General features: G+C 46.9%; 4 protein-coding genes across 4 annotated transcripts; all 4 read left to right on the forward strand.

Moving 5' to 3' along the window:
• Window positions 1–8911: 8911 nt before the first annotated feature.
• LOC119647818 (probable chitinase 10) lies at window positions 8912–10101 on the forward strand. The gene is made up of 3 exons (XM_038049047.1): window positions 8912–9064; window positions 9132–9199; window positions 9336–10101. The coding sequence occupies exons 1-3, from the start codon at window positions 9058–9060 to the stop codon at window positions 9960–9962; spliced, it is 702 nt and encodes a 233-aa protein (XP_037904975.1). The 5' UTR covers window positions 8912–9057; the 3' UTR covers window positions 9963–10101.
• Window positions 10102–23413: 13312 nt separating this feature from the next.
• Window positions 23414–24378, forward strand: LOC119647819 (chondroitin proteoglycan-2-like). The gene is made up of 4 exons (XM_038049048.1): window positions 23414–23547; window positions 23617–23681; window positions 23740–23958; window positions 24022–24378. The coding sequence occupies exons 1-4, from the start codon at window positions 23541–23543 to the stop codon at window positions 24340–24342; spliced, it is 612 nt and encodes a 203-aa protein (XP_037904976.1). The 5' UTR covers window positions 23414–23540; the 3' UTR covers window positions 24343–24378.
• An 11081-nt stretch (window positions 24379–35459) lies between these two features.
• LOC119647573 lies at window positions 35460–44739 on the forward strand. The gene is made up of 4 exons (XM_038048573.1): window positions 35460–35531; window positions 35603–35652; window positions 36455–36751; window positions 43987–44739. The coding sequence occupies exons 1-4, from the start codon at window positions 35525–35527 to the stop codon at window positions 44737–44739; spliced, it is 1107 nt and encodes a 368-aa protein (XP_037904501.1). The 5' UTR covers window positions 35460–35524.
• A 486-nt stretch (window positions 44740–45225) lies between these two features.
• LOC119647575 lies at window positions 45226–45787 on the forward strand. The gene is made up of 3 exons (XM_038048583.1): window positions 45226–45252; window positions 45300–45494; window positions 45564–45787. The coding sequence occupies exons 1-3, from the start codon at window positions 45226–45228 to the stop codon at window positions 45705–45707; spliced, it is 366 nt and encodes a 121-aa protein (XP_037904511.1). The 3' UTR covers window positions 45708–45787.
• Window positions 45788–71232: the final 25445 nt, after the last annotated feature.

Below are 71232 nucleotides of genomic sequence, written 5' to 3' on the forward strand. Positions count from 1 at the left end.
AAGTTCTTTGTTTGCTATGCCATCGAGGCACGGTGCTTTGTAGTCTTCCAGCCTGGGGGTATTACAGCCATATCTGAAGGTGTCTGAAGACTGTAACAGCTCCAGTTCGCTCGAGGAAACTAACCCTGAACAATTTCCACTAGGAGATCAGAACATGTAATATGCGGAGCTGCCTGACCTTTGAATCTCACCATTGCAACCCTGTAGGGGGTCTATATCCGCCTCGCAGATTTTTTTGAAGTCGTTCCGTTTGCTTCGCTGCATAGGTATCTTCAGGTTTCTCCGAGTTTCCTTGCAATAACGCTGCTTCACATCTTGGTCAATCCTACACATTGCTCTCAGGGTCGCAGAAAATTCACTATTCCATGTCTTAGTATCGACGAGTCCATGCCGTGGTGATACCCTCCGTGATATGGAAGGTTCTCTTGGAGGGTGTGCTTGGTATAGGATCCTGGGCCAACCATATATTTATGAACGTTTGCTCGTCAATTGCATTCCCAGACCAACTTGACGTTCTCCTCATTGTTGGATGAAGATCTACAACCGCTTTTCTTGTTTTTCAGATCAAAGATGATTGCTTGGTGACCACTATGGGTGTATTGCGAGCTAGTGAAGCAAGTCTTTAGTGACCACACTGATTGAACTCAGGACACTTACCGCTTCTGGCAATATGTCCGGTATCCAGACATCGTATAACATGCATTTGGGGCCCTTACTACATTCCCGGCTAATTTTACCAGTTTCTCCACAACGTCTGCATCGGTCAAACTGATCAACCGCACTTCTATATGCTCTTGCCAACTGTCCGTACAAGAGACACTTGAAGCAACTCTTCAAAGAGATTTTCTCTCTAAGGCGACGATATCTACTACCTTGCGCGCCGCTTCTGCTGGTAGCCAGATGGTCGCCGTCTGTGTACCTCCACATGCCTTTATGAGGCTTACAATGGATATGCCGCCTACAGATCGTTCAACTTGAGCTGCTCCGCAAAGGCAGTCCGGATTTCCACCTTCAAAGTGACCTCACCTAGGCGATCTCATGTGTTTTAGCACGCATGGCAGCACTTTGCCTAAGCTAATTTTTTACTTGGTTGCCGAAGCCTCTGGCTTTGCTCTCTTTGGAGCTTTTCAGCTCCAGCATGAGGTCCCCCTTTTGGTTACTTCGAATCATGTTTACATTTCCCCCAAATCTTTCAAATCAGGATCAGCTTTCACCCTTGTTAGTATGCCCACGTAAAACAAGCTACCCGTGCTTGAGGTGATGATCGCCTTGGTATCCTCATTTTCTCCTTATTCTTTTTAGGTTTTTTTAGGCCAAATTTTTTATCGGACATCGTTACTGTTGGTAGCGCTAGTGTTCCAGACACTATTCTCCCGCCTACCAAGGTTTTAAGCCTCTTCCCCAAAGTGAGCGTACCACTTTATTGTTTTTTGGGTACCTACTGATTTCATGGCTGCTCCTTTTCCTTTTTTCGAACCCCCTTTTTTCACTGCCCATCAATGAGCATGGCTGTAACCTGCGTTGAGTGTGTCGTTAACGGAGCAATTTTAGGGCTTTCCTTCGATTCTCTGGCATCTTCCCGCGATTTGTTATGCTTTATTGCTTGGTACACGTTGGGTTTATCTTTAATAAATTCCAAACCTAACAATAATCGATCCAAACAAACTAAAGGGTGGCTCTTCCAGATCAGACTTTTGTTCCACAGCCTGCATTTTCTTTCCCAATATTTTTGGCATTAACGGAGTCCCATAGGGCCAGGTCTTTTTCCGCGTTGGGTATTGGAGGAGATTTCAAAATCGTTGAGCTTCTCTTACACAGATCCAGCCCTCCTGAGGAGCCTCTCCTAAGCTATTTGTAGCATCAGATGTCACAGTGGAGTGATATCGGCGACTGGGACCTGCTTACCCACTACCAAAAGCGGTGGTACTGGAATTCTGAGCCCCTGCAAAGCAAGTTTACACAAATTCTCATCGTCCCTATTAGTTTCTTATTCTGGATGACTTTACCATAAGCATTTTTGCTCACGGATGTGCGTTTTACTCTCACCTATCCGAATTGCACATAAACATGCCCATGCATGCACACCTCCAGATGCGTACACTCCCTACATTCCCTTATCCGCACGAAGGGGTGCATCTGATGGGAGATTTGGCAACTTGTCACAAGGAAGCCATTTGCACTCTAAGCTTCTGAGTGTTCGCTGACTATAAAAGACAATGAACGGCGTTTCGCGGTAATGCAGACAAAGGTGTAGAGTTGGAACGATGGCGAAAGACGCCATGATCACATCCGAAATGAAGATATGCGAGATCGATATGGAGTTGCACCGATCGTGCAATAATTGCGAGTCATATTTCGTTGCTATGGTCATGCAATTCGCGTTAACGAGAGTTCACTTACCAAAATTAGGCTGAACATCTAAGCCGATGGGAAACGACCAAAAAGGCTCGCTGACATCCAGATCAGGCGCAACTGACATAGATTGAAGAAGTAGAAGAAAACTCCCATATAGCAGCACTGAAAGAACAGTAGAACAGGACAGAATAGTCTCAGCTTGATCTTGGTTTCCAAATTTTTGACAAAGCAGCAGAGGTGGGTCTTGCATTATTAATGCATCGAATGAAATCCAGTTCGGTGCCCCTGTTGGCAGAAACCACTCTTCCTACTTTAGCTTTATTATCATCAACTGCGGGAGAGATGCCATCGAATTCGAGTTCGGAAAAGGGGTCACGAGAAAAAATGGCAAGCTCCGGGCTACGTGATACCCCTTTGCCAGAAAAAAGGGTGGCGAACTCCGCAACCAGGAGGAAATGGAAGTCATCTCTCCGGAGAGGATGGACCTGATCCGAAAGATAAGGATAGAGGAAGAGCGGCTACTCAAGAAGTGCATTGTGGTCCTAAGGAAAATGAGAGCTGCTCACACTGCCAAGTTTTAATTAAGCGGACCAAGCTGCGTCCAAAAAAGGAGAAAACTCAGCAAAAATAACTTAAGTTGAATAGCAAAACCAGTGGTCAGAGGCCATTCTCATCAAGCCGAACAAAGGGAGATCTTTCCCTGAAGTTCTTCGAGAAGTCCACAACAAAGTCAAGTCAGAAAACCGGCGGACTCAAACCGGTAATATACTTCTTGAGCTTGGGTTGAAGAGAGTACGTTCTGCGAGACAGTCCAGAGCATTTTAGGCACGAAAGCAGTGGTTTCCACCCTAGAACACATCTGCATCCTTGAAATAAGGGATCTGGTTTGTGCCACTAATACGGATGTGAACAACCTTAAGGTGGGAACCACTAAGGAACCGTTTTACCGCTTTGGCCTCGGGAAATAGGACAAGCCTCTTCATAGCACTCTAAAAGTGTGCACATTCATCTTCATCATTTCAATTCATCTTCCAGCACCTAAGGATTTCTTAGTCGCTTAGGGAACTGTACTTTATTGCCAAGAAGTTCATTAAACTTTGTCTAATCCGTTTTCCTAGGGTTCCGTCTTTTTATTGCAGACTGTTCGCCCGCAACAGTCAGATTGAATTCCAGGTATCAGTGATCTGACAGTGAGACCTCTTCTAGCACTCGGCAGTGTGTAATCAACTCTAACAGCTTTGAAGTGCAGATTGTTAGGTTAATTACTTCACTTCTTCTTGGCCCCACAAACGTAGGGGCGAACCCTATGTTCACGGTCATGAGACCAGCTTCTCTCCTCTAGGATTGCATTTGCTACTGCCCCAAAAAATATGCTGAACGTTCGCATCACAACCTATTAGAGCTTGAAGGCCACTTGATTCTGCATACACTACCAGATCCCGTCGGCGGAGGGCACAAAGAATCATAGAGTAAGTAGGCAGAGGCAATTATAACGTTTCTCTTCTTACCATTAACCTGGTATTGTAAGTTGACCGCAACAAGGTCCTGGGAACAGAATTGTCTCAGCATGGTTGCTTCTAACAATTTTGATATCAGAACGCAGGCCCTCGGTCTCGAGGATCTTTTATCGAAGAAGATCCTGGTCCTTTTGACTGGTCCAATACCACAGATTCTGTTGAAACGAACCCATGGCTCTTGAACCAGAAATATATAAGGACAGTCCTGCAACTTTGCTGCCAATACATAGGAAGAAGCTTTGGCAGGCTGATTTGACTAACTTTTATGTTTGTAACTATAAGTGCAGCCTAATATGAAAACTACCGTTAACTGAAAAATCTACTCCGTTCTGTGTGAGTCTTACCAGCTTATCCTCGCTTTACACCGAAAGTTCCGCATTCTTGCGTCCGATTTCTCCGGATATCGCCGCACTTGGTCGTGTAGCAACGTCCATGTTCTCATTCTCAAGAAACTTCGCCTTCTTTCCGAGTGCCTTCCGATGTCGTCGGCCAGAAGCCCTCCCAGGTTCACGGAGTGCGGGCTGCATGGATCTATTGTCATATACCGGCGTTAGACCAGTTACGTTCACATTACCAGCTTCCCTTTGTTCCGTTTTTCGAGGTACAGGCGGGGAGAAGGTTCTGACAGACAAGCCTGTAATCCCTTCTCCTTTGGGGCTGAAGTTTCCTTCGGCCGAGCCTTCCTCCCCCGTATTGTAGAAGAGTTAGGTGGCAGTGTCACCGACCGGCCGGCCGTAGTCAGATTTCCAGTTCCTCTTATTAAGGGAGTTGCTACATTCCATCCATCGTTCGTTCTGTCGTTGTAAAATCCATCCTGTCCGAGGGTCTTTTCGTGGTTTCGTAACGTCGACTTTCCGTGTAGGGTTGTCAGCCCTACACAGCCCCAAACCTGGAGGGCCAGTTGGTACAATTTGTTCCTTTTTCATGAGCCGAAAACTTGCGTTCATCCTTCACCGTCTGTAGTTTTATATTACGAAAGAACTCCTAGCGGTCACCATGTGGAGGTGGAAATAGGGTTTGGTAGTAGAGCTGGTGGTGTTGGTTGAGCCGGCGTTTCCCAGGTTTTTATGTTCAATCGTGGGGACTTCTTGTGTCACTATGGATTGCTGGTGGACTTGCAAAATAAGTCCCTTATAGACCCCACGACCAACCTTAATTCGTCGGGACAAATGGTATCCCACCCAGGCAATAATCTTTCCGTTCTTTTAGAAGACATTACCGACTCTTGTCTTCGGGCACTTCTCCAAAAGTTCAGCCAGATTACTACCGAGTGTAGTCTCTGCAACTCTCTGCACAATGTGCAGCACCACATTATCACTACGGGTTTCCCGATCTTCTCGAAGGTGCGTCCTCTACCATCCCAGAAACTGGCTATTGCACGGAAAGAGTTTGAACAACTCGTTCAACAGGGTATCTGCAGGCCCTGAAACAGCTGTTGGTCTTCCCCACTGTATATGGTCCCTAAGCCAAACGGCGAATGGCGCCCATGTGGGGATTACAGAAGGCTAAATGCACAGACTGTTCCTGACCGATATCCAATTCCACTCATCCACGACTTTGCGCATCACCTCGCGAATTGCCGCATCTTTTCGACCTTGGACTTAACCAAGGCTTATCACCAAATCCCAGTAGCTCCAAAAGACATTCCAAAGACGGCAATATCTACACCTTTTGGACTTTTCGAGTTCACCCGAATGACTTTCGGATTGTGCAATGCGGCGCAAACCTTTCAAAGGTTCATTCACTCAGTCCTGCGAAACCTCGACTTCTGTTTCGTATATTTGGATGATGTTTTGGTCGCTTCTTCCACTGAGTCTGAGCACTTAGCCCATCTTGAGTGTATTTTTCAACGTCTCCTTGAGGCCGGTGTAGTCCTAAACGTTGAGAAATGCAAATTTCTCCAAAAACAGGTGAGATCCCTCGGTCATTTCATTTCCCCTGACCCAGACAAGGTGCAAGCGTCCAAAGACAGTGAAGGAGTTGAGGAGGTTCTTGGGCATGCTAAACTTCTACCGTCGTTGCCCGCCCAAGGACGCCCATCATCAGTCCATTTTAAACGCGTACTTGTCTGGCCCCAAAACTAAGGACACACGAGAGATCGTGTGGTCTGAAAAGGCTATCCGCGCGTTTGACAAATCCCGTCAACAACTGGCCGACACTATACTCTTGGCATTCCCTCTGCAAGATGCACCCCAAGCCGTTTTTGTTGATGCCTCTGACATCGCAGTAGGTGCTGCCCTTCACCAAAAGGTGGATCAAGTTTGGCAGCCGTTGAGCTTCTTCTCGAAGCAGTTGAATTCCGCTCAACGGAACTACAGTACCTACGATCGCGAACTGCTCGCCGCGTATTTGAGCATAAAATACTTCCGTTTCTCCCTAGAAGGCAGGCCGTTCACAGTGTTCTCGGACCATAAGCCTCTCACGTATGCTTTGAAACAGAAGCCCGACAAAGCGTCCCCTCGTCAGCTTCGGCACGTGAGCCTTATAAGCCAGTTTACGTCAGACATCCAGCACGTGTCCGGCAAGGACAACATAGTTGCTGACGCTTTGTCTCGTGTCTCCGAGGCTAACATCCCCGCCTCACTCGATTTCTCGGCTATTGTCAAGGCGCAGGAGGATGACGCAGCACTTCAGAGCCTCAAATCCAACCCCAAATGCAAATTTCGGGAGGTGCCCATCTTCGGCTCAAACCTCTCTCTCTCTCTGCTGCGAGGACTCGGAAAAGGGACCTCGGCCATACATTCCGGCCACCTTTTGCAAGGAAGTGTTCCACGCAGTTCACGACTTAGCGCATCCAGGCATCAGGACAACAAATCGGCTAGTCACCGAGAAATACTTCTGGCCCTCTATAAATAAGGATGTCAATTCCTGGGCCAGAGAGTGCATCGCATGCCAGAAGTGTAAAGTCTCCAGGCATGTAAGGAAAGAAGTGGGCTCATTGCCCCGCACTACCAAGCGGTTCCACACAATACACCTCGACATTGTAGGGCCTTTGCCAGACTCGCACGGTTATAGGTATTGTCTCACAATCATCGACAGGTTTACGCGGTGGCCTGAGGCAATAGCTCTGAAAGATATTACGGCGCAATGATGTGCCGAAGCCCTCTGTCGAGAGTGGATATCTGGCTTTGGCGTCCCTGCAGTGGTCATCACTGACCAGGGAATGCAATTTGAGTCCACCCTTTTCTCCGAGTTAGGCAAACTCCTTGGTTTTAAACGCCAGCGGACTACTGCATACCACCCGCAATCCAATGGGATGCTAGAACGTTGGCACCGGACGCTGAAAGCTGCCATTATGGCACGCGACGATCCGTCCTGGTCCCAAGTCTTGCCTCTCGTCCTACTCGGCCTACGTACAACCCGCCGAGAGGAATTTGCTGCCAGCCCCGCGGAGCTAGTATACGGGGAGAACCCGAGACTCCCAAGTGATCCGGTCTTCGACAAGAGATCGGGTCTCACAGAGTCGGGGTTGGTGCGTCTGCTGAGGGACAATCTCCGACACATAAAAGCCACACTACCCACCCGACACTCGTCCACACCCGCCTGTTCGCCCAAGGAACTGGACACGTGCGCGCACGTTCTGGTCAAGACGGATGCCGTCCGGAAGCCGCTGCAGCCTCCATATGAGGGCCCGTACCGCGTTCTCGAGCGGGGAAAACATTTCTTCCAGCTCGAGATCGGTGGACACAAAAAGGCGGTCTCTCTGCCCAGGCTGAAACCCGTGTCCGCCCCGAAGCAGCGTCGTGTCCGCTTTGTGGATTGAGAGAGAGAGAGAGAGTTCCGGGATCAGTCGCCGAAACTCATAGGTTTCATTTGGGGGCGGAGTGATGTGGCACGGCTGGATTCGCAGCACATATATCGAGTATTGATTGTGTACCTAGTCTATGTTCCGGTGTACTTAAAAATTGTGGTTTGCAAAGAAATTGACTATTTTAGTTAAAGTAGTAGAGCTGTTGGTGTTGGTTGAGCAGGCGTTTCCCAGGTTTTTATGTTCAATCGTGGGTACCAATCCACGTTTCGCCCTGGGACCTATACTACAATTTGACGCTACTTGTAGCTTGCTTCTCTTCAAATCTAGGGCCGTTTGATCAAGGCCAATGACTCGATGAGGTGACAAAAAGGTGTCAGCGTGGTCCAAAAGTTTAAGGAAAGATACCATAGTGTTGAAGTCCTGCAGGTCCTATGGAACAATGCGGTATGAAGGGTATAACAATTAGAAATAATATGGGATGACAAAATGCAGCCATGGCAGACTACGCTTTAGACCTCAAATTTCTCTGAGATTTTTAGCAGTCGAAAAGGGCTTTCCGGTAGGGTGTACAATTTTTCTCTTGAAGGGGGGGGGGGGGGGGGCGTGTGTTAATTGTCCTTTTATAAAGAGGGCACCTGGTTCCATTGACTGACAATGACTGTAGCAAGGGCCCGAAGGGTCCTGTTCCCTTGCTAGGGTTTGATTCTTAGATAACGCTCCCAAGACTAGCTAGTCCTTTTTCCAATGCAATCCATAAACGTGAGTCAATCTTTCTTTTGAATCAGAACTTTCCTAGCGATAAGTTTTTATTGTTCCGGTGACATGAAATTCCAGCGTATTTCAGGTGAAATAATTACACTAGTGAACACAATGACAAGCCGCCGACATTTTAATTGCGAGTTCAAAACAGCCATGTCGGCATGTTTTCTGCTTGATAGGCCCAGAATGGCAAAGAGTGCTACAAATGCAAAACAAAAAATTACTACGGTCGAGCATGTTCTAAGCATGTTACTCTTGTTATTATCTTTGTATTACTCGTGCTAAACTGAACTGATAAGGGGTGGAAAGACACAGGAATAGATACATCAATTGAATTCGGTCGAGTTATCTTGTCGTTGAGTGTTTTAATTAAAACTCAGAACGAATATTTACTTATGACTGGGCAAAGATTCCTTCACAAGCGCCGTTTTGTGGTTCTGGTATTTTTGCAGAACATAGAAATGACGAGCTTGCCATCCTCCTTTGAACAAGCTGATCGCAATAGATTGATCAGTGATACCTGTATTTCTGACACACCTGTAGGGTGAGTTTTATGGGGTGGAAATTATATATAAATAGGAATATCTGGCGAGAATGCCTCAGTTGGATTTTAGACCAGTAAGTTAATGCGTAAAGTTAAGTGATTCTATCAACGGAGAAGCTACTAACCACACTATGAAGGGTAAGTGCATTTGGTTCCATCTGATCATCTCGGCTTCGGATAAAGATATTTTCACGTTAAATTACAGAATTTTTGGTTTTGGGTATCGCTTTTGCGGCCGCCTTTAATGTCGCTTTCGCTGCCAATAATACTTCAGTAAGTAAAGCAAGTTAGATAGGTTCTTGTTTTCATGTTAGCTGTATCCTAAACATAAATTTCTAGTTCAGAAAAAGATCTAATTTATTCCTTTACTATAATAACTTGTCTGATCTATTTCTTTTCCTTCAAAAAGCCTTGTGCAGGTCAAGGATATGGATGTTATGTGCCAGACCCTGAAAGCTGTTGCAACTACTACCATTGTGTATCTGCTGAAGGCTTCAAGATGCAGTGCCCTCCTGGTCTGCACTTCAACGCAAAATTATCAGTTTGTGATTGGCCATTGAGAGCTAACTGTAGTGGAGAAGCAGGAGGCCCAGTAACTTCGACGCCGGGGTCAACAGGAAGTCCTGGGTCAGAAGTTACTCCACCAGTAAGCCCTGAAACAACTACTCCCGGTACTTCTGTGCCGATCGAACCTTGCCTTAACCTGGACCCAGCAACGCATGAATTTAAGGGTAATTGTTCGATGTACTATTACTGTTGGCAAGGCTACCCATATCTTGTGGTGTGCAACAAAGGAGAAGGCTACAGCAAGGACGATAATGCCTGCGTGGCAGACAGTAGCTGTTCTACAGGAGGTGAAACTGGTGGTGGCGGATTCACCTGTCCGGAGCGCTATGGGACATATGCTATACCGAATAATACCACCGCGTTCTACTATTGCTACAACTTTGTACTTTACACTGTGGCGTGCTTCACCAATCAACACTACGATGAGAACATACATGGCTGTGCACTCAATTCGGTTGCATACCCTTAACAACTTATTAATAACAAAAGATACTTCTCAGAATTATAGTTGGCAGTGAACTCTCAACGGCAATGCTTTTATGTGCTTATGAGTTATATTTTATTTAGTTCCATGTTTTCCAATTAAACCCGAAACTAGTTTAGAGAAAGATTTGGTGTTTTATTTTCAGTTTCACAAAAAGTTTGTTGGGAACTGAAGGCTCCAGAATTTACTATGCTACCAAGTTTGATTTTTTCAGCTTAAGGAAATACAACCAACCAGGTATAACCAAGCCTCCAAGCCTCAAGTAGTTCTTCATCTTCTTTTTCTTCAGCGTTTGTTCCCTTCACAAGCGGGGTCGGCTCGTCGTGATCGGTTTCGCCATTTGACCCTATCATATACCTGATCTGGATACAATCTCGTGACTTTTTAATCCCCATCCAGCGTATCAAGCCACCGAATTACGTGACCATACCATCGAAGACGCCTCTCTCGCAGATTTTCCACAATCGGTGCAACCCCATATTGATCGCGGATATCCTCATTTCGGATGTGATCAAAACGTGTCACGCCACTAGTCTAACACAACATCTTCGCCCCCATTATCGCAAGGCGCCGTTCATTGTCTTTTATAGTCCATAGTTGCATAATTCGGCAAGTCCTCACACGACCTCCTCGTAGTGGCCACTGGAAACCCTCTTCGGACGGGTCCAGAGTGTGAAGGGCCGGGCTGGGGGTGGGTTCATCCATCTGACGCTGGTTGTGTGCTGGTCATGTGTTAGGGGCAAGTAGATCTAGACCGAAGCAACAGCCTGGGGATCATCCTCCCTTCACTGGAGAAGGTGCTAATAGGACCCCAAGCCAAGGTGGAACAGCATACACCGAGGGCTGCGTGGCCAGTGGGGAGCTTGGTCTTTAGTATGCGAACTCTGAATACCTTGGGCACCTTCAGTTTCAAATAAGACCCTTTTCGTGGTGGCCGGGCCCGCCAGGGTGGACATTCTTCGCAGACCACTCGTGGGACCAAGGCATAGACAATTGTTTGAGTAACAGATCGTAAACCCCCCCGCAGACCACTCGTCGGACCAAGACACAGACAGTTGTTTGGCAACAGATCAGCATCTCTCTGACAATGTTGTCTGGAGAGAGCTCCCCTGTGTCTGCATAAAGCTGCTGGCGGAGGCCGCCCCACCTCTCGCAAGAGAAAAAGGTGTGTTCAGCGTCATCCGCCACTCTATTGCAGAACACACAATCAGGAGATTGCGCCTTCCCAACCCTGTGCAGGTAAGACTGAAAACCTCCATGCCCACTTAGAAGTTGGGTAAGGAAGTAATCAATCTCACCGTGCTTTCTGTTCACCCATGGGTCTAATTTGTCAATGAGCCCCGCAGTCCACTTGCCCCTTGGCTCATTTTGCCAAGAAAGTTGCCACTCACGGCGATAGATAGCTTTGGGCTCCTTGGCAAGGAGGGCAACGGGGATCTCTCCCGCAATCACCATCACAGTCGGTTCGGAGACGGTGCGATAAACAGACGCCACTCGCAAAGCTCCCCGTCTCTGCACTTGAGCGAGGCGTTTACGATGCACCTCCTTGTCAAGGGCATCAGCCCATACCTCCGCACCATAGAGAAGGACTCCCATGCTCCCATGAGGAGATGTCTCCTAGTTGATATAGGGCCGCCGACATTCGCCATTAGCCGACTCAAGGCCGCGACTCCAGCTGCAGCCCTGTCCGCGGCTGCTTTGATTTGCTCGAAGAAGCTCATCTTCGAGTCGAGCATTAAACCAAGGTATTTAATCGCTGGTTTTGACTCTATAGTCAACTCGCCGATCGATATGGGACGCAAGGTCGGGATTCTCCTTCTGGTCAGGATGACTACTTCGGTTTTTTCCAGCGCAAGGTTGAAACCGTGATCAGTCATCCATCCGCTTGCCCGTCGCATCAATATGCCGAGTCTGCTTTGCGCCTGTTCAACAGTGCGTCCGGCAGCAAGTGCCAGAACGTCGTCTGCATAACCGACCAGGCGCGATTCTTCGGGCATATCGAGTCTCAGCAGACTATCGTAGGAAGCGTTCCAGAGGTCCGATCCTAGGATGGATCCTTGCGCTACTTCCGACGTGATTTCCATCCTCCTCTGGCCCCCTAGCGTCTCATAGAACAGGGAGCGGTCTTTCAGATAATCCCTCAATATCCGCAAGAGATAGCTTGGCACGTGAAAGGAGTCCTTTAGTGTGTCTAGTATATCTGTCCATCTTACGGAATTGAAGGCATTTCTGACGTCAAACGTTATGAGGAGCACTATCCGTCGAGATTGGCGGCTGTGTGCCCCGGCTCGATTAAACGCATCTACGACCTCCATAACAGCATCCACTGTAGATTTCCCTGTTCTAAACCCGAACTGCCTTGCGGATAAGTCCCCGGCAGCACGGATCGCTTCAGCGAGTCCCTGATGAGCTTCTGGAGCACTTTTCCGGTCGTGTCAAGCATACACAGCGGTGGGTATGCAGACGGGAGCTCCGGGTCTCCTTTACCCTTACTGATCAACGGGAGTCTGGTCACTTTCCAGCGACAAGGAAAAATGCCCTCCTTCAAGCACGCGTTGAACACTTCAAGCAGCAATTCTGGCCGTTGCGGAACACCAGTTTGTAAATTTCCGCCGGGATGCCATCAGGACCTGGCGCCTTCCTGTTTTTCATAGTGAGACCCGCTTCTTCCAGCTCTTTCATTGTGAAAAGGGGGCAGTCCACAACGCTTTCCGCGCTATTTACATCAACCCGTACAGGGTGTCTGGGAAATAATGCCCGCACAATGCGGTCCATCTGGTCGGTGCTCAGTATGCAGGGCTTCCGCAGAGCCCCGATTTTCCGAGTGACAAGCTTATAGCGAAGTCCCCACGGGTCCTCATTTATCTCATTAACAAGATTTTGCCAGCCGCGAGCTTTGTTTTTATTTATAGCGCTGCGGAGTCTCCTTTTTGCTGATTTATATTGTGCCTTTACGGCACATGCCTCCTCTTTGGCGTGCAAACGTTGTGCCAAACGGCGGAGCTTATGACACTCCTTCCGTAGGTCGGCAATTTCCGCTGTCCACCAGTACATAGAAGGCTTGTCGCGCCTGGGGCCTCTCCGGGGCATAGAAGCCTCACACGCCGTCGTTATCAGATTCACCACTGAATTTACAACGGTGTCAGCTGCGACACCACCACCCCCCAGAGTGCCCCCAGCGCGGCCCTACCTGCTCCAAGAGCTCCGACGAACTTTCCGATGTTCACCCTCGCGACATTCCACACGCAGGGGGAACGTCGTGTTGGTGCTCGCCGGCAAGTAGCGTCAAACACTTCGAACGCAATGTACTGACGATCACTTGCCGAGAAGTTTTCTAGGACTCGCCACCCGTCCACCGATGATGCCAGAGATTCCGACGCAAAAGTGATGTCAGGAATGCTTCCTTCACAGCCTGGGCGCCGAAACGTTGGCGTGGATCCGGTGTTTAAAATTACGAGCCCGGTTCTCGCCGCCATTTCCAGAATCCGTTTCCCTCTGGAGTCTGGTTGAGGCGTACCCCATTCAAGAGCCCTGGCATTAAAATCACCGCCTACTAGGATTCGTCCCTCCGTGCTCGAAACGGCGTCCTCCAGAGTATCAAGCCGGCGCTGAAAGTCCGGAATCGACTCATTCGGCGTCAGGTAAACGCTAAAAAACGTTATCCCTAAACACCCGATCCAGCCTTCGGCAAGAACACGAAGTTGAACGTCGTCCCGAACCCAGATGGCAGCGGTGCCCGATAAGTCGAGATAACATGAGGACGGGTCTTTGTTTCGGTATTGCTCGCTAATCAGCACTAGATCAGCATTTACTTCCGCAGCGAACTGTGCTAGCAACTGGTGAGCGGTTGCACTCGTGTGCATGTTAATTTGCAAAATGCGGATCATGGCGTTCGCACCCTAGCCCTCTCCAATTGCGCCCTGAAGATCGGACACCGGCTCGAGCCCGCAGTGTGTGCGACGCTTTCGCCAGACGCGCCACTATCCCTGCGGAGAGCACAACTCTCGCTTTCCTTGGAAGTCTTCGCTTGATGACCCGCTTGGCTGCATCTCCGGCATGCTGTCTTCCTGTTCGGACCCTTGCAAGCTGCTGACGTGTGTCCATAGTCCAGACACCTGTAGAACTTGGTGGGGACTATCCGCATTCGTACCCTGCATACTACCCATCCGATTTTGATTCTCCCGCTGTTATGGAGTTTCCTCGCATATTGCTCGGGGACATCCACCACGGCGAGCTTTTGGCCTCGAGCATTTACAGAGGTAATACCTACCCGGGCATTGGTCACCTCTGGACATTCACGCTTTAGCGCCTCCTCTACTTCGGCCTTTTCTGTGAGGCAATCAAGATGCCGTATTTCTAGAGAGCATATGGATTCTAGGCTGGAAACAAGAACCTTCTCCCGCAATAGCCCCTTGACCGCTTCGCAGAACGTGCTCTTGTTGGTCGTCTTTGGGCTCAGTTCGACGAGAACTCCACCACTCCTCGTTTTCCGTATCGAAGACACCTCTGTTCCGTTCTCCTCGGGTTTCATCCTGTAGCGGATTTCACTAAGGACTTCCGCAAATGTCTTGCCTTCCGTCGGCTTAATGAGCAGAGCCGACGGTCTAGTCCTTCTTCGTTTCCTCGTTTTTTCCGCTACTGACTTTGGGTTGGCAGCCTCCTTGTTTTTGGACAGACGTGTCTCTGGCGACGGAGTCCGTTGTTTCTTTTTATCCTTTTTCGCTTTCTTTTTTTGGGCCTTCGAGACTACTTCGATAAACTCTCCTTCAGGCACGTCGTCCTCTTTCAGCTTTTACCCCTGTTCACCTTGCAGAGGGCTATCTGCGGTCCGTTTGACGCAAGCAGTATTCCCAGCGGGGAGTGCGACTATTTCTGCTCTACAATCGTCTTCCGCTGCTCTCCACGTTCGTCTATAAAAGGAATATTAAATTAAATATTAAACGAATACAAACGACGATTGAAGAAAAGGGGGTAATGCCAGGCGTATCATCGGAGGCCGAGCAGGAGACAGCAGTCGTCGAGAGCAGTACACTCACCGTAGCACCGCTGTGCTGAAACCAATTGCAAGGATCCCCTGGAGCGAGGCGACAGACGAACTAGTGGTTTCCAGCCTGGAATCTACTGTCATCAAACTGGGTATAGCGACTACCAGACGAGTACTCCTAAACCGGAACTCTCGATGGGATTGGGGGATTCCCCTCGAAAGTGAAAACCGACAAGAACGTCAGACGCCGGAAACTAGCGCAAACTAGCCCCGGAGGTGTGGACCAGTGTTGAGGCCAGGCTGTCGGATATGGCTTTTGAGCATCTCCTGGACACCGAAAGCAAACACACGTGATTCATCCCCCACTTTGGTTCCTCTCAGGTGGTCCGTGGTTTCCACGTTATAGCTTCCGAGGACCAATTCTCTAGGGACTTTCTTAGTTCGTGCGTCGCTAAGATCAGCGACGCCTGGGAGGGCGTAAAGCTCAATGTCATCCCTTACGACGAGATTCCCAGGAGACCGGTCGCTCGCATCTGGTTGCCGAAGATCCGCATGGATAAGGGCAAGTTCGTCAAATTCGTTCGCCTTCAAACCCCCAGGAGTTCCATCGACCACTGAGGTGTTATCAAGGTGGGGAAACCCCAGACAAACAGCCAACCTTTTCTACTTCGTATAAACGAAGAGTGCCTGGAGACACTGGAAAGGTCGATTACAAAGTGCGGCTCGGAGTCAGGAACACAAGGGCAAAAGTGTTGCGCTCTGCAAACCCGGATGACGACCTAGATCCAATCGACGCGACCAACGAGCTGTTGGAGGAGATGACGATCGACGGTCCGGCGAGGGCTAACGAAACCTCCCCGGAAGCAGATCATGCTTAGGGTAACCCAGATAAATCTGCAGCACTCGAAGTGCGCCTCAGCTAATCTGCTTGTCTTCCTCCTAGAGGAAGAAATCGACATCGCACTACTACAAGAGCCCTGAATCGGAGGTGACCGAACCATTAAAGGGTTCCAAAGAGAATATTTTAATTTATTCCACAGCACAGGAGATGATGATGACGATGATCAGGACAGACCTAGAGAAGAAGAAGTTTGTACGCTTTTCTGTGTCCGGACCTAAGTTCCAGCGACCTAGTCGTGGTCAAACTGGAGCAGGCAGGGCCAGACAACGTGTATATTTCCTCGGTTTACATGGCTCATGACCGGTCACCTCCGTCAGAAGAACTTCAACATCTAACGAACACCATAGAACAAAGAATGCTAACCTGTTGATGGGCTGCGACGCCAATGCAAGGCATATGCTTTGGGGCAGCTCCAAAATCAACGAAAGAGGAGAGTCATTCCTTGATTTTAAAATTACCTCAAACCTATCGGTGTATAACAGCCGCAGTACACCAACCTTCCATTACTGACGGTGGGCAATCGTACCTTCAGTCAGCTGCTGCGGGAAATGAAGCGACTGGGTGGGGATAAGGTCGGCTCAGAGTTGTTGAAGGTCCTCTGGTTGCAGCGATTCCCGTAGAGCGCCCGCACCATCTGCCTGCGCGGACTCGGGGTAGCTGGAGGTGCTGTTCACTACAACCGAAAAGCCCACGAGGTATACGCTCCCCGTGATCGCGGAAATTTTAGGGGATACACGTCAGGAGGTGGAAGACTTGAAGCTAATGGTGACGACACGGGTAGGTGTAGTCTCGCTTTGCGTTCGGCGGTAGATCTCGATCGCAGTCTCCGTCGAGGTCTGCCTTCCGAAATTCGGTAGTCGCACGCCGGAACCCTCTTTGGCCTCGACGATTTGCTGGTAGAACTGTAAACTCGGAGATCAAGCGACTAAATGTAGTCCCGGATGCACTTTTCATGAAACAGAAAAGTAGGCTCGTTGGGTGCGACGGCTACCCGAAGCGCAGTAAGACGTCGTCTTACAATATTCCACCCTCTGAGCAGGCGTCGCTTTTTGGTCGACACGGGCCCGGAGGTGTCGGTTCTCCATGTACCCCGTCCAAACACATTGATACCGCAGAACTTCCAACTGGCGACCACAAACTCCCCTCCCATTCATATTAACGGATAAAGGCAGGTCGAAGTAAGTCACGGACTGCGCTGAACGTTTTCGTGGCACTTCGTTCTGGCAGATGATGGATGATGACTTGGACGCTTCTACTTCCGAATCTGGACCACCTCGAGTACATTTTCCAACGTCTCCATGGGGACAGGCTCGCCCTAAACATTAAAAAATGCAAATTCCTACAGAAGCAGGTGAAATTCCTCGTGTACATGATTATCCCTAGGCTTAGGCGTATTTCTCCTGTCGACCAAGTACTTTCGCACCATCCACCCCGACATCATTGGCCTTATGCGAAACTTACAAGGATACAAGTGTTGCCTCATAATCATTGAAAGGTTTACCCGGTGACCGAGAGCAATACCTCTGACTGACATTACTTCACAATCATGTGCCGTGGTCCTCTGTTGAGAATGGATCCTGCGCTTTGGAGTACCAGCTGTAATCATCGCGGGCCAGGGAATGCAGTTTGAGGCAAACTGTTGGGTTTCTAACGCCACAGGTCCACTGTATACTACCCGCAGTCCTATGGGGCGCTGGAGCGTTGGCACCGGACGCTGAAAGCCAAGTTAATGGTTCGTGATGATCCGTCATAATCGCAGTCCTTGCCTTTTGCCCTACATGGATCTCGTACCTTCCACGGAGAGGAATTCACGGACAGCCCTGCGGAGATGGTGTACGGGAGAATCTGAGGCTCCCCGCCGACCTTGTGCTGGATATCAGAACAGGGTTAAGCGATTCCAGCTGTGCTGTGCTTATGGATGCGGTTCGAAAATGCGGTCTGGGTCAGTGAAGGCTCTCCTTCAGGTTCAACGTTAGGAGCGGGCCCAAACTGGTCTCTTATCAAAGCTGAGGGTCTTCGCCGAAACGAGGGACATTCAAAAAAAGAGTCCGCGGAGCGTCAAGTTCGGCCCACCCCACGAGGCCAGTGCGAAAGCTTCAACCGTTTATTTTAATTTTCTCACCCCCACTTGAAAGAGCTCTACTTTTTAGCAAATTACCGAGCCAATTATTTTTTTATTACTGAGAAGCTGAACACATATTTCTCGTCTTTTTGTGGAAATATCCAATTGCGTGTGAGTTTGTGCGTTAAGAGAACTTAAATCTAGTTTTCGAGTTGCTGAATTTTTGAAAGATAGTTGCTCCTCAAATGATGCAGTCCGCCGTTAAGTTGATGGCTTCTTCACTCAATCAGTGGACCTTAATCAGCCCACAATCTATTCTGTGTGAAGTCTCCAAAATCGCTTGAAGTACAATAGAAGCAGCCATTTGAGCAACTGCAAACCGACCAACTCCCCAAGAGAAGCTCAGTCCATGGAATATCAATGCGATTCGAAAAGTTTCTTATATTAGAAGACGAAAAGTTCATCAACTTGCGAAAACTTTACCGTTCAATCTAACTCAGTGCTAGCTTGCAATCAATATCGGAAGCTCACGTTCAATAAGTGAAAGCCCTGATAGTGAAAATTTAGATCGCAACCTATCACATCGGCTAAAATAACAAAAGCTTTGGTTGGGGTCACATTTCAGAATTCAAAAGATGGGGGAACCCGGGAACCGTCCTCCCTGCACTGGAAAAAGTGCCAACAGGACTCCAAACCAAGGTGGAACAGCATACACCGAGGGCTGTGTGGCCATTTGGGAGCTTGGTTTTTAGTACTCTAGACTCTGAATACCTTGGTCACCTTCAGTTTCAATTAAGACCCTTATCCTGATAGCCAGGGTGGATATTTTTTCTGGATTAGTTGTAGGACCAAGACATGGACTCAAAAAAACGAAAATAAAAAACGGACCATAATGGAAGAAGAGGTAATGATGCCAGGCACATCATAGGAGGTCTAGCTGCTGGTATTCTAACCAGGGACAATAGCCGTCGAGGGCAGTGCAGTCGTTGCCAGAAGTAGCACTGCTGTCCTCAAACCAACAACAGGGACCGCCAGAAGCGAGGCGGTCCAGTCGCTTTCACCTTGCAAACTACTACTGTGGTCGAACTGAGTGCAGCGAGTACCAGCTATAGTACTCCTAATTCGAAACTGTCGGTGTCGGTGGTCACCCCGAAAGCAAGGGTTGACAATAATTTCGGTCATCGTGGCGTTTCACTATAGTGGACGTCGGCACTCCGGGCACGGAGTTCCTGTGCCACTATGGTTTCCTAGTGGATCTGCAACGCAGGTCCCCCATTGATCCCACAACTAACCTTACGTTATCAGGGGCGATCTCTACCTGCCCGTCTCATACTCTGTCCATAATTTTCGCAAAACGTTGCCGACCCCCGCGCTCGAGTACTTCTTGGAAAATATTGCAACATAGTCATCGTGCGGGATGTTCAACACCACATCAACACCACCGGTTTTTCTCTCTTCTCTAAGGTGCGTCCACTACCATCACAGAAACTCGTTGTTGTACGGAAAGCGTTTGAAGAGCTCCTCATACAGGGTTGACTTTTGGACGATTCATCTACTCTGTTTTACGAAACCTCCACTTCTGTTTCATTTGTTTGGATAATGTCCTGGTCCCGTCTTCCTCTAAGTCCGAGTACCTGCATTTCTCAATGTCTCCTTTAGGTAGGTGTAATACTTAACGTTGAGAAAAGGTAATATTTGCAATTGCAGGTGAGATTCCTCAGCCACCTGATTACCCCTGAAGGCATCTAACCGGACCCAGTCAAGGCGCAAGCAATTTCGGGCTTCCAGCTTCCAAAAACTGTTAAGGATCTGAGAAGGTTCATGGGCATGTTAAATTTCTAACGTCGTTTCTTGCCCAATGCCGCCAACCATCATTCGATCCTTAACGCCTTCTTGTCTGGGTCGAATATCAAGAACTTCCGTCTGATTGTGTGGTTTTCAGAGGCTGTCCAGGCGTTTGAGACCACCAAACAACAGCTAGTGGATGCTACACTTCTGGCATTCACTCAGCAAGATGTCCCATTGCTGTATTCTTCGATGCCCCAGGCATTGCTGCTCTTCACCAAACAGTGAACCAAATCTGGCAGGCGTTGAGCTTCTTCTTCAAACAGCTGGAACTCGCTCAACGGATCTATAGCACCTACGATCATGAGTTATTGGCCGCGTACCTTGCAATTGACTACTTACGGTATTCCCTTGAAGGCAGGCCGTTGACAGTGTTCACGGACCACTACCCACTCACCTTTGCTTTGAAACATAATCCTAAAAAAGCGTCCCCTCGTCAACTGCGGCATCTGAGCTTCATAAGCCGGTTCACCTCTGACATCTAACATATGTCTGGAAACGAAAACGTAGTTGCTGACCCCTTGTCATGCATTGAGGAGGTCAAGTTCCCCTCCACAATCGATTTCCCGGTAATCGCGGAGCCGCAGAAAGACGACGCGGTTTTTCAGAGCCTGGGGAGTAACTCCAAATACACTTTCAGGGAGTTCCCCGTTTTCAGCTCGATCTCTACATTATAGGCGAGATCCTAGAAAAGGGACCAAGACCATACATTCTGATCTGGCGCACCCAGGCGTCTGAACAACGAATCGGTTAGTCACTGCGAAATATTTCTGGCTTTCCATGAACAAGGATATCAATTGTTGAGCAAACAGTGCACTGCATGTTAGAAGTGTAAAACTTGGAAGCATGTGAGAAAAGAAGTAGGTGTGTTCGCCAGGACGACCAAGCGCTTCCGCACCATTCACCTCGACATCATCGGATCATTACGAGACTAGCACGGTTTAAGGTATTACCTCAGAATCATCGATGGGTTCAAGCGGTGGTTTGAAGCGATTCCCCTAAAATAAATTATGGCACTATCATGTGCCGAGGGCTTATGTCGAGAGTGGATTCCACGCTTTGGTTTTCCGGCGATAATCATCACTGATCAGGAAATGCAGGTTGAATCCTCTCTTTTCTCGGAGTTAGGAAAACTCCTAGGCTCCAAACGCCACCGGGCAACTGTCTGCCACCCTTAGTCCAACAGAATGCACGAAATATGGCGCAAGGCGCTAAAGGCCGCTAAAATGACGCAAGACAGTCTTCTTGGTCGCAAATCCTGCCTCGCGTCCTACTTGGCCTAGAAATAGTCAGCCGCGAGGAGTTTGCTACAAGCCCCGCATTTGTGCACGGGGAAAACTTGAGACTCTCTTGACGTACGTTTGAGCATAAATCCAATCGGCTTGTTGCGTCTGCTCAGAGACGTCGTGATCCTGTTCAAACCACCACCCCCACCAACCATGGGAAAAACATCGCCAGATCAAGAAGGGGTCAATATTTCGTTTATAATCTTTCTTCCGGGAGACAAATACTCCCAGGGGGAAACGCAAGTGACGCGTCCGGTTTGACTTGCTGAGCTGAAGGACTTACGCCTCGGACTTTCGTTGAAGTTTCCTGCTTCCAGCTGGGGGTGGCGGTCTGTGGAGACCGCTGTAAAAGAATCGTGTGAAGGACGTCAAAGGTGGACTTCTCATCCTCTATGATGAACAACTGAAGAGGTGGAAAGAACAATTCACTATGGTTCTTAACCGTATCACATCCGGTTAGGTTCCTCCTTTTGTGGATGAAATGGTTAGTCACCGTAACTGCGGGTACGGACTGTCCTTCCAAGCAGAAGTGGAATAATTTCGGCCATCAATGCTGTCAAATGGAGTAAAGCCGCTGGATTTGACAGTCTCCCTGCAGATTCACTTATAGCTGCACTTGCAGTTACCGCAGAATCTCGTGAGGAAATCTTGGGAATCCGAAAACTTTCCAATAGAGCGGAAGAAGGGGATGATCACCAAGATGTCAAAGAAGGGCACCCGTTTCGAGTGTATCCATTGGAGGGGTATCTGCGTGCTCTCTGACGTTGCAAAAATAATAGCGCATCAAAGAATATCTCGAAAACTTGAAAAGCAAAGAGCAACCTGGTTTCCGCTCCGGATCCTTCTGGACTGACCACATCAAAACCCTACGGATCATTTTGGAACAGTGCGGGGAATTTAGATCTTCGCTGCACCTGCTTTTTATTGATTTCGAGAAAGCTTTCGATAGCGTGAACAGAGAGAGAGAGAGAGAGTAGTTGGAGTGCTTTACGCAGGAGGAGTATTCCAGAGCAAATAATACCTATTATCAGAGTGACATATGTCGCATATGTGGCAAAACGTCACGTGTTGCACCGAGGTAAAAGTTCGGAGGATTTTGAGGTCCAAAGCAAAGGATAGTATCCTGTCACCGATATTATTTCTTCTTGTTACCGGTGACGTTCTTCATACTGCCCTATATGGAGGACGTGGAGAAATTCGATGGGCGATGACATCTTTCCTCAAACACCTCGACTATACTGGTGAAATGCACGTTTGCTCTCTTACCGGGTCATAGATCTTGTCCAAATGGCTCTGGATTTGGGAAGAGTAGCAAGTAGAGTTGGACTGAAGATAAACTCCAACAAAGCCAGGTTCTCAATATGACGGGCCATCGCGCTCTCCCTATCTGCATTAATGAGCGTCGAAGGTGTCGATCAGTTTGTATTTTTTGGAAGCGTGGTTTCTCCCGACGACGACACCGAACTGGATGTTGTCGGACGTGTTAAAACCTTTAGATCCGCTTTTGCTGTTCTGTCTAAAATCTGGAAATGCAGTTACCTCAACACCCAGATCAAATTGAGACTGATCTGTGCTAGTGTTCTTTCTGTGTTGCTCTATGGTGTGTGTGTGAACTCCGCTGTTACTCAGAAGCTCCAGGCTTTCACCAATACCTGCCTGCGTCGTCACATTGGAGTAATCTGGCCTGGCACTACCTCAAACGGAGGAGTTGGTCAGCACAAAGGCTTAGCACTCTTATGCGATGTGATAGGAGGGGGTCACACATTGACGAAGGGCCTCAACTGCATGGCGAATAGCGCCCTGGATGGCCAACGAGTTAGAACAGTACAGGACGGGTGCGAGTGTCTCGGTAAGTCGTAGGGGGAGTTGAAGGGTATTTTAGGTAACCACGAGCTATGGGGCGTGATTAACGCGCTATACCCCACCAAGGGCTGAAGGGCAATGCAATTTTAATGAAGGGGTGAAAATGGCGCGCAAAACCGGCCCCGAGTGGAAATCAGGTGGGCCTGGGGTGGAAATGTTATTTAGTCGATATTTATATTGTGGGCTCGGGGGGAATCCCCTCTTTTCATCCTCTCTCGTCAGGCTTGGTGACGAGCGACTCAGTTGATCAGGAAAGGGTTGAAGTGTACCACAATTCGGGGACTCTCATTGGTCGATCAATTCAGTAAGTAATGAGTAGAGGAATCAGAATCCTCACATAAAAGTGATCAACTCTTTCTCCATTTCAAGGTCTCGAGATGCACTTTCCGGCCTCGAAAGCATGAACATTTTTTTTATTCAGAACGTATAAATTATTTAATTAATTTATTATTTATTTCCATTAATTAGTAGCGTGTTAGGTGCGGTTGCTGAAGCATGGACAATCAAGCATGCGTAACTACAGTAATGATACGCATGAGCAGTAATGAAAATTAATATCCAATGGTTAGTGTCAAGTAATACATCTCCGTGTTAAGTTAAACAGGATCTAGTCTTCTTAAAAATGAAAGGTACTTCCCAAAATCAACGTCCTTAAGGTCGATCAGGATAACTAAAGATAATTTCCTTAACATTTACAGTCAAAATATTTTGTTTATACTTCGCAACTACCCTTACTTTGGCCAATTCTGCGGAAGAAACGGAGGTAAGACCAGTTTTCGTCCTCGAAGTAAACTTTACCGAAATACCTGTTCTACTCCTAGGAACCCTGCCAAGAAGGAATTGCCTATCCCGATCCACTAGACTGTGCCTTTTATTTCCGATGCATTTCGGGTGTGCTTCGCCATTTTCCTTGCCCACCATCTTTCGAGTTCAGCGAGTCTTTGCAAACCTGTGCCAGCCCCAAAATTGCCAGTTGTACTACTCTGGAACAGCTAGTGGAACAGATAAAACAACAGGAATCGTTGAGTCAGAACCCAGAGGTAAGTTTGGGCCGATGTGAATACTTACAAGCGGAATTTACCAGGGACGATTGTTTTTTCTAGCTAGAGGAGTGCGAGGAAGGGGTGAGTACTCCAGCGGTAGACAGTTGTGAGCATTTCTACACATGCACCGGTGGAAAATTCATTCGTTTTTCTTGTCCTCCCAGCCTCGCATTCGATCTAAGGACACTGACTTGTGACCTTAAAGAAAATGTGGAATGTAAGGACAATTCTATTACTGAAAACGAATCCAGTGAAGTGAATGATTCTGACCGATGGAATCCTGTGAGTGAAGTCCCTGATCGAGGGTCTGAGTACATAAAGCGGAGAAATGTGGTCATCAAAGTCAGCAAGGAATCAGTAGTTATTACCATTACCTTGTGATAAATCGGAAAAATTTAGAGGTCTAATTCGGAATTATATTAAATTAATAAGAAGGGCTTTCACTGCGCGATACTTACGGGCAGAGGGTTGACTTTTTGATCTACATAAACATTCAGTTCCTGGGTAAGACGCACGGTGCGAAACACGAGCTGGTTGAGTGCCAGCCTTTCGAGGTCATTGAACAGCAGCTCCTTCTCACGTGTGATGCAATCGGGTTTACAGTTTCAACGTGTCCACCAAATGTCATGCCAGTGGGTATCACCATTTCGGATAAAAGTGCATGTGGCAGACAAGAGAGGTAGATCTTGGAGAAAAACTCAGCCCAACAAGGTATTTCCCAAACGAAATTTTAATACTGAAGCTGAAGCAGTTTTCCGGCAAGATGGCTGAAAATTTCCTCGGTAAGGAGGAAAAATCTTGAGCTGAAGAGCTTCAAGTACGGGCCAAAAAGCGGAAATGGTCATACAATGCAATCAATGAATGAGGAAAGACCTATGACTGGGTGGTTTGACGAAAATTTTCGCTGCCAATCATAGACCCTCTGTGACAAGCCCAGTAGAAAAATTCTGTACTGAGTGGAAGGCTCGGCATTCATACTGATAGAAGCAGGACTTACCGAAAATCTCCACCGAACTAAGCAGTACGACACCCGAGTTGTATAGCACAACTTCACCCTTCAGGCACGAAGGTCTCTATTGGCCATGTGGACGCAATCGCAACCCTTGTGAAACTCCCACTAGGGGGGCGAATACTAAATAACCGGGTTTAAAGCACATGATCCATGATTTCTCCTGAGATATATGAACTCACAGAGCCGTCCCAGTGCCCTTGGTATCAGATAAGATAAGGTTTCATATCCGAAGTCACTTCCGATGAGCCCCTGGGTCTGGCCGACAAAGGCCTTGGACATTCGCCTACTGCATCACAACCTGCAAGTTAATGCGAATACAGTTTCCTCTTACACCACATGTAGGTTTTTCCTAACCACATGGTATTAATTTAGTCGACAGGGTTAGTATCCCGTCTACCTCCTCGCCACCTCAGAGCACCGGCGTATAGAGGCATTGGTGGTCCTCGGGTTTGGCGTGAGTACTTGCCGTGTAGACATCATCTCCTCGGACACAGATTTATTTGTAGACCACAATCATAGTCCCGCTGTGACTGGCAAAACGAGACCAGTTTATGCTGGGAACAGGGTCCTCCATGAATTCTTCTGAAAAGTATGTTCTCAGAGGGGTACCCCGATTCCCATAGTACGACTTCATATAAGCCCCTCGCAGACTCGAGTCTGATCGCCCTACTTGAGGGATGGCTGGAATCAAACCGATGCATAGAACCAAACTAAGCATTTCCGGCAGGCAAATAACGATCTACATACAACCCAACTCAGACGCCACAAGACCACACTAACCCAAAACACATTCTGGCCATTCGCCCATTATACGTCCGATGAAGCAACGTCGAGGAACTTTCTCTGTCGTCGAAACACGCATCGAAAGATGTCACTGCTAGCAAGGCACTCACTAAAATCAAAGATACCAATCAGTACTTGAACGCTCTTCTCGTCTAGATTGCGGATGTCATAGTACGTTGAACAGACAGAGAGGACATGAATCCACTTCTCTGAGTCTACCTCACAATATTTGACACAACCCTCACTGGAAACAAGGTTACGCGAGAAAATAAATTCATTCAAACTGCTATACTTCGTCATGAGGAAGCCCATCTTGAGCCCGAAGTCCGCGATAGAACTTCCCTTGGTAGCCAGACACACAACCAAGTTTTTGACATTCATTAAAGCATCGTTAGTGGACCTGTCAGTTTGGAAGTTGTACTACCTGTCCGACACCAGATGGGATGTTTTTACTAGCAGTCCACAGACCAAAATGCTCTCCAGGACCTTCCCGATGGCTATAGGGATATAGCCCTGTACGACCGAGGATTACTCCTATCCTTCATTCATGACTTAAAAACCACGCAAACCTGGGAAAAAGCAGGGAAATATTCTTCCGTAAACAGCAATTATACTGACACTGGATATGAAAGTGGATGGCTTGCCAGATGGCTTTGCAACCCAGCAGTCACCCCGTTCTAGCCTGGTAATTTCCGGGGCCTGGTCCTCGCCATGTTCTTTCAAAACCCGTAATAATGCAGTGGAGAAATTTCTTCCCCACTTTAGCGCGATCGTCAGGCGAAACCAAAGGCTCGGATCTAGAAAATAGTTCACGCAGCAAGGCACAAACACGGTCACGTCATGTCAGCATAGGTTATCTGTTCATCTGACTTCGCTTCTCTTTGCATATGTGGAAGACCCTTCCCAAGGGTTATCAACGAAAAACCTCCGATCTTCGTCCTTAGACTGCATTAACAAGTCTATAACAGGACACACCTAGCCTGGAAACCAGCCTAAATTGCTAGGCTCAAACTGTGGGTAGTTGAACAAGTGAAAGTAAGCAGGATCGTTTGTTAACTTGGATATCAGGTGCCCCCAGGGATACTTCATATGTCTCAAAGCGGTCTTCTTTTTCTTCAGCCTTTGTTCCGTTCACAAGCGGGGTCGGCTTGTCGTGATCGGCTTCGCCATTTGGCTCTATCGAATGCCTGATCTGGGTGCAATCTCGAGGCTTTCAAATCCCCATCCAGCGTTTCAAGCCACCGTTGCTTAGTTCGGCCTTTTGGTCGTTTACCATCGACTTGGATGTTCAGACCAATTTTTGCAAGTGAATTCTCGTTTGCATCTAGAACTGAGCGATTTAAATACCTCGGGTCAATGCTATCAGCCAATGGAGAGCTGCGTTATGAAATTGCTTCACGCATTAACGCAACCTGGATGAAGTGGCGTTCCACAACTGGTGTCCTTTGTGATCGACGTATCAACGAACGTCTCAAATCTAAAATTTACCGCAATGTCGTCCGTCCAGTCGCTCTCTATGGTTCTGAGTGTTGGCCGACCATAAAAGACAATGAACGGCGTCTTGCGGTAATGGAGACGAAGATGCTACGTTGGACTAGTGGCGTCACACGTTTAGATCACATTCGCAGCTTTTGGAACCAGACCATCGGGTTTCTTGCAGAGCGCAGATGTCAATGCACCTTTTCCGAAGGGCTCTTGCGAGTTTCTCCGTCTTTCCAGTTAGGGTACCAACTTTTAGCGTGCAGACACGTATTTGTTTTGTTCGTTGTGTGCGGTAACTGCATTAAATAAAAAAAGTAGAGAAACCGTGGAGATGAACATCAGCCATTCAACGGGTACAAAGTTCACCTCGAATATATGCTTTGCAAAGGGGTAAGTTGGCATTGATTGTCGGTACCCCGCAGTAGCAGATGCCCGATATTTAGGAGAGCTTTGAATATAATGAAGAAAAGGGGTTGGCATAAATCAACCTCAACCATTACTTGGCGAGGCATAACCACTGTCTGTGAAATGGGAGTCGAATAAGAGAAATGAATATGTCTTCATTTTGGAAACTTGGGTGTTAAACCCAAAAAGAGGAGTCCGAGGACCATCAAGAGTGGGAGCAAGTTGCTCTTCATTTGTTCCGGTCCGGTATCAAGTGGATGCGGACTTAGGACTCCCCAATCCCTAAAAATGTTTTCTAGCTCCGGCTAAGCTTTGGTCCGAACTATAGACGGATTTACGTTGATTATAATTCGAGGCATTATCGTGTTTTGCGAATTATAAAAGGGAGCATATAACAACTGTGAGCCGCTTCCTCCCTGGTCTTCGTAGCTGCTGTCTACTGTCCCGATCAATCCTTTGACACCCATGACATCCGTTCGATCCTAGCCTACTGTGCCGCTCAACCGAGAGCAAACAAGTCCTGGTACATAATTATAGGGGGAGACCTCAACGCCAGGCACCCGTCATAGTTTGATGTACGGTCGAACCAGAACGGGGAAAAGCTCCACCGTTTCCTAACCACCTCTAATCCCAATATTAACCTCTCCCACTTCAACCCTGCTCCCCCTTCATTTAATAAAGGGTACTACCATTCCTACCTTGGCCACTTCCTAATCAGCAGCAACATCACCATCAAACCCAATCCCAATACTTATCCCTTCCTAGAAACAGCCCCCGGTATCAGTGACCATGACGCCGTGGTCTTAGAAGTTTCACTCCCCGACAGAGCCACCAGACCCTCACCCGCTTTAGTCCCTGACTTCCAGAAGGCGAATTGGAAACTCATCAACCGCACCCTTAAATCCAGACTTGAACCTCTCCTCCTCCATACCAGCGAAACAGTTTCCAACGACACTATAGATTGGACAGTTCGTCAGTACACTGAAGTAATTCAGCAAGTATGTGACGAGCTGATACCATCTCGGTCCCTCAACTACCGCAACCTTATTTCTCTCCCCGACGATATCCTCGAGGATATCAAATACAAGCGTACCCTAAGGCGGAGGCTATTTAGGAATAGATACTCCCCGCAATCCTCTCCACTCCACAACGAAATCCTTTCCCATGACAGGTCAATCCGCAATAGAATTTTAACCCTCTACACCAACCACCTCCACAAGCGCCTCTCTAACATTGAGCTGAACCCTGATACCTTCAGGGAACTCAGAAAAACTTGTCCTCGTCTAGGCAAGTCCTCGCAACAAACAACCATCCTCCCAGAGAACATCTCAACTCCCGAAAAGGTGAACAGCCTAGTCGACCACTTCCTTCAAGCGCACCAGTGCACCCTCCACATTCGCGATCAACACTTCGAAAGTGTTGTGAGCGAATCCATAGATAAACTACAATCCACTCCAACTTTTTACCAACCCAGTCCCAACCTAACCCTATTCACTCAACCCCTTTTCCATCCCGATAAACAGGATAGTGTTTCTCCCATCCACTTTGTCAGCCCAAGTTCAGTGGAAGCTGCCATTGCAGCCTCCAAGAACAAAAAATCAGTGGGTCTCGACAAAATCCCGTCCATAGTTTTAAAAAAGTGCGCCCCCAACATTTCCACCACACTATCCTCGATCATTAACCACTGCGTCCTCAACGGATGGAAAAATGCTCGCATAGTTCCCGTCCCAAAAAAGAACCTGAATCCACTTAATCCCGATAGCTACAGGCCTATCTCCATCCTTTCTTCATCCACCAAAATCTTCGAGCGGATTATCAAATCCCTCATAGATGAGCATTGCACTTCAAACAACACCCTACCCGCGTTTCAATTCGCCAACCGAACTAAACACTCGGTTGAGCACGCACTGCTGGTCCTCAAGACTGATATCGTACTGGGTATCAATCGGAGGACACCCACCATAGCCTGTCTCCTCGACCTAAGGAAAGCTTTCGACTCCGTATGGCAATGCGGACTCACGTACAAGCTTTCCGAAATCCTCAACTTCCATCCGCACCTCTGTAAGCTAATTCTTAGCTTTCTAGATGGGCGGAAATCCCCAGTCAACATCCAGCAGCATCTTTCCTCGTCCTATACTTGCCCAGCTGGCATTCCCCACGGTTCAGTACTGTCTGCAACCCTTTTCTCCCTGTTCACCGCAGACATCCCTAAACCACCTCCACACCCGTGTCGCATCCAGATCCTCCAATGTGCGGATGACCTAATCATATATACGACCACGAAAGACATCTCCCGTGGTGAAGCGCGTCTGAATGCTTATTTGGACGAACTTTACCACTATTTCACCCGTTGGAGACTTTCCCTAAATCCCGACAAGTGTGAGACCATCGTCTTCTATGGAGACATGAGGATGACTCCGAAGATGTGGAGTGACAGCAGATCACTATCACTCACCATCCACGACCAGCCCATTCCCACTGTTAAAGAAGTCACCTACCTCGGGGTGACAATGAACTCCCGCCTCTCCCACGTACCACACATAACGAGGGCACTAGGCCGTGCAACTGGTGCCCTCCGGTCCCTGTATCCTATCCTTAAATACAACATCCCAACTCCCAAAAAGGTTAAACTGTTTTGCTATAAACAGCTCATCCGCCCACTCCTAATCTTCGGCTTCATCTTCTGGTCCGATTGCTCCCCATCCCAAATGGAGCGACACCGCCTCAGAGAGCGCAGGATCCTTTGCCACTGCGCCAACATCTTCAAGAACGAGGACCGCTCCAAGTACATTTCCAACCAGATCCTCTATGAATCCTGCCAAACCCCACGCATCGATGCCTTCCTTGCCCGTCTTGCCCTCAACTTCCTGACCAAGTGCCAATCCCATCCCAATCCTCTTGTCGCCAATGCCATGCAGACTGAGATCGTGGAAGATAACCTTCTCCGGACTCATCTGTTTCCCCAGATCCTCCTTTCCCTCCAGTCACAGAACCGTCTGTTCGATCCCCTAGGCAGAGTAGTCTTCTACACGGGCAACTTCTCCGACTCCCAATTTTTTAAACCTTCCCATCATTAGCACCCCTCCCAGCTTTTAATTACCATCCCTCCCCCGCACCTCACCCATCCTATCCCAGTCCTTTCCCCCCCCCCCTTTTTTTTAATAAATGCTCAACGAGTGGAGGTTTTTTCCAACTTTTCCTCAAAATGCAATGTAGATATTTTCTGTACATAACCTGTTAGTAATAAGTTAGGTTAAGCTCTATGTAATACCTTAGATTAAGTTTAACTGTTAAGGTAGTCCCTAAGTTAGCCATAAGTTTATATTCACGCATTATAAGAAATAAAAATTGTTGTTTTTGCTGCGAGCCGCTTCGATCACGCTGCTCCCAGGGCAGGGGTGAGACAGCATCTGAAGAGTTCCCTCTGTCCTGGTAAGAAACCATAGTTGTCTTCGTACCTCTTTTCAGACCTGAATTCGAGAATCCACATTGGCAATACAAAAGCCTGAGGAAAAAATTGCAAGTAGCTATCCAGAGGAGCAAGGGATAAAACAGTGGACTGCAGGATATACTGATGCGGAATACAGTTCTCTGGGAATCAACCTATCTCTGCCTTGTGCTGATATGGAGAAAAGCCTCTCGTCTACCAAGACTGTTTGCAGGTGGCGATGGCTACAACCTGTACTAAGTGGCCCTACTATTAACAAACCACTACGGATCTAGTGTGAGGTGTCGAAAAACACCTCCCTTCATCCAGAGTCTTATGCGAACTATGCCCATTGGATAATTTGAAGTCGGAGGTAATTGACTGTGTTCGAAAGGAGTCTCACTGATAACTGGTCGCTTCAGTAAGTTTGACTGTGCTATGTTCCAGGGGCTATGGCACGGAGACCTCTTAATTCGCATACTCGTGAGATCCAAATGAGTACACAAATCAAACAACAAATAAGCGGAACCCCGTACAGCACACAAATCGTCCTATCTCAATCTCCGCAACACTGACAGGCAGGTGGCCATACCCAAGAAGGAAGAAGTTGTGAATTGAAGCAGTGGAACCAAGGTCAATATCATCGCCAGCATATCAAACGTCAAAAAGGAGGCAGGCTTCAGGCGCTGGTGCTGAATGGGATCTGTGCTATCTAAAGGAAGACCTGAAACCAGAAGAGGCCCTTAAGAAGGCTAGGATAGGATAAACCTAACCCTTCAGCATTGAAGCCAAGAAATTGGAAGCTGCGGAGATCAACCCGGTAGAGGGAAATTCCCCCAAGAAACTCAAATCCGAAACCAAGAAGGGGAAAGTCGCGTAGAGGTCCGGGGTAAAGCCATGGTTATACTAATAAGTAAAGAACAAATGACTGACCATACTACCGAAAGTATTTCCGGAGCAAATACGTCCTCGTGAGGAGCAGGAAATAACCGAGGACCTCATGGTTATGGAAATGTTTGAAGGATGAAATAAGGAGTTCGTCTTCACTGGCATACGATTTGGACCGGGTCTTATATTGTTAGGCTGCAGTCCCTAAATTGTCAGGATAGAAAGGACCGAAAATGTCGACATTTGCTGAGGATGATATATCAGGGGCATCTAACATTTCAGAAAAACTTTCGTTCACCTCTGTTGTTGTTGGTTATACATAATTCAAATGGGCTTCGTTGTTGTAATGGGGCCTGTTTCAAGCATACAAACTGCGAAAAAAGTCGAGGCAGCTTTTGCTATTGCCCCAGCCAAGGTGGAATTTCGAGTTCAATATTAAGGGTCTACCTAGCTACAATTTTAGCGGGGTCGTCAGCAGTATAGGTATGAGGACTTAGACAATCTCCTGAATAATCTTCGTAAAAGTCAGAATTCGCCGTAGCAGTGACGGTGGCATTAACGACAATGCTGATGGGCAACGATACTTCGACAGCCTTATCAATACCTATTTGACGGGGCTATTCTCAGAAACTACTTAACTAAAAAATCTGAAAATTTAGGGATAGCTCTCCCCTCTTGGTCGTCTCAGTCAGAATGGTTGTCTAACCATCGACAAACCTCAAAATTTCATTACAAAGCGCAATCGGAAGCTCTGTATCTGGAATGGTGCTTGTTAAAGCAACGATAATGAAAGTTGAGTGGAAGTCCCAACGCGAAAATAAGAGGGTCGTCAAACGTTCGAAGTCAGACTCCTTTACAACATATTGCGTGGAACTGGAAGGCAAAAGAGAGAGTTCAGGATTGTAGAAATGGCTAAAAGGGATGAGTCGGTTAAGTTGGACTTTCTTAGGAAACCGAATAGAACTATCACAAACTTTAGAGCTAAATCCGTACAGGCTGTCTTGAATGTTATGCAGACGACGTTGCGGCACTTGTTGCCGGAAGCCCCGTTGAACAGGCGCAAAGCAAACTTGGCATATTGATGCGACGGGTAAGCTTGCGCTGGAAAAAACGGAAGTAGTCATCCTGACCAGAAGGAGAATCCTGACCCTGCGTCCCATATCGATCGGCAAATTGACTATAGAAGCGAAACCAGTGGTTAAATGCTCGACTCGAAGATGAGCTTCTTCGAGCAAATCAAAGCAGTAGCGGACGGGGCTGCAGCTGGAGTCCCAGCCTTGAGTCGGCTAATGGCGAATGTCGGGGCCCTATATCCACTAGGAGACGTCTCCTTATGGGGGCAACGCAGTCGGTTCTTCTCTGTGGTGCGAAGGTATGGACCGATGCCCTTGACAAGGAGGTGCATCGTAAACGCCTCGCTCAAGTGTAGAGGCGGGGAGCTTTGCGAGTGGCGTCTGTCTATCGCACCGTCTCCCAACCGGCTGTGATGGTGATCACGAGAGTGATCCCCGTTGTCCTCGCGCAAAGCTATCTACCGTCGTAAGGGCGAAAACTTTGCACGGTTGCCCGTGAAGAAGGGCAAAGCACCCTTTGCGAGTGGCAACTTTCTTGGCAAAATGAGCCAAGGGGCAGGTGGACTGCGCGGCTCATCGACAAATTAGACCCGTGGTTGAACAGAACGCACGGTGAGATTGATTACTTCCTTACCCAACTTCTAAGTGGGCATGGAGGTTTTCAGCCTTACCTGTACAGGATTGGGAAGGCGCGATCTACTGATTGTGTGTTCTGCAATGGAGTGGCGGACGACGCTGAACACACTTTTTTCTCTCGCGAGAGGTGGGACGGCCTTCGCCAGCAGCTTTATGCAGACACAGGGGAACTCTCTCCAGACAACATTGTTAGAGAGATTCTGAAGAGCGCAGGCAGCTGGAATCGTATTGCGCGTTATGTTCGGGCTCTTCTTATTGCGGAGAAGATTGAACTCGACCGGTGGAGGGATCGGACGGTAAGGGGTTCCCTGAACTAACAACAACTCCCTTCCTCCCCTCCCCTCCTGTTAGTGAAAGGAATTCCTTGAGTTGAAAGCTCCCAAAGCCGGGAGAGCGGCAGGGCTAGCCCAAAGTAATGTGTCAAACTATTCCAGGCTAGTTTTCTGATGACAGGGAGGTGATTAGTTGGTAGTCCGCCAGCATGCTGATGGAGTCCAACACTCTGTGCGTAAACGCATTCACCTAACCTACTCCCACAAAAAAAACTATGCATAATCCTACCTGACCTCTCTTGGGGACAGGTCCCGCGGCAGGCCGACCAAGAAAATACATACAATGTCGTTACAAACAGGATGATCGGATTAAGTGAAAATGATCTCGAGCAGCTTATTAAAAAATGGAGTGATCGCCTTATGTAACACGGTATCAGATTAAATCTAAACAAAGCTGAATTTTTGACGACCGATCCCTATGAAACAGGCACAATAACTGTCAGCGGCAGTAATTTGCCCAGAACACCTCGGGTCAACGCTATCAGCCAATGGAAAACTGTGTTATGAAATTGATTCACGCATTAACGCAACCTGGATGAAGTGGCGTTTCACAACTGGTATTCTTTGTTATCGACCTATCAACGAACGTCTCAAATCTGAAATTTATCGCAATGTCGTCCGTCCTGTCGTTCCCTATGGTTCTGAGTGTTGGTCGACTACAAAAGACAATGAACGGCGTCTTGCGGTAATGGAGACGAAGATGTTACGTTGCACTAGTGGGGTGACATGTTTTGATCACATCCGAAATGAGGCTATCCGCGATCGTTATGGGGTTGCACCGATCGTGGAAAAATTGCAAGAGGGGCGTCTTCGATGGTATGGTCACGCAATTCGCGCTAACGAGAATTCACTTGCCAAGATTGGTCTCAACATTGAAGTCGATCGTATACAACCAAAACGCAGGTCGAAACTACGGTGGCTTGATACGCTGGATGGGGATTTAAAAGCCTCGAGATTGGACCCAGATAGGGGATTCGATAGAGTCACATTGCGAAACCGATCACGACGAGTCGACCCCGCTTGTGAACGGGACAAAGGCTGAAGAAAAAGAAGGACAAGAAGAGATGACAGAAGTGAGAGAGACAAGGTTGTCCTTTGAACGGTTCAAAGCACCTGGCATAGGCGGGAGTGTTTGCCTACTCTCCTCCCTGGGAAATAACATGAAGACGTCGAATACACTAAAATTTCAATGGGATCAAGGTCGATCAAAAGCAGTAGGATTTACTCAAACTAAATGCACTATTGAAAGTGTCCATCGAACATTTAATTGAATATTAACACGAACCCTTGAATATAAAAATCCAAATGATCTTGTAAGATACGAGTACTATAAAAGCCCAGTCGGTTTCGAATAAATCGACCGAATGCAGATGCAAATTGGAATGCATGCAATTAGATTCGAATTATGGCGACGTAGGTCATGTATGCATTCTGAGATATGCTCTAATAACCGTGATAATGTAAGGTTATTTAATATTTTAAGAGGAGACAGAATCTTTGAAACTCTGTGCAGAGCAGATTCAAAATGAAGGGTAATTATTGCGATAAGACCTTTCTTTTTCGGGGAAAGAAAAGATGAATTATATCCGAGTATATTTTACAGTTCTTTCACTACTTCTGTGGTTCAATTTAAGGCTTACTAGGTTTGTTTGGGTAAGATCCATAAAATACGCTTTAACCTGACAAATTTCTAATATTATTATAGAACCTTGATCGTCATCAAAGACGCGAGAACCGGTCTAGGTACCTTCATAAGGTACTCTGAGAATCCCGGTTTTGCGCCGGGGTTCACCAATTCGATATCCCTAGCAGTTGTTTGACGTCCAGGCTTACGTCATCGCATCATCTAAAGCAGGTTATATCACCCGTCGTTTTGAGCATGGATGATACTTTTGCTCGACTATCATCTGGCTTGATCTTATAGCGGATTTCACTGAAAGCTTCTGGAAGTTTTTTACCTCCCATCGGTATAATAAGCAGAACTGACAGTCTGAAGTCCTTGTGATTTCATGTTCGTAGCTTCCTTGTCTTTGGACAAACGCGTTTCTAGTGGTCTAGTGTGTTGTTTTCTTTTATCCTTCTTTGCCTTCATTCTTTTGCTTTTCATCTAGGCGCGCCGATGTCTCGTCGGGTATTTGAGTCTTTGCTGCTTCTTTCACTGACGGTTGTGGTCAGCGACGCATGCTGTGCCCAAAAGCAAGGAACTCTTCTTCCCTCCTCGCTATTTCATTTCAATTTTATCTGCGTATTGTATAAAAGAGGGAGGAGGGGGGGTGGGGAATGGGAAGGCAATGGTCAGGGAAAAGTACATCGGCGGAGACAAAGCCCCTGGCCTAGTTCCCTCAGGTCTGACCTATGCTTACCGGATCACGAAAAAGCGATATAAGAAGGGCCAACTAGACTATCCACAATTTTATAAGTAGTTAACAACACAATAACCATTTTCTTCTTTTAGGGAGCAGAAGAATACTTTGAGATATCTGGAAAAAGTACCTTTTCGGGATTTCTAGCAGACAAAACGAGCTGCAGCCACTATTATTCATGTAATATTGGAATATGCTACCGCCATCAGTGTATCTCTGGTCACTTCGATCCAGTGAGTCTTGTTTGCGATTCTTCAGGTCGTGTTTACTGTAAAAATCAACCAGATCAATCCAGCATACACACAACCGTACCATCGACTACAAAGGCAACAACTAGACCTACAAAAACCAAGCGTAAAACAACGGAAAAGATACACCATCCAAAAGCGGTGAGTAATTGCCCCTCCAAGCCCAACTTGGCATCAACCATCATCAAACCCGGATTTTGACATTATTGTTTTTTTCCTGCAATTAATAATAAGGACAGCCTTCGTTTTTTCGTCCCTCAAGTCCAGTCTAGCCATTTGTAGCTCTGTTTTGATAGAATCAAGGGTTTCACTTCCATAAAGACCTACATCTTTGGGGTGCTTCGTAGTTACTACCACCGCCAGGTCGTCTGCAAAACCAATTCACGTTGCCTCCTATGCTACGCGGAACCCCGTCATACATTATATTCCACAGCAAAGAGCTTTTAGGAGTACCTGCTGTCATAATACATTCTTTCGGCCCGTCATCCGTCTCGGACCAAAGAAATCTCTTTGAGAGATAACCCTCGAGTATCCGATCTAAATAACCAGGGACAACCAGTTTATCCAGGGTGCTTTCAATCCAATCATATTTTGCCCCGTTACAGGCATTCCTGACATCCGGCGTTCCTACCATGCAACACTTACCAATGGCCTGAGCCAGATCCATGCTCCTGCGAATGGAAGTAGTCTATTGTGTATCAACCTCTCCAACATCTCTCCCGTAGTGTCTAAAAGGTAAATTGGGTGCTACAGGCCGTGTTTGGAACTTTGTTGGCAGAACCAACCTCTGCCTCTTTCATTAGTCGGGAAACACTCCTTTCACCATGCACGATTCAAATATGATTATGAACCATGCGGACTTGAGCAGCCAACTTTAGGGCTTACTGTCCCCAGTTCGTTCGTAGAACTCTGGTAGTTCCTCTTTGGTCACTCCGTGGATCAAAAACACGTCCTGTTGAACCGTCGATCGAAGTGCATTGTCTTCTTGGTTTAGGAAAAGAATTGCAATTATTTTGAACAAGACCCGTGGGCACGTCACTTGGGGTGTTTTTTTGGACGAATCTTCTTCATTGAAATCTTGTGGGTTCGTATTTTCCTCAAGGCACACCTGCCTGTAGCAATCCCGCTTACTTTCTCGGCTGGTTTTCTTAATTTTTAAGATAACGGTATTCCTTCTTCATCTGCCTATGTCCTGGCTTCCATCTTGCCTTTGGTAAAGCTTCTTCGCTTGCAGACATGATGATCTTCTGTTTCCAACATTAGTTTGGTGTGTAGTGGAAACACCGTTGCGGCATAATAGAGTCGCATGCGTTAGTTAGCCGCTTATTAAGCTAACTCACCCTTTCCTGCGCTGTTCCTTTCGGGTCGTGACCTCCTTCTAAAATGTGTTCTCCTCGAATGCTTTGGTGGATCAGCCAGCTATTCCCGCTTTTCCTCTTCTGTTGCGCATTCGAATGATACCCACTCCTCCTTTCAAGCCAAATTTGGCCCCTAGTGTTCGTCACGAGGCTTCTTCAGGCCAAAGTCACTAGTTTAAATTGCTGTGGTCTCTAGGATTCCGCACCAAGCTGTTTATCACAATAGCAGATATGGACGCTGTTGCTTTTTACCCTTCCAAAGACGGCCCCCAGGGATGACATTGTTTGTTGTATAGCCCCCCCCTCCTGTATATTGTGGACCTCCAATTTAATCTCCGATAAGTTAGCTCTTTTCTCGATACGTCCTTTCCCTTTTCGAACTATCGTGCTCATTAGTACACACTGCTCCAAAATAACCGAAATCCATACATCTGAAGCGTTTCTTGAGAGATTCTTCCTCCCTAAATCGGTACACTACCTATTCTTATTTTGCCCGCGGTAATCAGTTTACCTGGTGATTCCACCGGCAAGCTAATAATAACCATTTATGCTTCTCCATACGCTTCCTTCATCCTTTTTATAGCACTCTCTTCTTATCCACTTAGATTGAATTATTCCCTTAGTGGAACACAAATAGCCTCCCGTAATGTAACCTCGTCTAGGTCCTTGCACTCGATTTCTATTTCCTGGCCCCGAAATTTCACTTCTGTTTGCTCACCAAGTACCTTCCCTAACTAATCGCATAAATTATCCGCTGCCTTCTTTGTGGGTTTTTTTAGCTCCAATACCACATCCCTTTTTTCTTACGCCTGATACGACTCACACTACCATCTAGGTCGGTCGATTCTGGATCGGGTTTCCGAAGGATATCGACGTAAGACATACGCCTTCTTTCCGTTCCAGTTGGCTCCGTTCTATGCTTGAATTTTGCAACAGCGGAATTCTTGTCGATCCCGGGACTATCCGTAGTCCTTTACGAGTCTCATAAAGAATCATTTTTTTTTAATGGATGGAGGTGGAAATCTTAGAAAGACGCTGCTGCGCCAGGTTGGCAGCAGTGTGTGGGATTCGCACCCACTAAAACCACTCCCACTCTTCCGCCCCTCCCCGCAGGACCACCGTGAAGTATTACTTCGCGGGGGAGGCCCTGGTTCGCTATACCAGCGCGTCCATATCACGTCTCCGTCGCGCCGCCTTCCGAGCTCGATCCAACTCCAGGAGTTTTGTCTGCACCACGGCTACTGCCTCATTTACCGCCATCCAGTTTTCCTCCGACTTCAGTATCTCTTCAACCAGGTTCGAGGGCTCGATGTCCGCCCTTAAGATGCTATTCAACCTCCTATTCTGCTCCAGAAATCTGGGACAATGGAACATAACGTGCTCCGGGTCCTCGGGTGTAGCACCGCATTCAGGACAGTTGGGAGACTTGTCCAACTCGAAGCGATGCAAGTACTTCCTATAGCCACCGTGTCCCGTAAGGAACTGTGTCAGGTGGTAATTCAATTCTCCGTGCTTTCGGTTGACTCATTTCTCGATACACGGGATCAATGTATGGGTCCACCGGCCCTTGGCAGAGTTATCCCATCGTTGTTGCCACTTGCCACACAACTCTCTCCTGATGGCTTTTCGGAAATCCGCATTCACCTCGGCTGGATTTGCCTTCCGTTTTTCGTAGAGCCAGTGTGCCTCGCTCGCTAGAAGATCTATAGGGATCATTCCTGCGATGACACACACTGCCTCCGTCGACGCCGTCCTAAATGCGCTGCACACCCTTAGCGCAATTGGCCGGTATGCCGAACCTATCTTCCTCCGGTTGACAGCGTGGTTCACCGCTCCCGCCCAGACAGGGGCCGCGTATAGCAGGATCGACCTCACCACTCCCGCGATGAGTAGCCTGCGACTATAATTCGGCCCTCTCACGTTAGGCATCATCCTTGCAAGGGACGAGCTGGCATTTGCTTCCTTCTCTCGCGCACAAACCAAGTGTCCCTTGAAACTCAGCTTGGCATCGATCATCATCCCTAGGTATTTGATAACCGATTTTGAGACGACCTCACGATTACCAACCCGGATGGTAACCGTGTTGCTCTTCTGGTAATCAGGACCGCCTCCGTCTCTTCGTCCGCCAGGTCCAGCTTGGCAATTCGTAACCATGACTTGATGGTATGAATGGCTTTATTTGTATAAAGCTCCACGTCCTCGGGATGCTTTGCAATTGCGACTACCGCCAGGTCGTCCGCAAAACCAATCAGCGTTGTCTCCTCCGGCACGCGAAGACCAAGCACTCCGTCGTACATTATGTTCCACAGCAGCGGTCCCAATACAAAACCTTGAGGCACACCTGCGGTCACAATGTACTCCTTCGGCCCGTCGTCCGTGTCGTACCAGAGAAGTCTGTCTGAAAAGTAACTCTCGATGAGTCGAGCCAAGTAGCTAGGAACACCCAGTTTGGCTCCAGTTGGCTGAGTTAAAAGCATTTTTGACGTCCAGCGTCACCAAAGCACAGCATTTGCCCATGGCCATTGCATTTCGAGCCAATTCCACGACCTCTGCTACTGCATCAACCGTAGAACGGGCTCGCCGAAACCCATATTGCCGCTCTGAAAGACCACCCGCAAGCTCGATGAACGGGAGCAGCCTGTTGTATATCACCCTCTCCAACATCTTCCCCATGGTGTCTAAGAGACAAATAGGGCGATATGAAGAGGGCACGCCGGCTGGTTTTCGGGGCTTCGGTAGCAACACCAGCTTCTGCCTCTTCCACTGGGCGGGAAACACTTCTTCCGCCATGCACGATTCGAATGTGCTTGCGAACCACCTTGGTCCAATCCCGGAGCCTTGCTGTCCCCAATACTACTGCAGATTTCCCCAAGTTCCTCTTCGGTAACATCAGGGATCGAGAAGACGTCTTGTTGTAGCTTCCCACTACTGGAACACTGTCACTGCGTACGTTGGATATCGACGCTATAACGTATCCGCCGAGCGCGCACGAAGGGACACACCTAATGGGAGATTGGTTCACTCCATACAGGTCATGCAATTCAATTTAGTTTAAGTTCGTAGCTAGAGCCGCGGCTCCAAGTATTCAGGACTTTTGTTGTTGAAACTCTTATTCAATAGCCCCCCGCGGCGACTTTTATGAGCCTGAGATTCTCTACCAGAGGCAGAGAATGCGCAAATCCTTTGTTGAAAAAAGCTTTATCGAGGCATCTTCGTCTGAGTTCTGTGGAGGCCACCCGATTTTTTTCCATGTGGTAGTTTAGGGAGCAGTGTCCCCCTAAAAATCTATGTTTTCATGTCCCGGTTCTTAAGGGACATTGAAAATGTCGCTCTAGAGGCCTCGGCTTCTTTCACAAAGATTTTCGACTGAGTGAATCCTTACTGTTCAGAATAGATTTCAGAGTGGTGGGCCGGACGCCAATTGCTGGCTCCACTCTCATCATTGTGGAGCCAGGCGCTTGGCGAACCAGTTCTTCATCCTGTTTATTGCCAGGGATGTTTGAGTATCCAGGTACCCACATCAGGATTTTTTCATCGAATCAGCTAAGTTTCAGCAGCAAATGGTAAGAAATCCACGCCAACTGGATCTGGTTTCCACTTTGGCTCTCAGGTATCTCTCCCAATGATTTATCCTTCCAGCTCTGATAGTGCCTGTATTTCACGGTCAAATTTTCGGTGCATTGGCTAATGAACCTTTCCCATCGGCGCTAACACCCTTTTTTAGCTGTATACTATCTAACGATCTCCTGCCTGCCAGCTATTATGTTTGACCACTGTTCTAAGGACTTCTTCATTTGGTTCAACAATATGTTACTCTCTATTCTGACTGAGATCATCAAATGCGATTAACATTTTCCTCCAAAGATCCGATTTCGATCATCTTAGAATATCAGCGTATGACCTTTTATCTCGTTTAGAGAAGGTAATCATTTCCGTAGACGTCATCCAGACTTCCACATCCTGCTTTTGGGCCAACTTCTTTATTTGAGACACTGCGGCCTCGTTTATTTCCCCAGCAATTTCAGGCATTCTCCTCGCATATTCCTGTTGGGAGTTGAGCCCTTCTCTGTATCAGAGGTTTATGGCCTTGCTGATTCCTTCAACCGTCCGTGTCAAATCATCTCAGGTTTTTCTTTCTCAGTATTCAGTTGGTTGTCAATTTTCTTGCTTGGTTGACCTTTTCTCCCGGTACTTTTACGTCTTTCTTTTACTGTGGCTTGTCCCACGCTAATCTGATATACCATGACCCTCATTTTATGGTGAGTATTCTTGCGTCTCCTAATATACTAAGAGAGCGTCAAAAAGCGTCAAAACCTCGTTGTGTCTAAAATCGAGAATTGATGCGCCCCGCTTTTGGCCTCCTTTCCCAGACTGCACTCTCCCCACCAACTAAGACTTTAGATACTTCTGAACGAGGCCCATGATGGAGCCCTCTTGCCACACTTCTCAGCCACTGCGAGGATTGGATATCGACGCTCGAGTGCCCATTTGACGACTTTCAAAAATGGCCGCTGTTGGGCAATGATTCCGTGTTTCAAAACATTAATTGCGTTCGCAGCCATGGTTTCAAGAGAATAACCAACCAAGTTAAGCTCAATCCTAATTCGGGGGTAAGCTTAATAGACAATTGTAGGTTGGATTTTAAGCCTCACCTCCGTAAGGGAAAAATGTCCACCCTCTTCAACACTCAGAAAAATTTGTGGCAGTCACCTGCCATTGAAACGTTATGTCACCTCACAAGGGGGGCAATGAATGGAGAAGGTATGTAGGAGTTAGAAGATGATCCCTCTCGCGAAACCTATTGAAGAATTACGGCTGCTCCTCCTCTCTTTAAAAAGCGTTGCAGTGTCTCAAAGTGGAGCTATTTTGACGTCATGAAGGAAGGGTTTAATTTGGGGGGGGGGGGGGATATAGAGGGTAGAGGATAGGGGAAGCGAGAGGTCCTTTCTATCTGGTCCCTATTTGTAGGGCGCAGGAGAAGTTGAAGGGAAGGGGGCTCTACTTGCCAATCCCCCTAAATTGCGGCGCTAATTGACCTACCAATAGGTTGATTAATGATACGAAAGTCAATTTTTCGAGGAGTTTGTGTGGCTTTGCCAGTTTTCGGCCGGGCTAGAGAATGGGACTTTGCCTTTGCTCTTCCGTATCCTCCTTTTCTCATACTGCTCGCCACTTATTGCTTCTTTGTCCAAGGGGAGAAAGCTCAAAAAATCTCCCAATAATACAATTTGAGGCACTCTGAGATCTGTGAGTAGGGGTTACATGGGAGTAGAATGTAGAATGCAAGCTCTGATGAACTCCTGCCGAAGTACGCTGGCCTGATACTATTTCTATCGAAGAACTTGGTCGGCGCGCCGCCCTGTCAACCGTACGCGATATGATTAGAAGACGGAAGTGGCAGTAGATAGGTCACACATTAAGTAGGGACAACAATTTCCCAAGATGGCCGACGATGGGGCGCACCTGGAGGACTTGACGTAAAGCAGGGTGAGTGCGACCATCTCGGGGAGTCTTGTGGGGAGATGAAGCGTATTTTAAAGGTCGACGGGCGATGGCCCCAAGGGGTAAATGGCAACCATATATACTATATATGAGGCACTCCTATTTTTAAAGAGAAGGTATGTCCGCTACAATTTTCCAAAAGGAGTTAGAAGGGGGCTACCTTTTCCTCATCCTTAGCTTTCCCTTCCCCTTCCGGGGCATCGTTGGGAATTCAAACTTTAAATAATGATGCCAAAAAAGCCACTCAGCTTCATAGCTTGTTGAGGGGTAGACCACCACGAGTTTCCATCAGGTTAAAGTGGGGACCTCCCCTCTTCCTCTCCATATCCTTCTCCGGAGCTACAGAAAAATGTTCCAAGTGTTTGATGCAATTTTCCAGTAGGAATTTGTGGTAGGATGATGTGGACCATAACCTTCTTTTTTGGTTATATTTCTTAGATTCTTTTCCGTAGCCAATTTTCGTCCCCAAATTTTGAGCCGTAACTCTTTCTTAATAACCATTTAATTTTCTCTTAGGTGTGTAGGGAAGGAAGTGTCATAGCGTCTACTGAAAATTGCGCGCGTTACTTTGTATGCATAAAAGGAAGGCAACGGCGTAGAGAGTGCACGGACAACCTACATTTCCACAGAACGCTACTAGCTTGCGTTGAGCCTGAAATGTCCGATTGTCAGGCAGATGAACCTAAAAAAAAGTCAAGGGAAACCTTCTATCAACCTAGAATAGATTCAAGGGAAACTTTCAAAAAACCTAAAAGAGATTCGAGAGAAACCTTCAATCAACCTAAAAGAGATTCAAGGGAGAGCTTCAATCAACCTAAAAGAGATTCAAGGGAGATCCTCAATCAACCTGAAAGAGAATCAACCGAGACCTTCAATCAACCGAAAAGCGATTCAAGGGAGACCTTCAATCAACCTAAAAGAGATTCAAGGGAGACCTTCAATCAACCTAGAAGAGATTCAGGGGAGACCTTCAATAAACCTAAAAGAGATTCAAGGGAAACCTTCAATCAGCAATCATGCGACCAGGAATTGGAGACGTACCAAGATAGAAAGGATTGCAGATCCTATTACCAATGCGTTCAAGGAGAATATATAAGGACCACCTGTAGACAAGGTCTTTTCTATAGCGAAAAAGTTGGAGCTTGCGTCGACCCTGAACTTTCTGGATGTCACATCCCATCGTCATTAGATTCACTAACGGAGTCAGTAAGGACCTATTCTCATATTGATACTACCTTTATGAAAAATAATTTGTTTGCAGAAATGTAGCCGCGACGGAGAGAAGTTCGCCGATAGCCCCGACTGTAAGTCCTTTTTTATATGCCACAATAGGAAGCTGGTACGCTATACATGCCCCGCGGGATTGCTTTACAGTACAGTCCGTCAGTCATGTGTCCTTCCAGAACAGTCTACTTGCTCTGAAAGCAATGCGTCATCAGGACGGGGAGGATCCAAGAGTCAAGTAAATTTCGTTTACTATCTGTCAGGCCTCCTGCTCTAATAGGTGGCTTAAAACAGTGTCAGCAGGGGACTACCTATGCAGACCCTAAGGATAACCACTTCTTTTATCAATGTATTTCGGGGGAGTACCGGCGACTCTCTTGTTCACGTGGACTTCATTACAGCGTGAGGGCCGGGGAGTGTGTTGAACCGGACCAACAGGACGATCAGTCAGACCCTTCCCTGTACAGTTCTAGAAAAGAGGTAAGGAACGATTACTTGGGATTAGGTTTCATTGAAACATCCCAAGGATATATGCCAATATCTGAAAGCAAGAAGTGCGTAAGTATTCCGCTTTAGTATGACTTAACTTTGGAAGTTACTCATAGGGTTGTAAACCAGGATCACAAGTACCTGATCCCGTGGATTGCAGAAAATTTTATGTGTGCACGCGAGGTAACTATATACATAGTACATGTCGGCGTCCTTCGGGGTATTTCAGCAGCCGCAGTAGACGTTGTGTCGAACTCAGCCAGTCAGATTGTAACTTAAAAACGCGAAAGGGCCGTGATTCTTATTCACCAGTGAGTATCCTTCAATGATGGTCACCAGGGTTATAAAAACTACAAATTTTTTTCTTCCATGTTTGATAGGAATGTGTGGATGGCGAAAGAATTATGGACCCGGAGAGTAGTGGAGGATTCTATTTATGTGAATGGGGGGTGAATGTTCGTTATGAATGTCCTTCTCGACATCATTTCAGCAAAAAAATGGGTCGGTGTGTACGGAGTGCCTGATGGGGTTTGTTCTTCCAATATATCCGGGAATTCAGCAAAAGTAAGATTCTTTCAATAAAGCGATTTTTAGATAATTTATGTTAGGGCTAATTATTGGTCAACCCTTTTCGGACTACTAGAAATATATCTAAAGTGGAATTCAAGGAGGAACTGTGGTTTGATAATTTGAGTCCTGAGAGTTGATAGAAAGGCCGCCGGAATAGTTGAGCCAGAATTCCAGCGATGTCAGCTCCGGGCACTAGGTCAAGTGAGATGATGGGACTCGGGAGAGCTCTCCTATTTCTCTTACAATGATTAGCACTGCTTTTCTCTTACCATGACTGACTCATATAAGCTCGTCATCGAGTGGATTGACCCAGAACTACGAGATATAGAAGATTAGAATAAGCTTCTCGGAAAGCTCCGAAGGGGGTTGGAGCGCATTGCTGGGACTGAGCGATGAGCGTTGATGCTTATAGCTCACTTAAGAAGTTATAACAACCATAAGTCATCAGGGGAGATTATTCTGATATGTAAGAATATTCTCCTGTTTTAGCTTTAGTCAGGTTCGATAGTGGAGTTGCCTCGAATAGATCGAATTCTCCATTTTCTTGGTCGGGGTGGGGGTTGACAGATTCACAGAATAAGCATCTAGTGTAACGAGATGTTGCTGTCTCGGTTGGTCTTTAGGCGTTTTCGACCAACTTAGACGTATAGGCTAAACTCATTGAGTTCTCGTCTGGTCAAACCATTGAAGTTGCCATCAGGAGTAACCAGCGATCCTTAGCGAGTGGTGCACTATACGAGCAACACGACCCCTTAGCTAACATTGTACCTGCGTCATAGGTCGTAGCCTTACAGAGTTTCTTGGTGACTAGCAAGTCGGTAGTAACCAGTACACATCGGGACACACTACGAACCTTCGAAGCGTTTAACAGGTCTCTACTGACGCCAATAGGTGATTGGAACTTAGTTCTGCCAAGATAGATTGTGTATGTATCAGGAGCCAGCTCCTTGGGGATCCTGGTCTGGTACTGTGCATTGAACTGGTATTAGTTGACCTGGTCGCCCTGAGGGACCGCATGATTCGACCATGGGTTTGAAGATCAGTTAAGCGTAAACCAGGCCTCAGGGGTTGGGGGATTGTCCGTTCCCTACTACTATGGGCTGCTTCTTTGTACATGGCGCGCTGGTACTATCTCCATGGAGGAAAAATTATATAATTATATAGGATAAAGTAAGGAAGGAGAAAAAATTGGACGCCTTTGGGCGTAGCACGAAAATGTGTCGGTCGCCCCCAGCAAAGGGGCGTCAGGAGCTTAAACACCAGATAAGGTACAATGGTCGCACGGAAAAATACTGAGGAAATCTGACGAAGTGATCGTCAGCCAGTACGATGACGCTAAGCCTAGTACCCTGCAGTGCCTTTCTTTCGGATACACGATTGGGAGCGAAACCAACCGTCCTCGCAAAATCCGAAAGCGAAAGGGGCAGGCTTAAAAGAAAATTCACGACAGTTGTCAAGCGCATACGGTTTGCAACATTCCTCCGGAAAAACCTCTGGCGTTAAAGGCGTGAGAAACAGACTGATCGAGCTAGAGGAATTGCTGGATCGTATTTCATCCTTCAGGGCAACATGGACAGCGTCAGAAGATGGGTGAAAAGAAGACACAACCACCTTTACTGCTGAGAACGCCATAAGCGCCAAACGAGCCGAAGATAGTCCACTCCTGAGCGAGCTGGGAAAAAGTGAAAAGAGAAAAATCTGCAGGTGATCTCTAAGACTGTCGAGCAAAACGAGGGGAAACTTCTTAACAGTGGGAAAACCAGAATTGGAATATTTAAGATATTGAATTCCGGCCGCCCCACCCCGATGTTCCAGATGCTTAGATTATGGACACCCGTTTGCAACTTGTCAGAGGCCGGACAAAAGAGCAACATACCGCAGATGCGAAGGTTTGTAAGAACAAGGAGGGCAGTGTTCCCTCCAGGAATTGTGGTGCATCTGATAAGAGCGAGTTTGGGGCGGTGTCCACTCTTCAGGACGGAGTTAAAAAGGGCTAGGATGCGGTTAGAATCCTTCAGATAAATATGCACCATAGTACAACTGCTTAAGGGTTGCTAGCGTAGTACGCTGCGGAGATAAAATCTGGTTAGTACTAATCAGCGAACAGTACACCGAATCATATGAGGCCGGCTTGATGCCCCGGAGGATCCCCTGGGTACGGAAGGGCTGATCCTAGTTGCGAGCGATTACAATGCCTGGATACTTGAATGGGGTATGCCTCAGATTCTAGATAGAAACGAATTTTCTTAATGCTGGGAGCACGGTTCGTAGTTTTAAGCACCGTATCCACGCGAACTTTCCGACGCCAACAATGTCAAGGAAGCATTCCCGACGTAAACTTTACAAGTGGTGAGTTCTGGAAGATTTTTCTGTAATCCATTGCTTTCAAAATGATTTACGCCATCTCTTGGCGTGCACCAACCCGGCGCTTTCCCTGCGTGTGTCAACGTGAGCATCGAAAGATTCGTCGAAGCTTTTGGGATCGGTAGGTAAAGAGCTGGAAGAAGCAGTCTTATCTATGAAAAAAAACAGCTTCTAGGAACCAATGGTATCTAGGCAGAGGAACATAAACTGATAATTCACCATCGGTCGGAGCTCCTACTCGGTGTATTCGGAGCTTGCTTCCAAAATGACTGTTTTCAACTGCGCTGGAAGGGGTTTCTTAGTAATGGGAACGCTGACACCCGTCTGCATGCCGACCGCTCTGTCTGCTTGACACAGCCCAGAAATTGCAGAAGAAACTCATCAGGAGTAGGCCCACTGAAGTGGGGGTAGGGAACTTATCTCTAAGGCAGTTCTTTGTCAGAGCAGGGAGGTCCACGATAGATGCTGTCATAGAGGTCGTGGACGCGATTCATTAAGCGACGACTCACGGTCGCTATATTTGACAGATTGTGCTCCTCATAACGTTTGATGTCAGGAATGCCTTAGGTGGAAAGATATGCTAGGCACACTAAGGGAACATTTCCCGTGTCGGGCTATTTCTCGCAGGTGTTGAAGGGTTGTCTCAGACACCACTATCTATTCTATGAGACACTTGAGGGCCAGAGGAAGATGCCAGAAGAGTCGCGCCTGGTTGGTTATGCGGATGATGTTGCAATACTTGTTGCCGCTGTTGAAGAGGCGCAAAGTAGACTTGATATATCGATACCATGGGTAAGTGGTTCGCTAACACCTGGAAAAAGTCTGGAATAAAAAAAGAGCCTCGACCCTGCCTCCCATGTTGGTCGGCGGGTTGGGAGTGAAAATCAAGAGTTAAGTCTTGGAACTGACGCTGGACTCGAAGATGGACTTTTTGGAGCAGATTCAAGAACCAGTGGACAAGACTGCAACCGGAGGTTTGACCTAAGGTCGGCTAAGGGTAATATTAGGGAAGACGTCTTTCGTTGTCTGTCTTCCTTTACGGTACGTAGGTATGGCTGATGCTCAAGTCGAGGAGATGATTCACAAGCGCCTTGAGCGAGTGCAGAGATGGATGCTTTGGGGTGGCATGTACCTATCGCGCCGTCTCAGAACCAGCTGTAGTGATGATTGATGGAGTGATTATCGTTGCCCTTCTTACTAAGGTACGTAATTCCATGTAAAAGCCCGAAGGAGAATTCTCTTGGCAAAGGGTCAAGAAACAGATGGATTGCATGGCTCATCAGCACCTTAGGTATGATACTGAGTCGAGAACGTAATGAGATTGACTATTTTCTGACCCATCTTCTTAGCTGACATGAAGATTTGTAGTTGCACCTGCAAAATTTTGGGTAGGCACCATCCTCTGACTGTGCATTCTGCAATTGGGTTGTTGACTACGCTGATCACACCATTTTTGCATGTGGAAGGTGGATGGAATTCGTCAACAACATTATACAGGCACCAGAAAGCCTCTTCGGACAACACTGCGATCTGTCATGTCTCTGATGAAAAGCACTGATAGATTGAGTCGTATTGCATATTACGTTCGGGTTCTTCTAGTTACGAAGAAGAGGGAGCTCGACCGGTGAACAAGCCTAACGACATGGAGTTCGTGGAACTAAACAATTTTTTTCATTCTCCACTTTCTCATTGGCGAAAGAAATTGCATAATTTGGAGGCTCTTTAAAAAGCGGGGGGGGGGGGGGGGGTGAGAGGACAGGCTATTTCTGTTCCGGCATTTCTGTTCCGGCAAGGAAGTGTTTTTAGTTGGTGGTCCGTTACTTTAAGTTTGGCGCTAAATCATTCGTAGAGTGCCAGCGAATCAGAGTGGGACACAGCCCATAGGCGACAATATTGCGAAAAGCAGCTTAAGGTCATTGGCATAGAGAAAACAGAGACAAGTAAAGAGGGAGGGAAGCCCGTTGATAAAGAATAAAAATAATAAAGGACCCAGAATTGAGCCCTGTGGGACACCAGAGGAGGGGCCAAGAGATGTGCGGCCATCAAAAGAAACGCCGGAGGATCCGTTGGAAAGGTACGAGGTAAGCCACGAAATAAGTGATTTGGGAATGCTATGAAAGCTGAGTGTGGACTGAAGTATCCTGTGATTTACAATGTTGATGGCTTTAATAAAGTCAATATAGATAGCATTCGTTTCCTTGCGCATTTGGCCCCGAAGCTGGTCAAGTCGTGCAAATTGGACCTACACTTTGCAAAAACCTATTGCCCTTTCACTATCAAGTGGACAGAAAATGGTTCGCTTGGTGGCTCTTTTGGAAAACAATGGAGAGGGGGACGGAAATGGACTGACCAGTTTCAAGCAAAAGGAGGTAAGGAAGACCGTCTTGACCAAGTGTCAAGTTTGGCAATGAGGTACGCGACAAGCAGAGTGGTAAGGAGGGAAATGGTGGGAGGTACAGACAGGTTGCTTCCACTAGTGGGACAGAAGAAAAGGGAGGGGAGGGAACAAAGAATGTGGAGAAGTAGCGGCAAAGTAAATCACAGGTTAGTTGGAAGAAATTAGCAGAGGAGCTGGACAATTTAACGGATGGAGTAAATAGCTGGGTGGGACTACGCGAGTTGCAAAAGCGGGACCAGAATGATTTGACCGTAGAACGCAGAGTTTTGAAACAAAAACGGAGTTGGCATAGGTTCCGGAAAACAGGAACTCCTTCCCAGGCGTATGTTTTCGACGAAGTATTTTGTGGATTGCTGTGGTGATCCAGAAAGGGTAAGCACGCAGGGACTTAATAGGGAACGGAAAATAATAATGAAGAAGATTGATAAAATGGTATAGAAGGTGCTGAATTCTTGATCGCACGTCAATGGAGAGATTAGGGCCGGTTGACTGTCGACAGAGCTGAGTTCAGACCTTCGAAATTTGCCTTGAGAACGTTCAACTTGGCAAGCTTGTGCAGCAAACTCGAGATGTCAGGGAGAGAGGATAAGGGAATTGGGAAAAGAAAGGCATAGAAAGCTTAGAGAGACAAGACTACAAGTGTGACTTAAGTGGTTAGAAAGATCTTCATGAATCATGAAGAAATAATCAAGAAAGAGAACGCTCCCACGAACAAAGTTCGTACAGAGAAGGGAGCAGGATGTGATAAAGAGACATACATTTGGAGAAATGACTCGTATAGTGACAGAATCCTTGGTGGGAGAGGAGCAGAGGAAAATGGTCTCGGCACAGAAAGAGGACTTAAAAGCTATCAGGGCACCTCCTCTGATTGAATTCTTGACAACCTTCGAGGAGTGCGAAATCTAAAATTGTGTCTTGTATTGTTGGAATGCTAAAGCAGATAACTTGAAACTCGACAGCTTGGTCCTTAGATCCCTTATATAGGTAGGGTGGGTCGGAAATTTTCTTGAAGCTTGGTCCTCAGATAAAACTTGGCCAAGACCCCTAGCTGCCAAACGGAAAATTGGTCGATAGCTGTGAGGATATGTACCCTTGAAGGAAGCTATCATTCAGTCGGGAGAGCATCCTTCGTCCGCTTCACAGAGAAGAGAGGTGACGGATCTGAGTTGGCATTGCTTCCGATGTACTCCAAAATATCGTTGGTAATGGTGGAGTAAGCTACGACGAAACGAATAGTTGGTTTGGTGGTGTTGCAACTTTCAGCAAGGGGACGCTGGAGTAGCAAGGAGTCGGAATGATGGCAGGTGTAGTCTCCGGCTTAGCGGTGGCAGACATCAATAAGACGTTGAAAGTTGTGTGCGGAGACACCGGTACAGCGACAATATCGATCGTAGCGTAGCCAATGCCGACTGGGGGACGTGTTCTTTTGATAGAAGGCAATTGTCAGGGATAGTTTGACTTGAAAGCGCCGTCGGGAAAGTGCTAGAGTAGCCACGTGTTAATGCAACATCTGAAACACACCAGAGGGTATGGATTCACAGTAAGTGTTACAGCGACAGCTAATGTTCGGAGAACATTTCGCTCGAATGTCTAGGAACGCAAAGGGAACCCCCGGACATTTGGCTGGTAAAGTCATTCTACCGTACCTATCGCATTCAAAAAATTGGCAGCGAATTGATTCCGGAAGGCAAGATCAGCGATGATAGGGACCCAGGCTTAGATGGTATCTTGAAGAAAGCCTTGAAACTGGTAGTGAAGATTAGGACCACCGTCCCCTCCCCCCTTTTTAGGTGTGGTTGAAGGATGGAATATTCCCTGCTCAGTGGAGTTACTGCTGCTTTCCAAGCCCAGCAGATCAATTGGGAGTCCAGTATCATATCACCCATTCTGCCTGTTGGATACCATGGCGGAGATGATGGTGAAAGTCATCTATAACAGATGGTAATCGACTGGCGAGTCTGGTCGGGAGTAGACTTTCGAAGGGGGCTCTCTTGTATGAAACGGATGAGGGTCCCAAAAGGTACTTCGTCACAATAGGGATTGATACAGGGTCCCCAGCTGTGGAATGTCTGGCATTGTAAAGGCCTTGTTCTGACCGTTCCAGAAGAGGGTGAAATTCTTGGCTTTGCTGGTGATCTGGCGTTAGTTGTTATAGCAAGGTACCCAGGTCATATAGAGGGCCACACGGCAGAGAGAGTGAGAGCTGCCTTGTCTTGGCTGGAAAGGAAGATGCTGACCCCGGTGGATGAGAAAACATAAGCGGTCTAACTAATGAACCATAGAAAGGAGAATGCTATTAAGGTGTAAGTCGGTAAATATACTTTCGCCTTCATGCTGGTTGCCAGATATCTCCGGGTACTCGGAGGGTTTGCAGCACTTTTGGAACTCCATAAGATGAGAGTATAGGTGATGACGGGCATGAAGCCAATCGACATCCTAGCGAGAGTTGTGAGTGATCTTTACCGTAGAAGATGCACAGAAGGGCAAATGGAACGAAGGAATGCGGCAAGGACAACGGAGATAAAATGAGCACTTAGGCGCTCACTAGACGCATCAGCTCCTACCTAACATAAGGGTATTGGTTGGGCGAAAACACGGAGAGACGAAGTATCACATTAGCCATTATCTCTCGGGACACGGAGGTTGGAACAAAACTGAACGATGGGGAGAAGCGTGAGCCAGGAGAATAGAGTTCCGGGTATGCTGAAGTCGAAGATGAGGGGGCTTAACATGGAGGAAGTAAAGAGGTGTAAGTTTTCGCAGTCCTTAAATAATTGAAGGTACGTTTCCCTCGTTCATTTCAAATATTTAACTATAGAAGTTTCGTTTAAATAAAGTAATTTTTTAAGGCGTAAAACCGGTCATGCTTATGTAAACATATATTTCATGGACCAACTCGTAAGTTAATCGACCGAATTAAGACCATAATTACTTTGTATGCAAATTTAATACAATGGTTAAGTAAAAATCCTTCTCGGTATATTATTCTAGTCAAATATAATGTTCGAGACAACTCAAAAATTTTGAGTGTCTACAGAAATACCACAGGCCCGAGAGGTCCGGATAAGTTTGAAGCAGAAGACCCACTCTTAAGGGTCGATCCCGGAGCTTTAAAATATTAATCGTTCCATGTAGTGCAGTCCAAAATGAAAGGTAATATCTTCGAACAATTATCTCTTTATGTGTCCTTAAAAAATAACTTTTAATTTTCTATATTTGCAGTCCTTTTTTTGTTGGCCTGCCTTATCGCCAGCTCTGCCGCCTTTACTTTGGTAAGTCTTTATCTGTAAATATTGCACAATACATGGTCAGCAATTCAAACCCCGATTCCATTAATTTCATTAGCGGACACCAATTTTTAGCGACTAATGGGCAACTAATAGCGTAATGTTCTTTCTTCTAGACTCTGCTCAGAAGTAGTGTCCATTGAAGCTTTAATCCTTTCGCATTTTCGACCCCAGTTTGGTGTTTCCGCCTATCACATCCTGAATGTTTCTTGCTCAAAAAATTAACCCAAGGCAAGTAAATTTTCTCCCTATTTTTTGGGAAGGTTCCCAACCTTCTAACTCATTGGGACTGGAGCGCTCAGCTCAGGAGTAAAAAAGCCCGGATAAACCCATCGTTTTTATCAAAGCAAAGGATCGAATGCTTCACCAAATCATGAAACCCTGGTCTACCCCAGATTCAGCCACTTCTTATACCGAGGCTATGGCGGGCTTAGCAGCGTTGCTCATTAAATAACGGCCCCAAAACAGGCGACGACTGGAGCAGTGGTGGATTCAGAAAGGTTGTCTGGTCACGTACCTTCCGATGGGGTCCGTTGTGTTGGCAAAGTCCTATCGAAGAGCAATGGAGTCTCCACTGTCGCCATTATCGCTAACAGTGGAAAAGGTTGCTACTAAGTTGTCCACATCCGAAAAGTGCGGGCAGAGTTTGCTCTAACTGGACAAGAAAGCCATTGGAGCCAGTTGGAGATGTCGCAAATTTGTTTGGGTCATCCTGTAGGGGTGTGACTGGACTAGAATTGCGGGAAGCTTCGATGAGCATAAAAAATGTGGCAGACGAACTATCTTCCCTTAAACGGGTCAAGTGAATTTGGTTGACTTACTCGATGCTTCTTATAATCCTCTCTGATGAGGAACTCGAGGGAAAATAAACCGCCGGATGATTCCTAGGTCAGACATTGTGATGATTGTGACTAGATTGAAAAACAATCAAATCCTGCTGAATAATTCGGTTTGCCCCGACGAAAGGCGTACTATTGTCACTGTACAGTTCGGTGCATCGGCAGTGTGGCAGCTGACTGTTGTATTCGTCCTCCAAAACGAAGCAGCCCTTGTTCGTTCAGATATGGGGTGGATGGGAGGAGAGGACTAGAACTCGCTAAAGAAGTGCTGCCATGGAGCTCTACTGTGAAAGTCGTTGCTATTCAATGCGAAGCTCAAGGATCAATACCTATTCCAGTTCATGTTATCCAGCTGACCGTTGAAGTACTTTGGAGATGTTGCCGAAAAGGACTATGTACAAACGGTCAGATCGAGAATATTAGCATCTGATGTATCTATCATTAGAGGCTTCTATTTAAATTGAGACTGATTCACAAAATGCCATTGGTGCCTTGCCACCAGAGAGGATGCTCGAACTCCGCACTCGAGGGTCTAGGATTAGCTCAGTCAACGAGATTCTCGGCCGATCTTACTTAACATCATTCATCTGGTTGATGTAAGGACCTGGATTTCCTTCACATGATTAGCCACATAGAGCCTTTGTTCCGTTGATGCTTTCGAAGTCAGCAAAGCAAGATCTGAGAGCATGCCAGTATTTGCATCTGTTAAAGACTGCGCTGAAATCACATAGTCTACAGTTGTTGCCAGAAAAAACACTGTGTTTACCCTCAACCTGGCAAGCGTAGCACCGCCTTATGAATGATCCAACAACGCCCGTAGCCCAAGTCTGTACACCGACATTCGAAAAACCATTCCAGTCCAAGTCAGCTGTCCAGAGAGGCTGAACTTTGTCCCGAGCGATTATAACTGCTAAAAGCCAACAGGATCAAGGATCCTTACTTAGTTACGCGTTTCCGTTTAATCAGGTGTGATTTCCAGGATGGGTGATCCTCCCGAAGCAGGAGCTGATCAGAGGCTGGCTCATAAGTCAAATACAGACGTGGTTGGTTGATAACCGACTCGGTAAATGAGGCAGAAACGACAGAGATTGCTTGTGCCCCGGAAATTGCATTAAACTTCCTCCAGGTTCGTCTGGATGCTCTGGTCAAATAACGCGCTAGTAATCGCAATAGTTGGATGCTCCCCAAATCCGCCGGAACATTTTTTTGATATGTTCAGATAATGCCACTGGGAATTGCCTAAATCGACAAAGGATGTGAAGAGAGACGACTTGGAACTGCTTTTGCAGTCCACGGTGTGGGTTGTAGTGGGGCATTGTTCCGGCAGCGGATCGACAGAAAGCATTTATCCTAGTATCTCATACCCCTCATGTAGATCACGTATTTCTCTTAGAGGTCGCTCAAAGCATTGAAATTATTGTGAAACTGTCGACGAGAAATTACCCAAGTCGGGAATTTCCACTCAGAATAGGATCTGGACGACATAGCTACCAACCTTAGTAAGTGAAGAATGTAGTTCGTCGTCAAAGTGCACAGTAAATGACTGTACCGGCGCCTGCGTGGGGAGCGCTGTAGAAGCTTATGCCCCATCAACAGTAGATAGTAACTCTTTGGCAACTCCTCCTTCAGTACCTCGATATCGATACGCTAGCTACTTCGGGGTATCCCAGTGGTGATCTACGGAAATGAACGACTTCGCCCGGTCACGACTTTGTAGGCACCACCTCAGTGCAGAGCTCCTTAAAACATTCCCTCTTGTTCCGTTGCCCCTGATCCATTGCAGTTGGTAGGTACCCTCTGAGTCGTTCTTCAGGCTTGGTGGCAGGCTGATCCAAGGTTGGCCAGTTTGCTATTCCACCAGTGATTTGGTCTTCTGCTGGGGAACAAGCGCCTCCGCTTTCGCGATGCGTTGAGCTTAGTATGTTGTTTTATTGTCTTCGGCTATGACATATCGGTGCGTCCTTCATTTCATCAGGATGTGGATGTGTTGTTTTGAACTTTCAGGCCCATTGGAAGGGTATCCTTAAGCGATTTTCAAATCTCAGATTTCGATAGCAGACTACCGTGGAAAGCGTTCCAGGGGCTCGACGCTTGGATGGATCCCTATGCTACTCCCGACGTGATCTCCATCCTCTTCTGACCCCTTAGCGCCTCATAGGGCAGGCAGGGGTCTTTCAGATATTCTCTCAATATCCGACTTCCATAACAGTATCAACCGTGTATCTTCCTGTTCTAAACCTGAACTGCCTTGGGGATAAACCCCGGGAGCGCGGATCGCTTCAGCGAGTCTACTCCTGATGATCTTTTCGTGCAGTTTCCCGGCCGTGTCAAACATGCACTACGGTTGATATGCATAAGGCAGTTTAGGTGTCTTTTTTCCTTGCTGATCAGCGCGAGTCTCGCTACCTTCCAGCGACAAGGAAAAATGCCCTCCTTAAAGCAAACGTTGAACGCCTCGAACAGTAAGCCGGCAGAATACCAGTTTGTGAACTTCCGCCGGTATACCAGCAGAATCTGGTGCCTTCTTGTTTTTCATGTGGAGAAAAGCACCTCGTTGACCAAGAACTCCCAGCGGCGAGCTTTGCTTTTATTTATCACATAAGTCGGCAATTTCTGCCGTCCACCAGTACAAAGGAGGCTTTTCACGGCTGAGGTCCCTCCGGGGTATGGTAGCCACGCTATCATTATCCGGTTCATAACTGAGTTTCAGCAGTGTCAACTGCAACGCGAAGCGTCGTTCAGCGTGGTCCCCCTAGTGACATTCGACACACAGGAGGAACGCCGGGTTGCTGAAATCTTACAAGTACGTCAATCACTTTGAACGCGGTGGACTGGTAATCACTTCCCCAGAAATCATTCAGGACTCGCCACCCGTCCACCGATGAGATGAGATTCCGACGTAAAAGTGATATTAGGGATACTTTTTTCACCGCCGAAAGGTTGTTGTGGATCCGGTGTTTAAAACTACGCGCCCGGTTCTCGATGCTATTTCGACGATCCGTTTTTGTCTGGGGTCTGCTGAGACATGCCCCAATGAAGAGTTCTACCATTCAAATCATCGCCTTATAGGAATCGCCCCTTCGTTCTCAAAACGGCGTCATCCAGAGCATCAAGCCGCCGACGAAAGTGCAGCTTCGTCTCATTCGGCGTCAGGTAAACATTAAAAGACGTTATCCCTAACCACGAAATCTAGACAAACCCATTTTCTCAGGCTTGGACAAGAACACGAAGTTGACCGTCGTTAGGAACCCAGATGGTAGCGGTACCCGGTAAGTCCGAGATGCCATGATAACCCGAGATGCCATGAAGCCGGGCCCTGTTCCGGTAGATCAGCTTTTACCTCCGCAGCGAATTGCGCTAGCATTTCTTGGACACGGATCATGATAGGCGCGCCCAAGCCCTCTTTAGTTCCACCCTAAAGACTGGACTGGACCGTCCCAAATTCGCAGTGTGTGCGACGCTCTCACTGGTCGCGTGACGAACCCTGCAGAGAACGCAACTTTCGCTTTCATTCCAGGTTTTCGCTTCATGACCTACCTCACCGCTTCTACGGTACGCTGTCCTCCTGTTGGGTCCCTTGTAAATTGCTGACGTGTGTCCACGGTCCAGCCACCTGTAGTATTTAATGGGGATTATCTGCACTCGTACCCTGCATACTACCCATCCAATTTTCCTGCTGCTAAGGGGTTTCCTCGCATATTGCTCGACGACTTCCACCACAGCGAGCTTTTGGCCTCGAGCATTTATAGAGGTAATACCTAGCCGGGCAATGGTTACCTCGGTACATTCACATTTTATGGCCTCCTCCTAGAGAGCGCATAGGCTCTAGATTAGAAACGAGAGAATTCTTCGCCAAGTAACCCCTTGACCAGAACGTACTGTTACTAGCCGTCTTTGGGCCTAGTTCGACGAGGACTAAATGTCGGCTTAATGAGCAGAGCCGACCGTCGAGTCCTTCTTCGTTTCCTCGCCTTTTCTGCTGCATTTTTGGGGTGTATTCCAAGTAATTGGGTGGCTGATTTGATGATTAGACTTCGTTGTGAGCTCCAGTCGATCAATGCATTTAGCATTACCAGTTCTTGCTAAGCATTACTCACCCTTAATTTAGCCGTAACCAATAGCACCGGCTGTGGGTGAGCATTGGTGATTGGTACAAAGGGTAATGCATCGGGCGATAGCTTCTTGGCTTGAGTAGTAGCCTTGTTCTTATGGAGTAAAGTGTTGTATGGTTTACTAGAGATACGATATCTGGAAGTATATGCGCATTTACTGACCACATGTCCCTTTTTTAGGCAATTGACAACTTATCCTTCTTCACCGAATTCCTCCGCTGTTGCCAGTTCAGTTCCTATGATACCGTCTTTGAATGCTGAAAGAAGATTCAAACTATACTCTTTATGCCTAATTAAGGTACGAATCGCGGCGCTCAGAGTTGGTGGCATTCTCGCAAGCGCAAGGGAATGTTGCCCCTGATATGCCGTCCGGAGTTCCTCCAATTATTGGAGTCTTGCCTCAAAATAAGCAAGGCTCTTCCGCTCTCTGCGGAGAATCGACTTTGAGAATCTAAGGGAATCTTATGAGGCTGATGACGATCCACCCGGCCCAACGTGGCGAACCCGAGCCAAATATACCAATTTCACTAGTAAACGCGAAAACGAGATGAAGAAGAAGTACTATCAAAGTGGTGGTGGTGTTTTCCTGACCTTTTTTTAATCTCCATAACTAGTACTGTCGTATCTTTTCGAGATGGCTGCAGAAGCTATCTACAAAGAAACACAAAACGGCGCTATTCAATCCTCACATTGCTACTAAATGGAAGGAGGCCTTGGAGTAGGAAACCTGTCATTAGTTACTTTTTTGTTACAATACGTAGCAAGAGTTAATTCATACATCACCTAACAAAATAGACATTCCATCCTTGTTTTATGAATCACTTATCTTTTGTGTTTCATTGTAGTGCATACTCAGTTGGGGGGAAAAAATTCCTGATGATACCGATAACCGTTATTACTATGTGTGTGATTGGCTTTTCCCAATTCGTAAGCGTTGTCCTGGTGATATGATTTTTGATCCTAGTTATTGCAACTGTGTATCGCCACGAACAAGACCTCCAGCACCACGAGGACCGCCGCCAACACCATATCCACCATACCCACCATATCCACCATTTCCACCATTTCCACCATATCCACCTTATCCACCATACCCACCACCACCCCCACGACCACCAGGACCAGCACCACCAGGACCGCCAGTACCAAACGGAACTCCTCCTAAGGTAAGATTTTTCATTACTATGTTTTCCTATCTTAGTTTCTAGCTAAGCCAGCCTTGCTTTCATATTAAAACCCTCAAGGAACCACTGGTAATACCAGATGATGATGCTTTCCCGGGGTTGAACTTGATTAATTCCATTGAACTACTTAAATGAAATTAGATAGATGACCAGAAATACTACCTCCCGGGGTGTGTTATCCATTAGAAGCAGATTATAACAGCTTTTTGCTTAGTACTAATGCAATGAACAACCCAGAATATTTCGTCAAATTTACGAGGACTTCCCAGATAAGCACGTAAGTCCGTCTTGTCAAAAAGAATCCAGTTAATCCAGACAACAGAATAGACACCCTTATAACGCCTAGGAAAGTAATGGAATCTGCGACAGTGGTCACCTAATGGTTTTCATTTGGTGTCAATTAACAACCCAAACTCCACGAAATACGGTGGAAAGTCATGGACAAAATTTGAGTTAGGAATACTCGTTGGCCTACGAAGACTCTTAAGGCTCTCAGACGATACCCTAAAGATAATTTTCTTCTATTCGCCTGAATATTGAGGGTATTTGTCTAGACTGGTATTGCGTACAACGAACTGGATGAGCAGACTCTGGCTAGCAATACCTTCCTCGCTGGTTTGGGTCCTCAAATATTGGTCATCATGCCAAGTAACGTAAACCGAAGAAACCCTAGAATTTCTTTCAGTTTGCGCCAACTCTAATCCATGAGATACGAGGCAACCCTTGATATGCCTAATCGATGTCTCACATGTCATGTGGACCCAGTACCGAGCCTTGAGTTACTCCGCCGGCTACCAAATATTCAACTGGGCCAACGTCGGTGTAATAGACGAGCCTTCTATCCACGAAATAATTCCTGATGATTGTCTGAGTATACGTGAGCACATTCAGCTGGCTTAGGGATCCAATTATAGTATTTTTTGGTACCATCCTGCCTGCAATTGCTTCCTCTACCAGATTGACCATTGCGTTGAAAGCATCTACCATTGATCGACCAGTGCGAAAACCGTATTATTGTGGGGTCATACCTCCAGCTTCCTCTACAATTGGGAACAGCCTGCTACATATAATGCGGTCCAACTTTCCATACTGTCCAGTAAAGGATGAAACGACGATGGCTCACCAGGTGGTATACCATCCTTTGGGAGCAGCGCCAGCGTTTGCCTTTTCCACTGAGTCGGGAAGATGACCTTTCCAAACATGTATTAAAGGTGGTAATGAACTACTCCTGTTTCGATTTTATCGTCTTCAAAGTTATTTTCAGCATTCCGTCCAGCCCGGATAAGCTCATCCTCCGTTATACTTGGGATACCCGTTGGAGTGCTCTCTTTCGGCCACAATAGCGAATTTGCTTTGCTGTCGAAATACAGTGGTCGCTGTTCTTCGCAACAAAATTGAGCACTTGGCCCGCGGGGACCTGCTTCTTTTCAACTTAGTCATTACCAGGCTATAGGCAGACCTTGCCTAAGATGGAGCGATTGCGTAGGTCAGGACGCCAGACAGCTTTTAGGGATATCGAATTGGTGGACCTCGGCGTAAAACCGGGATGTCTGGAGTTCCTTATTAAGGCAGGCCTAGACCGGATATCGGTTGTTGCGCCGTTGATGATGATGATACACAGTGTTCACTAACTCATCAACGCTCTGCTTACGAAGGTAATATCTACACCTGAAAATATCCTCCCTTCACGGAAGGCATATGGACTTTCGATGTTAGCAAGAAAAAAAAGCTTCCAGCAATATCAGCCCCCTGTTATTAGGAACCTTGCTTTCCAACTGGGTAGACCATGCGCTGAAATCTCCCGCGATGATAATGGAGGATCGTCCAATTGCGTCTTACGCCAGTTCATGTAACATATTTCACGCTTGTTAGAGCCTAACAATAATATATATGATCACCGTTAATTTTAGCCCTTACGAAACCAGTACCAGGTGTTGCAGTTGTTACTTCGAATAAGTATCGTCCTTGTGTGCAAACTGCGCACTTTCCACTTTTGTCAGTGGCCCACACCGGGTTATATTTTCCTCTGTATGGTTCGCATATAGTCTTCATGTCTTCATCGAGCTCTGGGACTGACTGGTTTAAAAGATGGTGTGCGACCTCATCAGAATATACCTCATTTTCCTCCTTGATACCCGGTATTTTCCGCATCCTGTGGCTTGGTGGCTGTCATCATTCTTGCATCCTTGCACAACATGCATTCATTTCGTGCCAAGTGATCCTTTTCGTCATGCCGGCCGCCTGCATCTGTCAGATCTAGTGCTTGCTTGGCAAAATCTGGCTACATGACCGTACTCCAGACATTCGAAACACATAACAGGAGATATTTTCTCTCAAATCCTATGGACAACCCATCCAATCTTGAATTTGCCAGCTGCCAGCAACTTGTTTGTCCAACCAGCTTATAAGCTGATGATAATGCGTTGTCCCAGACAGGATATCGTCAGGAATTAGAAATTGACGCATCAGTTCCCTCGATATTTCCTCCTTCACTGAGATCTCATCAACGTCCTAGCACTCCACACAAGGATCAATTGCCTTCCTCTAGCCTTTTCGCCTAAGGATCTACCAATCAAATTCTAGTATTTGAGCGTCCTTTCGACCTGCGTTTTCCAAAGTTTTTGGAGCATTTCCCTTGCCGTTCGTACCTTCTTCAGTAAATGCAACTAGCGGCTATGGTCTCCTGATTGGGTACAGATAATACGGAAAATGCTGGCCCCTTACGACAGGATGCGCGTCTCCTTACCTAGGGCGCCAGGCTATATTTCGGAACCGTAAAAGGTGAAGTGAACCGCACTCATCAGCAAACGACGTCCACTGGATAAGGGACCTCCTACATTTGCCGTCAGCCGGCAAATTACAAAGATTCTAGCCGCAGCCTTGTCTGCGGTGTTTCCAATCTGCTCAAGGAAGCTTACCAGATGCAACTCATCAGGCATATTGTATCATGCCAGACTATCATCTCTGGTGCTCCAAAGGTCCGGACCAAGGATAGATCTATGAGTCCTCCCCGATATATTCCTCATTCTACGCTACCTTCCCCGATCCCATTGCGGAGGATGCGGTTTTTAAATAGTCCTTCAATATTCACAAAAGGTAGCCAGGGATATGCAGGCAATTTTCCAGCGCCTTGAGCCCAATCGCGGGATTGAAGACATTTTTTACATCGAGCAGCACCAATCGTAGACTTCAGCACTTCTCACTGGAATATCATCCGGTTCTGGTGCTTTTTTGTCTTTTATGGACAAAGACATCAATTCCAGTCGTTTGTAATGAAGAAATAGCATTCCTCAGTAACCCCTCTTATCGATAACGTCAGCTCGGATGGACTAGTCAGGTAAAAGTACCTGCATGATTTCTTCCATCTTTAGTGCTTCCATGGGGCAGGGTGATTGATGAGGGCCGAATTTCAAGAGTGCCTTTTCAAGGAGCTCACTGTCTCCTGCTAAAGGCTTTCAGCCGCCCACTAGTCCATTGATAACTTCCCGTGACGGAAGCTCCTTTTTGGGCGCCGATGCATCGCAAGCTGCAGTGATAAGGCTCATCATTAACGATTCAGTCCCAGTTCTCCTACTCGATTCCGGGTCTTTTGGCTCATCTACCCCTATTGAGAGCGCTTCGGCACATTTGCCCAAGTAAGTTTTCCCTTCAACTTGGTAGGTATTTCCCGGACTTCGTAACATTGAGAGGAGCCTTTTGCCACTTCGAATGAAATGTATTGGTGACCACTCGCTGCGAAATCTTCTAGTACCCAACTCCACTGTTGCGCCGCTCACACCAAAGGCTCCGTAGCAAAGTTCTCGGGGAACCGGGGCATGGGAATGTCGGGGTGCTTCATTTCAAGAGCAGTAAGTCCCGTCCTGGCGGCCACCTGTAAAAATTTGTTGCCCTGAGAATCTGGTTGGTCCATACCCCACTCGAGGGCTCCTCCAATTAGAACTCTCCTTTCCACCTTTTCCTGCTTTTTTTTAACATCTGCGAACCGCTTCTGTCAGGCTGCTCCTTGGGCAGAGGTAAGGCGAGGTTTGACGAGTTGCCTCTGACTTGGCACGAAACCGTAAAGCCGCCTACAGTTATCTCCCTCGCATGTTTCTACCACCATGACTAGTAGTCTACTCCTAAAAGGGGACATAGATTCGTTCAATGTAAGTTGACGAGCTGGAAAAAATCACTTCCGAATGAGGAACTTAAACGAAGTCACCTCCTTCTTCATGGCAATGCACTTGCTAATTGGCTGGCAGCAGCAGTAAGTATAGTCGGCTATCGGCATCCTATCATGGTGATTTGCTCTCTTGGCATGGATTGGTGAGGAGCAACAAGTCAGCTCTTCTTTCTTGCGCCATCTGGCCTATTACTTCGTAAGCAGTTGATCTTCTTCGTTTCCAGGATGTGGATCATGGTGCTTGGTTTTTCACTTTCTGCTTCTTTGAAAATCTAGCACCGCCCAGAACCGGGGACATGAGCCACATCTGCTTTTTGCAGGTCGTGATGCCTACAAAGAACAGAATATTTTACCGACGCGCAACAGTTCACTTTGTGCCCGGATTCGCCGCACTTGTAACTCAAAATGCTTCTGCCCCGCCCTTCGCGAACCTTGGCCGTAAGCTCAGTACTTAAAGCAGTGGTTTAAAATTGCCCTTCAATTTATCCTCCGGATGTTTAAACCAATGCCTATTTTCCGGTAATGAAGAAGTTGGCACGCTGTTTTCTCAGGAACGGCGATAATGGCATTGCCGGGGGTAATTCCCTTCTTCCCACCTTTTCTTTGTTCGTGAGACAGTTCAGGTCCCTTATTTCAAGTGTGCACATAGAAGACAGAGGAGACTGGGAAGGGGAGAGTGGAGAGACGAGCAAAGATAGAGGAAAAATGAGGGAGGAGAGAGTAGAGTGTAGAGAGGAGAGAGGGCAGAAGAGAGGGAAGAGACAACGGAGGACAGAGGACAGAGGACAGAGGACAGAGGACAAAGTACAGAGGCCAGAAGTTAAGGATCATCATATTTGTACAAGGCTCTGCACCAGCGGAGATACAGTCGAGTAGGATGCTTTCTACGAGCAATCACATGCAGTGCCGGAGAGGCTTCCTAAAGGATAATATGATAGGTATTCTGAATGCAAAGTTGAGTTCTGACAACACCTCGTTCGGATATGTGATGATAAACTGCTGTCTTGGCGACAGTAATGATAATGATATGAGGTTTGTGGATTTCTGCAGCTTCCACCCTTTCGCTATTAGTGGCCTGCCACACTGTTAGTTTGTGCCTACCTATCTACAATGCTCTGGACTATCTCAGAGAAAGTATTCTTCGGATTCGGATTCGGATAAATATGACGTCTACCCCCATCACCTGGCTTGGGATTGTTACGAAGAAGAACTTCTACGAAAGATCCCTCTCAGCTAGACATGATGAGAATTGCCTCTGACCATGGTTTTTCCTCCTCTTTTTCTTTGGCGCTGATGCTATCCTTGACTTTTGTAATGACCAGATGGTCAAACGACCATCCCAAATAGCGGGAGACGATCAAGAGGGGAGAGCTATCCCAAGAAGCTAAAAATATGGCGAAATAGAAAGTCCGCACGTAACTAGTGAAACTTCACGGAAGTGCTCCGTTTTAACGTGCTAGCCAGGCTCAAGAATGTCGGGGGTGGGGGTCTTTTGAGCAATTCGATCTCTCACGTGTTATTTTACAAAAATTTACGTATCCTTTCTGAAGCGTGGGCCTGCACCAGACCATGAAAAAATAAACAATAAGGGGATTTGCGCGAGTCGAACAAATGACCAACACTGAAGCTAAATCTGAAAACGATATAAAAAAAATTACGGCTCGACTGTGCATGGGCCGTAAAACTTGGGACCCGAGTGCCATTATCGAAAAGGAAAACCCACGATGCACCACATCCTTGATCGATATTTCTCCTATCTCAGACGGATGATGAGGCGTAGCCTTCAATCTATTTGTTAGGCATCCGCTATATTTAGGCGTTGGCTGTTTCAGTCCTTGCTGGCTCTTTGCCTGGGCGTTGTTGTGAACGACACATTTCCGTATTGCGTCCAAACATGACCAGCTCTTCTTCCTTCACTACCATTCCTATCCATCGTTGCTTTTTGGCCATTCCTTGTCAGCGTGCGTTACTGTACTCCACCGCGTGCATTACTATACTATCGAAGACATCTCCAACGCAATTTTTTTACGACCCATGTACCCTCACATCGGTCATTTGTATTTCGGATTTGATTACGTGTCATCACATTGTTCAATACAACATTTTCGCCTCTATTACCGCGAGTCGGCGTTCATTGTCCTTGATAGTCGGCCACGATTCAGAACCGCACAGGTTCGTCTGGCACTGGACATTGGGATTGTTGTGTTTTCCTGCCTACCATGTAGTGTTCTTCTTTCTTTAATAACATGTTTGAAGAACCCGCTGAGTCAGAGGGTTGGGAGCTCTCAGGCTAAGAAGGGTTCATCGAATCAGAAATTATTAGAAGCAGATGCGGTTCACTTGGAGAGACCGACTCCGGTCTTTAATTGATTGCTTGCTCGTTATTTACTAAAAGCCTAAAAGTCGAGAGATACAAAAATCTTTCTGCTTCCTTCTAATTTTCATCTTTTCATTGCAGGTGGATTGTGGAGCTGCCAATTTAAAGGATATACTTCCCGATCGTTCTATCCGACGGTATTGGTGGGAGTGTACTCGTTACGGATGGATAATGCATGTGTGTCCCGGAGACAACTATTGCTTTGATGCAGAGAGAGGAATATGTGTCCGAAAATAGAAATAATTAAGATCAGCAGTTTCGAGACATCGACGACCATGAACCGAGGAGCTGAGAATAATTTCTAATAAAGGAAATTTCGTTTTAACTGAAACATTTGGTTTTATTCAAGGACTAAAAATAATGGTTAACCATTGTCATCAAGAGCCCAACAACCGCTAATCGGTCTAAGCCTGCCGTTGCAAGGAGCTCTCCGGCTTTACTCCTAGGTCCTGCAAATTGACATCCCTAAAAGCCGGCGGGCGTTTTGACCATGTCACCTCCCAATCCTAGGCTGCGTCTGGAACGTCTTCTCTTTCTACCATGGATACCGCCTTTGTAGATTTTCTGGACTTAACCATCCTCAACCATACGGATTAAGTGACACGTCCATCACAGCCTATAGAGCCGGTCTTTATCCACTACTAGGCGGTCGTGATATCGGTCATTTCGCTGTTATACAGACTAAGAAATCGCTCATCCTCCTGTAGGGGGCTGAAAGTCCATCGGAGGATTCATCTCTCGAACGATCTGGATGAAGGCAGTTTGTGCATCTCGGGTTGCTTTCCATTACATCAATATCGTCAGCATAGGCCAGCAGTCAGGAGGATTGGAAAATGATGGTGCCTCTCGCATTTACCCCAGCATCACGGTTCAACCTTTCCAATATACATGATTCCCATTGACCCCTTAAGGGCATAGTTAACTAAACCTACGCGGTTTCTTTCGCGGTTACCGGAAATGTCCTTCAGCTCTCCCCAGGACTTCCTGAGATGCATGAATTTCCTCTCCACAACACGCACTGTTCCAAAATGATCCGCGGGGTGTTGATGTGGTCAATGCAGGAGGATCCGAAGAGGAAACCAGTCTGCTCTCTATCGATCAAGTTCTCAATATGTCCTTATTAATTTAATTTAATGATAATACAGAAAAAGTAAATTTCTAGTGACATACTCTCCTCATAGGGCGGAGCAAGTAAGTGGCTTAACGTACGCTTAAAACTAAGGAAGAGACAGACCCAAAGGACTCAAGCTCTAAGGCGCTATAGGACCGGCATAGTCTCGGGATCGGCGAGTGATAGTAGATGTAGAGATCAACAAAGAGGACTCAAAAAATGTCCGCACTACGTGTACTACGGGAGACAAATAGGAAAATATTATGGGAGAGAGGCTGAGAAGTCCCTCAGGAAATTCCAGAGTTCGAAAAGGGTACACATACATACCAAGGAAGATGTGGCGTTGCTGCAGGGAAGATGGGCGAGAGTGCGGAAGGTTCTTTCTGGAAAATAGGGTCCTAGTGAATTTACGTTGTACAGCTTCGAGAGCGTGACAGGATGTGTCCAAAGAAGGAGTTGAAAAGTGTTAAGGAAGGCTAGATTGAGGTAAAGTCAAAGTAGCCCAATTAATGGTGTCAATGAAGCTCAATTAATGGTGTCAATGAAGTGGGAACTGAATCGAAGTTTGTCATCAAGGATTACACCCAGGTCTTGAAAGGAGCTCAGCAGTCAAAGGGGTTGTCCACCAAGAGATTAGGGAAAGGATATTGGGAGCTTTATGCGATTAGCACATCCACTGGTATTTGATGACATTCAGTGCCAGCTCGTTAATTGAGCACCAAAGGACCAAGAAAGCAGAGTTTAGCGGAGACGAAAAAGGCAAATAATTTAAAGTCATCTGAGTAAGGCAAACACGAGCAGTTACTGATGGAGAGGAGGTGATTGATAAAAACAGGAAAACAGAAATAGTAGGGGGCCAAGTATAGAGCCTTGGGGAGCACCAGAGGAAGGGCAGAAGGAACAGGATGAGTAATAATGAAAAGAAACTCTGAAGGAACGGTGTGGAAGGTAGGAGGAAAACCAAGTGATGATTGAGGAGGGAAGTTGAGTAGAGAGAATTTGGATAGGAGAATATTGTGGTCAACGGCACCCAAGGTTTTGGTGAAATCAGTATAAATTGGATGTACCTCTTGTCGTAAATTAAGGCATTTAGCAACGAAGTTGGTAGAGACCAGAAGTTTTGACGCAGTAGATTGGTTTCACGAAACTATGCTGTTCTTTTGCAATGAGGTCACAGAAGTGCCAGTCTTTAATGTACCTCTCGAACATATTAAAGGAAGGGGAAAGAAGAGAGGTAGGACGGTAGTTCACCGTTGGGGAAAAGTCTCCACTTTTGAGGATAGGGATGACATGGATGTCTTTCCAAAGATGAGGGAAGTAGTGTTCTTTGAAAATTTTGTTGAAGATTATACACAGAGAGAGGAAAATGTGTTTGTTACGCTTAACAATGAAGAGGTTTGGAAGCCTATCGGGACCAGGTCCGACATTAGCGTCAAGATTATCAATGAGAAATTCAACTGAGGAAGGTGTGAGAAGAGGAATGGCTAGAGTTTCTGGAACAATCTGCATCTAGAAAGGGTGCAGAGAGCACAGTGCTTGAGGGGTAAACACAGAAGAGAATTTTTGTTTAGGGAAGAAAAGTAAGAATAGAGAAGTTTGCAGGATTTTTGTAGGGAGTTGGCGGTGGAGTCAGCAAAATTGATGGAAGAGGGAAAGGATTGGGTGGGATGGAATAGAATGTATCGGACCAAAACGGTTCTGAGTTACCGCAGTCAAGGGTAGCCTCGACATTTAACACAGTCATATGCGTTTTCTAATCACCGATTTTACAGTGGAGCGCATAGCCTTGAAATGAGCAAGGTCGGCGTTATTCTCGGAAACCCGAAACTTCTGCCGCAATGTATGTTTCAGGGAGGCGTTATTAAGGATCTCCGTTGCGAATCAACTTAGACAAGAATGCAGATAAGTAGGAGAAGAAGATACATAATAGGAGAGGATTTCGGATAGGACATTGTAAAAGGTGCTAAGTATCTGATCATACGTTGAGTTAGATATGTGATCTCAGTTGATTAACGCTAAGCCTGAGTTGACCGTCAAAGTTGGCTTTGCAGAAGTTGAACTTAGCAGATATAAGCGCAGTTTTGGAGTTTGATTGAAATACAATGCGGGAGGGGGGAGGAGGGGCGGATAGGTGAGCATCGAATTTGGCAGACGGAGATGTGCAAGGAAATAGAGAGAGTTGGCGCTCGGGGAAGCTGGAAAGGAAGGGATGGAGATTGCGGCTCAAAGAGTTTTTCGTGGTGTCAAAGTTCAGAGCAGAATCAGTGTTCATTGAAGAAGATAGTTCTTTGATGCGTTCCAGGATTATGTTAGCTTTTATCTTTCCAACGCCAGTGAGCACGTAGATACCCCTCGAATAGTCACACTTAAAATGTGAGCCCTTTTTTAGAGTTTCAATGATCATCCCCTTCTTGTCGTTCACTCTCTGGGAAAGGGGTCAGATTCCCAAGATTTCTGTACAAGGGTAAATAGCGGATCTGGAGTAACCGCGCGTGCAGCAATAAATAACTCTGCGCGGAGAGCGTCATGCCCAACGACTTGACTCCATTTGAGTGTATTGATGACCAAAAATATTTCCCTTCTGATTGGAGGAACAGTCTGTATGTATTATGGTGCCTAGCCATTTCATCAATAAGAGGAGGAAATATACCGGATGTAATATAGTTAAAAAATGTGGTGATGTGTTCCTTTCACCTCTTCAGTTGCCTGTAATCGTGGATGACGAGTCAACTGTTAACGTCCTCCTCAAGTCCATCATAAGGTCAAAAGTTCTTTTGGATCCGCGTCGACTTTCCAGAGTGCAAAAGCACCTTGCTGCGAGGGGGGGGAATATTTTCCAGAGTGCCACCGTCTTCTTCACTCAGGCCTAGAATCTCCAGATTATATTGTTGGAATTCCTGCGCAAGTCGGAGAAAGCGAGCATGCCGGGGACTCTCGCTCCGTGGTCAAATAGTGTGCGTACATTCCAAAACCATTCATAGTTCGTTTTCGATTGCGAAAGGTCTAGGGCGTGAGGTCAGTCCCTATCCGAACGTTATCTGTTAAGATTCTCTATAACAAATTTCATGGTCATATAAAACAGAGCGAGATAAAGCAGAGCCTCTCAGACAGCAATAGGCACCGAAAAGGGAAAAGGACATGCTGACCGCTCCCCAAAACACAGATAAAAATTCAGAATTTTTGTTATCCACGAATCCCTCTTTTTGGGCTTAACATCCAAACAATCAAAAAGTAAAAGACGTAGATGGCTTTTCGTCTAGGGCTAAGTCCAAAAAGAGGGATTTGTGGATAACAAAAGTAGGAACATTTCCAGCTACATTTGGCCTGGTCCAGTTTTATCATCATACGGTGCGGTGAGAGATTTCATCATCAAGAAAACAGGCGCTAAAATGACCAAATCTGCTGCGAGATTGCTGGAGAAAGCCTCTCCTGGAGGCCAATGGCCGATTTGGCGTGTCTCATCACTGAACAAAGACCCTCAATTATCGAGGGTCCACGCAGACTTGTCCCAATACGCCCCGAAGCTCCCAGGAAACAATTTCGCAGTTTATAGGAGCAAAACATCATTTGACCGTCGTCCAGTCAATGGATCAGCCTGTTCTACTTGGTCTCATTGCAAACGGTATTAGCGAATCATCGGTGACC

The sequence above is a fragment of the Hermetia illucens genome, chromosome 2, assembly GCF_905115235.1.
Source record: "Hermetia illucens chromosome 2, iHerIll2.2.curated.20191125, whole genome shotgun sequence".
Classification (NCBI taxonomy): Eukaryota; Metazoa; Arthropoda; class Insecta; order Diptera; family Stratiomyidae; genus Hermetia; species Hermetia illucens.

Bases quoted from the DNA above. Each gene is read 5' to 3' on its own strand.
- LOC119647818 (XM_038049047.1), top strand. The intron at 9,200-9,335 runs GTAAGTAAAGCA...TCCTTCAAAAAG, and splicing joins TCGCTGCCAATAATACTTCA to CCTTGTGCAGGTCAAGGATA.
- LOC119647819 (XM_038049048.1), top strand. The intron at 23,682-23,739 runs GTAAGACCAGTT...TTCTACTCCTAG, and splicing joins ATTCTGCGGAAGAAACGGAG to GAACCCTGCCAAGAAGGAAT. The intron at 23,959-24,021 runs GTAAGTTTGGGC...TGTTTTTTCTAG, and splicing joins CGTTGAGTCAGAACCCAGAG to CTAGAGGAGTGCGAGGAAGG.
- LOC119647573 (XM_038048573.1), top strand. The intron at 35,653-36,454 runs GTAAGATCCATA...TTCTTCTTTTAG, and splicing joins GGCTTACTAGGTTTGTTTGG to GGAGCAGAAGAATACTTTGA. The intron at 36,752-43,986 runs GTGAGTAATTGC...ATTTTCTCTTAG, and splicing joins AGATACACCATCCAAAAGCG to GTGTGTAGGGAAGGAAGTGT.
- LOC119647575 (XM_038048583.1), top strand. From the start codon at position 45,226: ATGCCAATATCTGAAAGCAAGAAGTGC. The intron at 45,253-45,299 runs GTAAGTATTCCG...AGTTACTCATAG, and splicing joins TATCTGAAAGCAAGAAGTGC to GGTTGTAAACCAGGATCACA. The intron at 45,495-45,563 runs GTGAGTATCCTT...CATGTTTGATAG, and splicing joins GCCGTGATTCTTATTCACCA to GAATGTGTGGATGGCGAAAG.